The sequence below is a fragment of the Lathyrus oleraceus genome, chromosome 2 (assembly GCF_024323335.1).
Source record: "Lathyrus oleraceus cultivar Zhongwan6 chromosome 2, CAAS_Psat_ZW6_1.0, whole genome shotgun sequence".
Taxonomy (NCBI): Eukaryota; Viridiplantae; Streptophyta; class Magnoliopsida; order Fabales; family Fabaceae; genus Lathyrus; species Lathyrus oleraceus.
This window is the reverse complement of record NC_066580.1, coordinates 487,825,484-487,897,572: the sequence shown is the minus strand read 5'-3', so window position 1 is coordinate 487,897,572 and position 72,089 is coordinate 487,825,484. Positions and strand designations below refer to the sequence as shown.

Genomic DNA, 72,089 nt, shown 5'->3' with positions numbered 1-72,089 from the left:
AGAATACCTGTTACAAATCCATACATCAAAAAGGACCATTCCAATTTCTGAGCACTGAAAGGCCTTGGCTGGGATACTTCTTGGATCCACCATAGCAAAATCCAAAACCCTAAAAGGTGGGTATAAAGGGAGGCGCGTCCACTGTTCACAGGGAGGTTAAAAAAAAAGACAACAAAATCAGCCGAAAAACCCTAGGAGTCATTGGAGAGGCAGAGAAAAGACTTGGAAACGAAAAGGAGAGGCGGCCAAACGAAGAACCCTAATCAGAAAAAATTGGAGAAGGAATTAGCGGCGAATAAACCTAACAATCCTTCGACGACAAGAGGGCGAAAGTGGCAAAACCCTAACAGAATCAAAGAAAGAGAAGAGGGAGATAACCTAAACCTTGTGCTTTTATCTGAGAAGACGCGAAAGTCTCATTGGGACGCCGCCGGAGAATCAAAGCGTGTTGGAGTTAAGAGGATACATCACCGTCGATCTCTTCGTGAAGAGGTAAGCATAAGTTTGGTTCTGGTTTGGTTTTTGCTTCTCATTTTTTAGATATGCACTTCATCATCGTCCTCTTTCCATGTTTATGTTTGGTTTTTGTTTGGTTTTATGTTTGGATAGTCCGATCCCCTTTGAAAATAGTTAAATGATATTAATGTCCTTTTAATTTACTTTTAAAACAATTAAAAAAAACCTGTTTGCTAGGAATTGATGTATGTGCCCATAAGCAGCTTTTGGCCTTTCATTTAGGTGGCTTTTCATTAAAAGTGGTATCCAAGAGTTAATGGTTGTCATTTCCTATGTTATTGCCCGACAGCCTTGCGGCTAGGGCTTGTCTCTTTGGCTCCCTTGGCAGTTCTATTGGGGCCAATAAACAATGGAGCGGGTCCTCTCCGACCCAAACCCGGACGGCCCAAGTTGTCCTTTTTGGACTTTTTTTTTTTTTTTTATCAAGCAGCCCATACTTGTTTTCTTTAGTTGTTTTCGTTAAATGATTTTCAATTTTCATTATATCCTCTTGTTTGTCTTAGCTTGACAGTGGGTAGCTCATGGCCTAGTGGGAAGGATTGGTTTTCATGTTTTTTAGGGGAGTGGGTTCAATACCCATGTATAGCATTTTTATTTCTTTTAATATTTTCTTTTATATTTATGCTTTATTATTTCATATTTCTTTTTTTACTTATTGTTTAATAATGTGATTTGTTATTTTTTCTTTTAATTGCATCATGCATTCGAAACCGTTTGCTAACTTATAAAAATCATACTTTTCTCGATTTAGTATCGAGCCCCTTTTTCACACCCTTGTAAGCCGATTGCTTTTTAAGCATCGCCATCAACCTCACATAGCTTACTCTTGGGCTTTCTTACAATGAGCCGGTTTCTTTGCACTTACACTCATACATTGTTTAATGCTTTATTATTCCATTCTTTGATTATTTGATTCGATTATATATTTGTTTATACCTTACTTGTTTGATCAACTGTGGCCTACTTGTATGATGTATGAGGCATATATTTATATTGTTTTGATTGCCATGACAACCCCCATTCATAACAAATGTATCCCTCTCCCATGAATGTATAATATTTATTTCTTTCATTCTTTATTCATCTGTTAATACAAGAATTAAAATGAACATCCGATAACCATTTCAAAACAAGATCAAAACCTCGATCCAACGTCGAGTAATCATTTTTCAAAACCTAACAGAACCAGCACGTATTCATCCACCCTTTTGTAAGTCGATTGCTTTATGCATCGCCATCAACCTTGTAAGTCGATTGCTTCATGCATCGCCATCTACCCTTATCCCTAACACTTCTCCTTGCTCCATTCGTCGATTCTTGTTCCGATTAGGTAGCACCCATTAGGTAGAACCCTTTGTATGATAACATAGGTAGGATTCCCATATCCTTTTGCATGCTAACATTAGGTAGATATCCCCATTTGTAAATCCTAAACACTTAAGTACACATTGCATGACAACTCTAGGGCAGAGCTTCCCCATTTCTTCTAGACCTTTCCAAGCGTCTCCGATCTCGTGGCATGTAGTCCGTCCTATTGCAAAGAGGTAACTGCCTAAGACTCGATTCAGCGAGCTGCGACACCTACTGCTAGGACGTGAACACATCGCCCACTCTCCTTTGACACAACTGGTGTCCCCCTTTGTAAGTCCATGTTCAGATGGCAACCCCTATGTAGGGGAACTACATCGCCCTGATCCTTGTTCCAGACGAGGTATGTAGGCAGGAGATCGCGCGAGATCTCTCCGGGCGCCCCTTTTTCTTTTTCAACTTTTTGTGTCTCAACCCCCCTTGTGTGTGCTCGGAAGCTGATGTAAGTCCATCGAGTGGCATTCGGGTTCCAGTGTGAGTTTTGTTGGGTTCGGATGCTGATGTAAGTCCAGTGATTGGCAGTCGGGCTCCACGTTTGCCCCTTTGTGTTTGTTGGGTTCGGATGCTGATGTAAGTCCAGTGATTGGCAGTCGGGCTCCACGTTTGCCCCTTTGTGTGTGTTTGGTTCGGATGCTGATGTAAGTCCAGTGATTGGCAATCGGGCTCCATGTTTGCCACCTTTTTGTGTGTAGGTGCCATGTCCAGATGGCAATCCCTATGTAGCCGAACTACGGCAACTCTGATTCTCATGTTCAGATGAGATACGTAGGCACAAGATGCGATGTCTTGCCGAGTTTGACTAACGACTAACAACTAATCCTTGTTTCCTTTCGCCCTCGTTGCGATCCTTTCTCTCGCCCTCGTTGCGATCGAGACCTTCCCTTTCTCTTGCCCTAGTTGCAATCGAGACCCTTATTCTCGTAGTTAGTTGAACTACGTTTTGCTCTGATTCTCATTCCCGATGAGATACGTAGGCATAAGACGCGATGTCTTAGCGAGCACACTTATCCTTCACCCATAGGTACCCGAGCTACGAAGACTCTGATTCTCATTCCAGATGAGATACGTATGCAGTGGATGCGACATTCGTGCGAGTCATTTTCTTTGACCCTCTCTTTTAGTAAATAGTACATTAGATAAACCTACACCCTTTAGACAAGAAACAACAAGAGTGGATCCCGTAGAGTACTACGGATGCGTAGGGGTGCTAATACCTTCCCTTCGCATAATCGACTCCCGAACCCAAGATTTGGTTGCGAGACCTTGTCTTTTCCTTTCCTTTCACCAGGTTTACTTCGAGCGTTTCCTTTCCCTCCTTTGGGATAAATAACGCACGGTGGCGACTCTTCTGTCTTTTTCTTTCTCGCCGGTTGTTTCTTCGCATACCGTATTTTTCGGGTTGCGACATCGGTCACCTATTATATACCTCGGTATCCCTGGTGTTCCTTCCTTTCTACTCCCTATTATGACCTTGGTCCCTTGTGGAGTCAGATTTTCCTGAGTATTATACCCTTCGTTGGTCTTTCTCAGATGTTGGTTGATTGATATCTCTCACCCTTATACCGGTCTTAGATATTCATTCTTCCTGAGTTTGTTACCCTTATACCGGTAACACCTCATTCCTGTTGCTTTTCCCAGGAGAGTCTCTTTGTTAGACATTCCCCTGTGGAGTTTCCTTTGGTGATTTTTACCCTTTGCTATATGGGTGTTTATTCCCCAATATATGCATTTCCCGGCAGGGAGGTTCTATGTGAATCTTTTCCTGGTCCGAGTCCGGATTTTTATCCGAAGTATCCTTGATGGATAATTGAGTCAGCTTATGTCTTTCCAATGGATTTATTTTTCTTTGGAATTCCTTATTCCCCGGTGTGAGTCCTTTGCTTCCCCAGCAAGTTCTCCATTCTGATGTCTGTTATCCCCACTCCAGTCGTGTCTAGTTCACGCTGTGTCAGTTTTGTCATTACCCTAATCGAAGTCGTGTCCTGCTCACGCATTCTTTCCCTTATTATCCCCTAATAGAGTCCCAATAAGAGTCTTGTTAGAGTCTCTGTTCCTGGTGAGTGTATTACTCCGATGGATCGTCTTTTCTTCTGTGTGAACCATGTATTCCCCACAGAATTTGCTTTTGCATGCATACATCTGCATCATGAGGTCTCTTAGGGACCAAAATTTGTCTCATTACTAGTATTTAAGCCCATTCTACCGCGTCGAGATGAAGATTTCTAAACTTCACTTCTCCGGACAGAATGACCTTAAATAGGGGCATCTGTAAGACCCCAATTTTGGCCCTAAGATCCCTCATGGCCCATATCATATCATATCATGACCTCAAGGATCATTGCATACCCTAGCTACCCTCCTAGTGGGTGGGATACCTTGTGAGTGTGTTTCTTGATCACCAAGCATGTATTGCATTTGTATATCATTGCCTTTCATATGTGTACTAACCAAAAGTACAAAAATATTGTCATTTAACCTTGTTACTTGCAGATGAAGCAATCATCAGTCAAGCAGTCAAATCAGGCCTTGAACAATAGAGGGTGGCCATTCCTGAAGAATTTGGACACCATGATCATTCATAAAGAGTTCATATAACTTGTGATATCATTTGGAATCAAGATCTCATGTGAAAGAGGCTTGAAATTCATCAGAACTTGGCCCAGTCAACCAAAAGTCAACAAAAGTCAACTGTGGTCAACTGTGCATTTAATCAGTGATTTGATGATTGGAAATGGTTGAAAATATCTCATTCATGTCTATATAAACTTCATTTGGCATTTCAAAGACCAAGGTTGAAGGAATTGAGCTCAGATAGAAAGTTTCCCAAAATGGCAAATGAACCTGTATTTTCAGCTGCCCAAAATGGAAAGTTTTTCCCCTCAAGATGATTTCATGATACAAGCTTCAAATCAAAATTTGTCCAACATGAAAATTGAAGAGCTTGTTCTCACAATTCCAAAAAGTCAAAGAACTCAAAAATCCAGTGTGTGGTTTTCAAGATATGATCAGATGAATTTCAAAAAAGACCCGTAATCGGGAGGGCATAACTCCCACATGGTTTATCCAAATTGCAAGTTCTTTATATACACAAACTCCATTTAATGTGTACTTCAAAGTTGCATAATTGGATTTTTTGGAAAAGGCTCAATGCAAAATGCCATTTTTTGAAGTGAATCAATTTAAGGAGAGGGGCAAAATGGTCCATTTTTGGAAATATTGAGAAATTGGAAAAAAGGCCAATGCAACTAGCTTCCAATGGGGATTTACAGCTTGTTTCAAGTGTTAATTTTCTGCTGAACCTGCTTCTAAGCATTGAAGAGCTTAACTCCAAATTGACACACAAAACCAATTTTGGACTAATCTCATTTTTCTTGCTTAATACAATTATAGTTTAGATTAAGCATGGGATATATATTTAATTACTAAAAAAAAAATGGGGGGAGCTAACAACAACTAATCACACTTTCAGCAATTTTTTCACAATTCTCACAACTCTCCCAATCACAATTCTCACAACCATTTTTTCTGCAAATCACAATTCTGAGAATCACATTTTCTTCTCACCATCGTTTTCACCATAACAGAAAACTGAACAATTCTCTCGTCTCTCATTTTTGCCGCAAGCTTCACAAAACTTCTTCTCAAAAATTCCATCAAGAATCCACTGTCTCTGTGCGAATTTGTTGTTGATTCTTAATTTGCAGGTGGAAGAGAGTTTCTGTTGATCGAAATTGGAGCAAGATCGCGACCGATTCCAACTGTTGCGAAGCCGTGAACATCCATAACAGTTGACGATTCTCGACAATCCGAATACCTTCGAGCTGCAAGAATCACTTCACGAATCTCCTGAATCAACATCTTGCATCTGTTTCGCGATTTGAAGAGCGAGCGCACGGTTCCGCCGGTACTGCACTCAAGAAGGTTGGGAATCGAATCTTGTAGTTGTTTAAATTGAGTTAGGGATTTTGTAGAACGCTTATTGTAGATTACATATCAAGTTGTAGATTGAATTTTCATTGCGATTCGCGTGAGTAATCCGCGTTTGAAGTTTTGAAGCAATTCCTTTCATTCGTTCGATTTGTAATGTATATGAATCTATTGTTGAAATCGAGTGTGGATTCATGCTCCTGAGACGAAACCGCTCCGATCGGTGTGTCGTTCATGCATTTCCGTTGCCGTTTGCTCGAAACCGCTATCGCCGTTGAAGAACACACCGGCTGCGCATGCGAAGAAGACGATGAACATGGCCTTGCACTTCCGTGTCTTCCTTGCCAGATCGCATCCTAGCCGTCCGTTCCATCTAACCAAAACGGCGGCGTTTTTGGCTTTGGCTTTATTATCTCAATTATGCCACTGGCACCAATATTAATTAATAAATCCTAATTTAATTCTAAATAATTACTAAATAAATATTGAAAACCTTAGAAAAATCATATAATCCACAACTTTAATCCAAAAAATTCAAGGATTTTTTTGTTGATCATCATTTTTTCTCTATTATTTTATAAAAATCAAAAAGGAAATAGTGCTTAGTAGAAAATTCAATTGGACCTAGAGATGTTACTAATGTGTACATATTTCCATACACATTACCATTTTAATTATAGAAACCACATGCTATATCCAAATTAATTGAAAATTGAGATATTGATTCTTGACATCATTCTGGATTTTTTGACATAGGTTTGGTAATTTTTAGGCCTATGGTTGGTTATATATGAATTATTGAAGTTGGATATGTATATATGTGACATAGTTTGATAGGCTGAATTCATCAAATTGTTTACCATGCTTCCCATTGGCCAATGGCCCTAAATTTTTGCATGAAGCTTATTTGACATGTTTACTACCACTGTTAATTTTTGTGGATTTTTGCAACCCATTTTCGATTTGATTCATATTTTTTCTTGCTGCCTAGCATGTTAGAGTTCCATAGGTATAACCTTTAGCATTTATGTTGCCATATCCTCATAATTAATCCAATGGACATGAAAATTGATAGCATAGTTCCTGACACATTAATGTAGCTTTTAGCTTTGGTCCTACTAATTTATCATGTACCATTGCTGTTTACCATTAGATGGAAGTTGGTGCATAATTGTAGGCTTCATTTGATGTAGTTTTTGCATGCCTTGTCATGTTTAATTAATTCCTATTGATCTACTAGTCCAAATGACTTGAAAATTAACATGTGGCTTGCTGAATGCCTTCTGGTTAGGATAGAATTTTTGTGGATTTTTTGGATCCATTTTGACATGTGGTTGGATATGATCTTGCTGGTTGTTTGTATGAGACTCAACATTGCTTCATTTGCCTTCTAGGTTGCATAATTTAAAATAGGAGCATAGTTTGAATATGGGACCAATTGGGATCCCTTTGTATTTGATATAACTTGAATTTGATCATGAATTGGCTGTTGTTTTAGGATTTTTCCATCTTTTTGACCCTAGGCTAGTCCTAGTGGTCATGTTACTTACATTTGAAGTGAATTGTGCCTTTTCAGGTTAAGGAGTTAATGATTAAGGAATTTGCTCCACATTATGGATTGTGTTACTTGACACATATGACTAATGTATTTGTTTTATAGGATGTTTGGTTCATGTGAGCCTTGTGCTATGCACATCATTATTTGTACAATTGAACATTGTTAATCGATTCTTATGTTGTTATCTGTTTATGAATGGGATGCTGATTTTATTGGATTGTTTCCAGGTACCCTTTAGTCGCTCAGTTCTCTTAAGAACTTGCTTTGCTTTGCTTAAATAGCAACTTGCATTGAGGTATAAAACCTTCTTCTTCATGTAGTCTGGAGACCCGGTCCGTTATTTGACCGGGCAAATTGTCTGAAGTCCTCCTTAAGAGGCATTGATTGTGTATGTTTATATTTGTCCCAAGCAGGAAAAGTCCTCATTCGAGGCAATTGGTGGAAGGTAGAGATAAGTAGCCTATCTCCCACTATTCAGTGAGTCTTCTCATTGCTCCCATTACATGGTTGTAGCATCGAGATCCCAACCCAAGATCTATCGAGTCTATATATTGGGGAAAGAGTTCCATCTTTCTGAACTCCCCCACATTCTTATATTTACATGCTCTCTCGGACATGAGATAGAAGCAATGAGGTACACCCCTCATACCCTTTCATCTGCTTCACCTGAGCCCCTCAATGGCCAGGTTAAGAGCGACACTTACCTATTACAGTGGACTTTCATAGTCAAACCCTTTTGCTTGAGCCTCATGTGTGGTTATAGCGTGTGCTACTTGAATTTATGTGATTTATTACTCATTTATACATGATTACTTGATTGCCATTGTGCATTTACTATCATTGACTGCCATTGTGCATTTTTCATCTTTGTTTGCCATTAGTGCATGATCACTTCTTTTGTCCTTGTGACATTGATGTTTTCCCATTGAGGAACCAGTTATAAGTCCCTGTGAGTTGGCATCTGTTCCCATGACATGGAAGAGATAGAGTGTAAGACCTCATTGGTCACTTATATCTTCTTTGCTCTTTGATTGAACATTGTTCTTGTGTATGTGAGGATTCATTGTAAGTCCCTGTGATGTGGCATTTGTATTCCTAGGATCATACTGTGGAGGTTAACATAAGTCCAGATAGATTGGCAGTTGACTTCCCTGTTTTGTTTTTTTGTTTTATTCTGATGGAGATTAGTGTAAGTCCATAGAGTGGCTTCTGATATCCTTACTTGTTTTAGGAGACAGGTATAAGACCATTGAGTGGCCTCCAGTATCCGCTTTTATTTACTTTCATCTGTTACCATGTTCAGATTATTGCTCATTTGTAGCCTATTCCTAAGGACCCACTTGAATCATTTCCCATATGATTTCAAGAGGCGGACCCTTCTAAGAAGTTTTACATACCCATCCTTCCATTCATCTCATTGTGTCCTACCTTTTCACACATGTTTTAAAAAGCTTGAAATAAGTGTTGTGCAAACATTCTCACCTTCTTTCCAAATTAGAAACTTGGACCTTAAGTCCATGATTTTTCCAAACTTCATTTTTGTAAATACTTCATTTTGAATTGACTTTAATCATACTTTGACTTTTTGTAAATAAACCAAATAACTTCACCCATTCAAATGATTTTGTGGCTTTGTCCATGTTTGTTAAGATTTCATACATTAGCTATAGGTTTGATTTACCCTAGTTGGTTGATATTAATCTCACCTATTTGTCCTTAGTAGATGAATTGTAAGTCTTCCTTGCCTATTATAGGGTTAACCCCTCTCTGGCAAGTGGAAGCTTTTCTCACATGGTGGACTAGTTGTTATACAAGGTTGAGTTTTCTCCCGTGGGTAACGTAAGACCTTTAAGCTTGTGTTTTAAAATTGAATCAACTCACTTTTGGAAGTTTTTAGCCGAACTACGAGGTTTTGATCCTGTAAAGGTACGTAGGCAATGGTTATCCATCCAAACACAAAAATAATTAATTTGTACATTCTTTCCTCATCATCCCAATCGTGTTTGCACATTACTTATATCATGACAAACAATAATTTTCAAATAACAAAGTGTGAAAAGGGCTCCCTAGGAGTACCTAGGACGCATTGGGTGCCTAACACCTTCCCTTTGCGTAATTTACCCCTTACCCCGATCTCTGATCTTTTCATTAGTTTTCTACGTGTAAAACTTCTTAGGTTTTTGTTCGCTTTTTAACCAGTCCTTAGGATAAATAAAAGTGCGGTGGCGACTCTATATTCATTGTATACTTTGCTTATGATTTAATTGATAGATCATATAGTAACGAATACACCGCTACAGTAATAAACCACATATGTCTTACATGAAGATTTAGGGTTGCGAAGTTTATGTGAAACGATAAATTTCAACTAAGCTTGAGCCCAAATCTGATAAATGCTTATTTGTGGGGTATCCTAAAGAAATAAGAGGGTATTACTTCTACAGTCTTTCTGAGGGAAAAGTGTTTGTCGCTCGAACTAGAGTTTTCCTATAAAAGGATTTTATTTCCAAAGGAATCAGTTGGAGGAAAGTAGAGCTTGAAGAAATTCAAGAATCACAAAGCATACACCTATGGAGGAATTAGAATAGGAAACACAAGTAGTTGTGGAAGAGCAACCTGCTCAAGTAGAACAAGACCAACGTAGGTCAAGCAGGATACGTCACCTACCTGAGAGATATGGATATCTCATAACTGATTAAGGTGATGTATTACTAATAGATCAAGATGAGTCTGTGACCTACCAAGAGGCCATAACTGGTCCCGAGTTTGAGAAGTGGCTAGAAGCCATGAAATCTGAAATGGATTCCATGTACACAAACCAAGTTTGGACCTTAGAGCCTCCTGTAGGAGTTAACCCTATAAGATGCAAGTGGGTCTTCAAAAAGAAGACTAACATGGATGGTAAGATACATACCTATAAGGCAAGACTGGTTGCAAAAGGATATAAACAAGTTCATGGGGTTGACTATGATGAAACCTTTTCACCAGTTTCAATGCTTAAATCTGTTCGGATTTTACTTGCTATCGCTGCATATCATGATTATGAAATATGGAAGATGGATGTCAAAATTGCTTTCCTTAATAGGAATATTCTTGAGGATGTGTACATGACACGTCCTGAAGGACTTTGTAACACCTCAAAATTTGCCCTCCTCTTCTTGGGACTAGTTGACACATTACATTTCATATTTTAGGGCATTTGGCATTTGCATTTTGCATATCATATGAAAACAAAAAGGTCATCCTCCAAAGTCTTTTCAGAGATGAAGAGGTTGCATGGTTCAAGCCTGAGGGTTTCCATGAATTGGTGATCAACCATCTGAGGATTTGTGCTTCAATTAGGGTTTCCTGACCCTTCAAAGGTCTTGAGTATTATCTTGTGTGAAAGGATATGTCACCATCATCATGGTTATGTCATCATACAGGGTTTCATTGTTCATGCTCAAGTTCCTTGGGATTAGGGTTTTGACCTCTGGTCAACCCTAATCAATGCATTCTTCCACCAGGGTTTTTCATGGAGAAGAGGTATTCTATTGATATGGAGATCACACGATCATTATATTTAGCTTATTTGAGCTAGGGTTTCATTTTTGAGCATTTTCCCCAAGTGGTAGAGGTTCAAGCTGATCAGGGCATGTCAAGGTCATATAAGGACCATAAAAGTCAACTGTGCAAGAGCTGAGGGCTTTGAGATGGGGAAATGAGTTTCAACATCTCAATCATGTTCAAAAGAGGTTAATTTGTCATTTCAAACATCTATCTTGAAGATTTTGAAGTCAAATCAAAAGTTTCCCAAAATGGAAAGTGACCTGTAATTGAAAGTTTCCAAAAATGGCAAGTTTTTGGTCCACATTCAACTTGACTTTGCAACATCAAAGAAGCTTCAAATAGATTTTTGGTGAACATGAAAGTTGAAAATATTTCTCTCCTATTTTCAAAAAGTCTTAAATCATGATCATCTGATGATTGGTTGAGGAGTTATGGCCAAATGATCACAAAGTGTACATGGAATTTCAAAATGCCATAACTTTTGATCCAAAACTCCAAATTGGTCCACTCTTTTTGCAAAATGCTTGTCTTGACCAATGCTTTCCAAATCCACCATTGCTTTGCATGGAAAAAGCTCATGTGATAACTTGTCCATACAAGTGAATTTTGGAGGGAAATTCAAGAATTTGAATTTGGTGAATCATATGTGCAAAATACCACTTCCATTGTGTGTATTAGATGATTTTGAGTGAGAATTGACCTTGCATGGCACTGTTCACGTGCTCATTTACCATGCATACTCACACTTGCCAAATTTGCATTACACCTCATATCTCTCTAATTTTCAATTAGCAAAAGCTTAAACTTGATTTCAGCATGATTAATACACCATATATAAGCCTAATCCTAACTGCATTTGCCATAACAACACATTCTAGATCTGAAATTCAAGATTCCCTCCAAAAATGCTCTCACTTCAAACTTGAAATTTCTTCACATAACTCATGAATTTTCTTGCATAATCTGGTTCATTGAGCATTATTGAGTAGGAATCAAGCATTGGATTGGAGAATTTGGTCCAGATTCGTGCACATCAAGATCATGAACATGAACATGGAAGCTTCAAATTAAGCAAGATCCAAGCCTTTTCAAGTGTTAATTTGTGCATCAAACTTCATAACAAGGTTGAGGAAGGAGATCTGGAGCTGGAGGAACCTTGAATACACGAAATCAACACACTGCTCTTCAAATAGGTTGGAATTCGAATCTCATTATTTGCTATTTTCTTGCCATGATCTTGTAGAGCTTGATTTGCTGGTGATGCTGATATAAGTAGATCTTGATTTGGTTGAGAAACAAGCATGTTATGTTGATTTGAATTTTTGTTGTTCAATATGTTTCTGTTCGATCTGCTCAATCCATGGAGAATTAGGACTTATAATTAGGATATTCGTGTTCTACATAACAAGACGGTTCGATCCATATATAACACGTTAAATTCTGGAAAAATTATTCATGTTGCTCCGCCAGTCCAATCGAGGAAGACGGTGGAAACCGCCGCGCTCCACCGTCTGTGAATAGTGTTAGGGTTTCTGTGTGGAACGCTGCATTTTGCTTTGTGCGCGCCTTGGACCTTCGTGACACCAGTTCGAACCTTCGCTTCTGCGTTTTAATTCCATTTCCTTTTCCATATTGAAACGCGGCGTTTTGCTTTTGATGCGCCTTGGACCTTAAGCACCTTTGTTCGAACGTGGCTTGTGCTTGCTTTCTGAATTTTAATTGCAATGCTCATTGACCATAAGCGCACAGGTTCGATACCTAGTGCATGTATTTTTCTTATTTGTCAATTTAATTTTGAGCGCTTATTTGATCCTTGCTTCCTATGTTCGATTCCTGGCATTGTTGCTTTTGTGAATTTTATTTTGAAGCGCATTTTACCTTAGGCGCATGAGTTCAATTCCTAGCCATGGCAATTTCGAATTTATTTTCATGAGCGCTCCATTTACTTTGCTATCCTGTGTTCAAGTCCTGCTGAGTGCACATTGTGATTTCATTTTTTGAATTATCATTTTCCCTCTCATTTTCCATGTTATTCCATTTTATTTCATGCAACTTCTAAAAATCATAAAAAATGGAAAACATGTCCAAATTAATTCAAACTTTTTTCCACATGCTTGTGTTGATGTCTATTGTTTTTTGATGCTTATTTCATGATTTTTGTGCTTCTAGACTTTTAATTGGAAATTGTTGTTTGAACATGATGCCAAATTGACATGTTGTGCTATATGCTTTGTAAAATGCTCATGATTTGTCCAATTGACTTGAAATTTGACATGCCTAATCCTGACATGTGATGTGATCTTTTGGATTTTGTTTGGCATTTTTATCATGTACCATCACTGTTTTGGACACATGAATATGTTGTGTGACAATTTGTGTCACAATATTTGATGTTGCATTTGTACATTTTCATTCATATGCCATTTGATCTCTTCTGGACTTGATTTTCGGTATGATGTTTGTTCTTAACATGGGGAGCCTGTATGAAAATTTTCATGATCATTGAATTCATTTCTATTTTAATGTGGATTTTCTATGTTTGATGTCCAATTTGGATCACGTTGCTTGCCTTTGCCTTATCTTGTTCATATGATGGCTTTGCCTTTTGAATTGGCTTTGGTCCTTTTTAGGACATGTTCTTGTTTGATTGAGTGTGCTTCATGTGAAATATTGACCTTTGTTTTGGTCATTTGACTTGCCTTTGACCCTAGTCTTTGTACTAGTGGTTTGTACTCACCAATTGTGTTTGTGTTTCAGGTATCTAGCACTAATGGTTGGTTTGCTCATTATTTGAGATGCAAGTTGCTTTGTTTACTAACTATTATTGTGTTGTAGGTCCATTAATGTGATGAACTCACTTGAGTGCTTGCATTTGAGACTTGCATTGTGTATAATTGTTGGATGATTCCACTGTTGTCTATTTGGTTTTCTGAATACAATATTAACTGTTTGGCTTTTTACACAGGTACATTTGTCGCTTCTAGCTTGCTTTGCTTTGCTTTGGAGTGTGGTTGGTACACCACTGAGGTAGTTTAGCCTTCTCACTCCATGTAGTCTGGAAGCCCTGACGCTTTTTTGGCAGGCGTTTGGCTGAAGTCCTCCTTAAGAGGCAATGTTTGTGTTTGTTTATATTTGTGCCTAAGACCTCCTTGTCGAGGCATGTTACTTGTTAAGTCCTCCTAAGTGAAGAGGCAATTGACAGATAGAAGGGATTAGCAATCAATCCCCTGTTAATCAGTTGAGTCGTTCATTATGCTCGCACTACGTGCTGACGCTCTTGAACCTAACCCAAGATCCCTGTATAGAGTCAGTCAAGTGGAATAAGGTCCCTCATTCTGGACCCCCACGCTTTCTTTGATTTGAGCTTACCCAGACCAGGGTTAAGAGCATGAGGTCTAATCCTCATTACCTTTCATCTGCTCACCCTGACGGTCAATGTCAGTGGTTAAGAGCTTCAGCATACCTCTATAGTTTTGGCTTGTTTGTCGAGGTTGATATGACCCCTTGACTAAAGCCCAACCATTTGTCTGAGCCTCTTGTTTGTATATAGAGTGTGATGCTTGATCATTTGTGATTGGTGTTTATTTGCTGTTTGAACTGACTTGCTTCCTGTGTGAGTTAGATGCATGATTAGAGACCTCAACTTAGGGATATCTTTTGCATGACAACTATTAGGCTCGAGTCAGTCTCCCTTTTAGTCTGTTGTTTCCCTTGTCTCTGGTTAGGAGAGAATTCCTCCCCTGTTAAGGGGAACTACGTCGCCCTGATTCTCATACCAGATGAGATACGTAGGCAGGAGATCGTGCGAGATCTCTCCGGGCAACCTTTTGTTTTTGTTGAGTGTGTTCACCCTTTTTTATTTTTCAATCTTTTTCTTTTTGTGTGTGTTTTGCTTGATGACTATTAGGCTCGAGTTCCAGACTCCCTATTAGCTTGTTGATCTGATACCCTTTTGCTTTGGTGTTCGCTGGTTAGCGATTATTTGTGTGTTTGGAGTCGGATGTAAGCCCATCTATTGGCATTCTGTTTCCTGGTTTGCTTGTGTTTGGAGTCGGAAGTAAGTCAATCTATTGGCATTCCGTTTCCTTGTTTGTGTTTGCTTTGAGGAGTTAGATATAAGTCCAGCTATTGGCAGTCTGTTTCCTGTTGGGTTTCTTTTGACGTCTCAGCGTCTCTGTTTTGTGTTTTGTTTCGGCGTGCGTTAGCCGAACTACGAGTGTTCTGATTCTTACTCTGGATAGAGAAGATACGTAGGCATATGATGCAATATCCTAGCGAGCATGTTTCCCATTTCCCCGAACTACGTCGACTCTGATGTTTGTTTTTGACAAACTACGTAGGCCCAGGATGTGACATCCTGCCGAGTCCCCTTCCTCCATCTTCTTTCACCTGTTTTATTATTCCAGTGTGTGCATTCTTTAAGCAGTTTATCAGCAACCTTTTCCTATTCTTTTGAGCGTGGATCCCGTCGAGTACGGCTGACGTGAGGGGTGATAATACCTTCCCCTTGCGTAATTGACTCCCGTACCTTGCAATATCTGGTCGTAAGACCGTTCCTTTCCCATTTCTTAGGTTAGTCCAGCGCTCCCTTTCCATCATAGGATGAATAGCGTCGGTGGCGACTCTGTGTTTTTTTCGCCGGTTATTTTTTGCGTTGCGACAGATTTGACATACCAGAAGAAGCCCAAAAGATATGTAAGTTACAAAGATCAATCTATGGATTGAAGCAAGCTTCCAGAAGCTGGAATATTCGTTTTGATGAAACAGTAAAACAATATGGATTCATCAAGAACGAAGATGAGCCTTGTGTCTATAAGAAGGTTAGTGTGAGCATGATCATTTTCCTGGTATTATATGTAGATGACATATTACTCATTGGAAACGATGTCCCTACCCTACAACAAGTAAAGTATTGGTTGGGGAAATGCTTTTCTATGAAGGACCTGGGTGAAGCAACCTATATATTAGGAATCAGGATCTATAGAGATAGATCACAAAAACTATTTGGCCTAAGTCAAAATACATACATAGACAAAGTGCTGAGACGATTTAATATGCATGATTCCAAGACAGGATTCATACCTATGCAACATGGCTTGTGTCTATCAAAAACACAATCCCCTTCAACTAAGGAAGAAAGAGATCACATGAATAAGATTCCATATGCATCTGCAATATGATCTATCATGTATGCCATGTTATGTACTCGACCAAATGTCTCGTATGCTTTAAGTGCAATGAGTAGGTACCAATATGATCCTGGTGATGCTCATTGGGTAGCTGTCAATAATATCCTTAAGTATTTGAGAAGGACTAAGGACTCATTCTCGATATATGGAGGTCAAGAAGAGCTTGCTATAATTGGATACACCGATGCTCGCTTCTAGACAGATAAGGATGAGTTTAGATCGCAATCTGGTTATGTGTTTTGCTTAAACGGTGGTGATGTGAGTTGGAAAAGTTCAAAGCAAGACACAGTTGTTGATTCTACAACCGAGGCCGAGTATATTGTTGCCTCAAGTGCAGCAAAGGAAGTTGTTTGGATCAAAAAGTTCATTAGTGAACTTGACATAGTTTCTAGCATTATGGATCCCATTGATATCTATTGTGATAACAATGGTGCTATCGCACAAGCCAAGGAGCCTAGATCTCACCAATGATCCAAACACATACTTATGCGTTATCACCTCATTCGAGAGATAATAGATAAAGGAGATGTGAAAATATACATAGTACATACACTTGACAATATTGTTGACCCACTGACAAAGCCTCTTGCACAGCAGAAGCATGACGACCATACTAGATCTATGGGCATTAGGGGTATACCTGATTGACTCTAGTGCTAGTGGGAGATTGTTGGTGTAAGCCCTATAGGCCAATACTTTTGGTACTTATATCGAATTATTTATTAATAATAAAAGGCTTTTTCTTTATTATGTTTGTTTAATAAAGTCCCTATAATAGCTAGTCCGTTTAATGTATCAAGTGTGACTTAATCATGAGATCCCATTAAACATAAAGACACTATTCTTAAAGTATCCGTAGTCGAGATTTATTGTGAAATGGGATAACATTAAAGCATTAAGACTATTATGTATATAGACTGATGATTACATCTCGTGGATCATGGATAAGGAGTTATTAAGTCTTAAACATAGGTATGAATATTAAGAGTAATATTTATACTGGATTGACCCGATATGAGAATACTATATAGAATGTTATGCAAAGTGTCATAAGTTATTCTCATGGTTATAGTGGTGTATACCACCCTTCGACCTGAAACCACTATGAACCCTAGATGTAGAGTCGAGTGCCTTATTGCTGATCAAACATCGTCCGTAACTGGATGACCATACAGACAGTTGATGGATACTCCATGAAGCATGCTGAGGGACATGAGTGAGCTAGATGGAATTTTCCCATCCTGCATAACAGGATAAATGTCTACAGGCCCAATATTTAACTGGATAAGGATGACACAATTTATGCCTTGTGTTTAATATAGACATAGGGGCAGAAGGGTAATTGTACACATAAGTATTATCATAACAGGATTTGTCAGATCACATGACATTTTCGTGTCTTGGGTAGCAGTGATGTGTTGCTAGATACTTCTCACTGTTTATTATGTTAAATACGTGATTTAATATAACTGCCAATGCCGCGAAAACCTACAGGGTCACACATAAAAGAACAGATTGATGAGAGATGGAGTTACTAAGGAACACCGTAAGGTACGATGCACTTAAATGAATTGTAGAACATCGTAAGGTATGGTGTACTTAAGTAGAATATGAAATATGGTAAGGTACCACGCGCTTAAGTGATTTTGTCATATTATAAGATATGAGCCACATACACTTAAGTGTGCTTTTTAGCTTGCAGCCCACACAAGTGGTTCTATAAATAGAACCTTTGTGCAGAAGCATTTGTGCAGTTGTAATTTTGTTTCTCTCTCTCTCGCTCGCTCGCTCAAAGCCTTCATTCGTAGCAGATATCACTAAGATTGAAGGAATCTGTTCGTGTGGACTGAGTAGAGGCGTTGTCACCATTCAACGTTCGTGATCGCTCCGTAGATCTGCATCAATGGTTTCAATCGCCACAAGAGGTAACGATTCTATCACTGATCATGCTCATTCGTAAGGATCACTAAAGGAGATTTTTTTTAGATTCCGCTATGTTTTGGACCGCTCTTCTCCTTCAGGCGGGTGGACTGGAGTAGCTTTGAGTTTCAAGCGAACCAAAATAAAAATACTTGTGTTTTTATCTCTTTGTTATTAACATTTAAGTGGTTTTCTTGAGTTGGCAAAAAGCTTTTGTTTTGTAAAACCCAATTCAAACCCCTCTTTCTCGTGTTTTTCACACCTTCAAACAATATCTAAACCTACCTTTGACTCCCTACTCATATTGGCCAGTCTAAACACCTTAGCTTTAACTTCCTTATGGATAGAGTTAGAAAAAAGTTAAAAGGTTGGAAAATACTACCATGTTATATGGTAGGAGAGCTACTCTGATTAAGGCAACAACTTAAGTCATTTCTACTTATGTTATGAGCTCCTTTTTTTTACATAAAACATTGTTACACAAATGGGAAACTTAATCTCTAAAATTTGGTGGGGAGATAACAATATAAAGAATAAAATACATTGGAAAAATGGAAGGATCTTTGTAAATTCAAGCAGTTGGGTGGTTTAGGATTCAGATCCGTTAAGGATTTTAATATGACTATGCTAGCTAACCACGTTTGGAGAATTCACACAAAACCTAATTCTCTTGTGGCCAAAACTCTTAACGCCAAATATTATCCTAAATCTTACATCCTCAAAGACAAATTAGGGACTGGACCTAACTACCTTTTGAGAAGTATACATCATAATTGTTGGATTATTAAACAAGGAACTTGTTGGAATATTGGGAATGGAAATAAGATTAATATTTGAGAAGATGATTGGATTCCTACCTAGTGTTAGTTTAAACTTCTAACACAAAAGCCCTTGGAAACAAGGACAATTGGAGTTAGGAACCTCATGGATGAGGAAAATAGTTGTTGGAACCAAATAAACATGAACAATATCCTCCTCCTTATTGATTGATATGCTATTAACAAGACCTCCTTCATAGCCTCAAGGATGAAGATTTCCTAAGTAGGATGGCTAATAACAATGGTAATTATAATGTGAAAGTTTGGCTACCATTGTATATTGGATTGGAAAAGAAATAAAGACATTGAGATGTTTGACAAAAATAAAAATAAGAATATATGGAATAAGGTTTGGAATAGTATGGTGACTCTTAGACAATAAATCCTTTTATGGAGTCTCCTTAATAACATTCTTTAAGTAAAAGAAAATATAAACAAGAGAGGCATACACTGTGACCCTTTGTGCCCTAGGTGTAACTCAAAAGTCGAGTCCATTGATCATTGTTTTCAAAACTGTAAATGGGCTAACATTGTATGGTTTAGATCTAATCAAAATACAAATTTTCAAAACCATAAAACCCAATCATTTACATAATGGGTCAGAGAAAGTATTAATATGATGGGTAATAAAAGCCTTTCCTTAATCATTAACATTATTAATGAGATATGGAAGGCAAGAAATGTTGTTATTTTTGAAGGACAACTCATATCTGCTTCATATGTCATAACTAGAGCAAGACAAAATCACATGAACTTCTAACATAGTATTACTCCTAACAACAAAAAAGAGAGGAAAGTCCCATAAATTATGAACAACCTTGAAAATAGCAAAGAGGATGAGCATGACCAAAACCAAAATAATGTCCATAATTTTACCATAGATAATCTCAGAGCTCAAAACAATGACAATGATTGACGTACTATAAAGAAGTATCAGGAGAGTCCTATCAACACGAACTAGGATAGTGAGAAAAAAAAACTAAAACGGGAGAGAAAATGAACAAACACATTAAAGATACTCACTTGAAAGATAGTAGGATCTCTAAGCTTCGTAACATTATGGATAATAATGATAAAAGAAACAATGTTGAAGACACAAACATAAGGAATGTTAAACAAACCAAGGACAAAATCAGAGATATTCATATGAAGAATAAAAAGGATAATGACGTACCTTTACACAAACAAGAGAATAACAACATTCACTCCAACATCAACGCCATAGATTATACGTATAATAAAGATGATCAGAGCACTCGTTTGTTAAAGTAGTGGGTGCTGAATTCTATGAAGAACACTCAGATAAACAACTTGCAGAAGGATAATAAAAAGAATCAAAATCCTATTTCTAAAATGCATAACAACAATATGATGAAGATTAGGGCGAACGAGGAGAATCACACATACCTCAAGGAGTATGAAGCTACGAATCTCGTTTGCAACCTAGATGATCAAAATTTGCAAAAGATGAATTAGGAAGCTAAGAAGGGAAAATTAACATCCAAACAAATCAATTCCAAATATGAAGCAAACAATATTAAAATTTAGAAAGTTTTGAAGTTGAAGTTAACAAACAACCAAGTCGATTATCACAATGGATCCAACATGCAAGATGTTGAAATGACCTATAACATAGGAAATTTCAATGTTAGAAAATCAAAGAAAATGGAGTAAACATATCAAATGAATTAGGAAGTTCATCAGAGAAAATAGGTGAGAAGAAAGCATAATTATAAGATACCTTCCATATATTGCAAATGGATCCCACCCGACAAGGGATGGATTGAGAGTAACTTAGATGCTAGCTTATCGAAGGAAGATTTTTGGGGTTTGAGGTCCATATTCATAAACGAAGAAGGTGAAACCCTAAACATCATATCTTGCTGTATAATTGGAAAAAAATGATCCTATGGCGACCAAGCAATGACGATGAAGATTGCTATTTATAAAGCAATTGAATAGGGTTTCAAAAAAATTATCTTTAAGACAAACAATAGATAGTTATTTCAGATCTTGAAGAAGAAAGAAGAAAACATGGCCATGAACAATGTTGGTAGGGCATGCAATATGATGAAGATATTGTTCAACAACTTAAGTCAGATTAAACTCTCTCACGCTAAAAGGGAAAACAACATAACAATACATAACCTTGCTAGGTTAGCGATTAATTCAGATATTAGGGTTTGAGTTATTGTTTGTGGTTTCAATATAAACCTATTTAGTTGGAAAAAAAAGAATATTTTTTTTTTAGCATAAATAGTTTTTTAAAAGCTAAGGCATGTTTTTTTTGTTTTGTAATAATTTGGAGGGAAGGTCGTAATTTGGCGTTTTATATTTGCAAAATTTGCGAATCCACAAGCAATCCACTCCAAAACCCAATTACAATCCTTTTTCTTATGACAATATATGTATTTGGCGGGAAAATGTCCTTATGGTCCTTACTCCACCTCACCCCCCCTATAAAGCCCTAACCTCATCTATTCTCAAAACGCAGTGTTTTCTGCTCATAAAATTCCAAACCCTCTCTTTTCTTCCACTGCTCTAGATTCGTCGCTCCATGATTAAGCCATTCCACCATTCTCTCAGGTAACGTGTTTCTCTCTCAATTCTCAAAGATCATTTTCAATTTCACCATTTTCCATCATCTATTTTTTTCCCTTTCATTTTCAATTTCATATTCGTTTTCGTGGAATCTAGGGTTTCTCAATTCACGCGATCTGCGCAAGTTTCTTCGTAGAAGAAACCAGTGCCTTATTCATTTGCATTTCGTTTTTTGTCTTCAGTTCATAAACTGATAAACATCTATCTCCGCGCTGTATTTCAGGAACAGATCGTGAAACTCTGAATTTGAAAAGTAGAAATGGACGATGCTTTTGATGATGAAGGTGGCCCGTCTCTTACAATCAACGAGTACCTTGAGGAAGTTGAGGAACGGGAGCTGGTATGTTGTTTTCTACACTGTTGATGTACTTTTATGTATCTATGATGTGTAAATTCTTGTTTGATTTTCATTTGGATGTTAGATTTGTTGTGGATTTTAGGTTATAGTGATTTGATTTTGACATTGTTATCACATAGTGCAGTATCATTACATGTAGACCTATTTAAACCTATAATATAAACCTGATAGCTTCACTAAACTGGGGTTGTATTGTTTTTTAATTCACCAAGGGGCTTAGTGAGATAGAACATATCTCATTTAAATCTAAACAAAAATAACAAGTTGATGTAGTTGTAGACTGTCTTTATATTTTCTGTGTAGATCCTTGAAACTACGAGTTCTATTTTTTAATCTTAAGAAATCATGGGAAAATCCGTTGTGAAGCTTATATATTTGAGAAAACACAATAACCAGATACGCGTGTCTGTGTTCTGTTGACTGTTGCGCTGCTTGCAAAAATGTAAGTTATGTGCACTTTGAGCAGTTTGTTGATGTTTCTTGCTTGTCATTTTCGTGTCAATAACCTATTAATTTAGAGGAAAACAACACTTAGTGAAAGACTGGTTTTGAAGATAATGACATGTGTGTTTTAAAACTTTATTGTTAATAGCAAACTATAGCACCACTATAGCATAATAGCCTAGTAATGGTAGGGTTTGGCACGAAGCTACTGGTCCTCAAGCTGCTAATTGTGGCCCCAACCCGCAACTGCATCACTTATAGAATTATAGGGATTGCTCCCTCATTTTTTTTTTGAACTGTCAGTCTTTTTTTTATGGGTATAATTTTCAAATCTAACCCTTTGAAGAGTAATGTATGTTCTTGCTCACAAAGAGTGGTTCTGCCCTTCTTTGTACTCTTAGTCCAGTTTTTTTTTCTTTTTCTGGTGCTTTAAGTTTTATTACTCTATACTTTAGGTTTGTTAACTATTAAGTATGACGATCTTTTTAATTTTGTGTATTAGTCTATTTTTGAGTACTTGTTTACTCTGTACACTGGTTTTTAATCTTTGCAATAGTGGCTATTCCGCAATCTGTTATACCACTATAGTATTTAACCATTTTTTATGACTGATATGGACTACAAATGTGGATAAACATGGCATGTGATAACATTGTTGTAAAATGATGGATTGTTTTACTACATATTTTTAATATCTAGAAAGTCATACATTTATAATCATCCACACTGGAAAGTACACTACAATTTCTGCTTGTCTCTAGTTTTGTTAGTTATTTCATTGTTATTAAGTACGAGGGTAAGACAGTGAGTTATGTTTATCAAGTACACTGCAATTGGTGTATGATTCCCATATAAATAGAAATATCACATTTTCATCTGCATTCTGCTGTATTACAAAAGGCTGTATGCCGAAAATTGAGATGCAAGCCTTGTATGAAGCACTTATAATTAGGCATAAGCTGTATTAATTAATTGGTTGTTTTGCTGTTATGCGTGGTTCAATTTTACTCAGAATTTTGTGAGTTGAAAATGTTTACCCTCCAATGATTTCCCTGTTCTGTATTTTATTCAATTTGTAGGAAGCTGATTTGGTTTTAGGGGGGGATGATGGAAAAGAGTGTACCTATAGCAAAGGTTATATGAAAAGGCAGGCAATTTTCTCCTGCATCACCTGCACCCCAGATGGGAATGCTGGAGTTTGCACTGCTTGCTCGTTGTCTTGCCATGATGGTCATCAGGTAGTTCTTTTCTGAAGACTCTAGAATTTTAGATTGAGTTACTAGAGTGTGTCAAATGTTTTGCTTTTTGACTGTCAATGATGGAATAGCTGAAGTTTTAATTTGCCAAAGTACTGTTACATGAATACAAATCCAGTTTGAATTCAATTTCTTATTCAATGTCCATAGTTATAACCTTCTATGTCATTATTGCTATGCTGTGCAGATTGTGGAACTATGGACAAAAAGAAACTTCAGGTGTGATTGTGGGAATTCAAAGTTTGGTGAATTCTACTGCAAGATTTTCCCAAGTAAAGATGTTGAGAATGTTGAGAATTCATACAATCACAACTTTAAAGGTTTGTATTGCACATGTGCCCGTCCTTATCCAGATCCAGATGCTGAAGAACAAATAGAGATGATACAGTGTTGTTTGTGCGAGGATTGGTTTCATGAGGAGCATCTTGGTCTCGAGTCTCTTGATGAGGTATGCAGCTTTAATTTTTTAAGTGTTTAATCTTATTTCAACCATTTTAAATTGTACATAATATTTCAGTCTTAAGTGAGTTTTTTATGCATTGTTAGAAAATTAAAAATGGAGCATTTTTTTAAATGAAGAGATTCCAGTTTGTTTAAACTGTATAGTTCATTTTAACTACAATCCATTTATCTCAAAGTTACTCATGAATGCCTTATTTAAGTTAGCTTCTGCTATTTGAAGAGTTTGTTGTGCTTCTTGTGGATTAATGTCACTAGCGCTTTCTGCATCAGTTACTAAAATAGTGATCTCATTATTGCCTATTCTAGCAAAACCACCCTATGAGGATATAGACTTATAGGATGTATTTTTTTTCCTTCTTAATTTCCAATTCTCATATACTGAATGCACATAGATTGACTACCATTTGGTGCATGCTTCTGTTGTCAGGAACATAATCTTCAGGATACCACTGTCGATGGGAAAATAGAAAGAATACCCAAGCTTAAAAAAATTTCAACTTAACATTTTTCAAAACTAATTATTTTGATGCTATAGATGCAAAATATTTTTTCCATTGATTATGGGTTTGTTTCTCAAACTCTTGTCGTTTCTCCCTTGAAATAGAAATCTCCAAAAAATGACAATGTTTGTTTCCTGATTTTTCTCTTTTCTTTCCCAATCATGTATGTGTAATACAAAGATAATCCCTTCAGAGCTTGATTTTATACTCTATTTGTATTATTTCTGGTATGTTATTCTGAAAGAGTATTATATATGGCAGGTTTTACACATTTATCACTCCTTATTTTTTCTATTGTGATTTTCTATCATTCCTGTTTTACTTCAGATTCCCAGAGATGATGAAGGGGAGCCGCTTTATGAGGATTTCATATGTAAGGGATGCTCTGAAGTATGTTTCTTTCTGAAATTATATCCTGAAGTAATATTGGTGGCTGAGAAGCAGCCAAATGCTACTGTTCAAGCAAGCAAGGACAAAGGTATTTTGGAAGTTGAGCCTTCAACTTGCGGGTCTGAAAAGCCACTGGGTGATACTTCATACAATTCCCCTAAAATGGATGAGGCACAAGCTTCTGTTAATTCTGAATCTGTATCTGATGGGAAGGGTCTACCTCAGGGAGGAAGTTGTAATGGCAATACTGCTTTAAGTAAATGCACAGAAGGCACCAATTTGAATGTTAATTGTCTCCTTGGTGTGAACATCATTGCTACTTCCCCAGTTAAACATGATAAACCAATGTTTCTTTCGAAAAATTGGAGAGATGCTCTATGCAAATGCAACAATTGTTTGGAATATTACCAGCAGAAGCGAATTGCTTTTCTTCTTGACAAAGATGACTCAATTGTGGAGTATGAGAAAATGGCCAAGCAAAAAAGAGAACAAAAGTTGCAGGAACTGGAGGGTGCTGAGTTAAGTTTTTTTAATAAACTTGGGCACGTAGAGAAAGTTGAGATCTTGAAGGGCATTGAAGAGATGAAGGATGGGCTTCGTTCTTTCCTGGTATGTTCTCTGTATTGCATAGATTTCTTGTATTGTATTTCTTCACTAGTTTCTGTCACTGTTAGAATTAAACCAAACTGGCACAGTTATTATAAAAAATGAGATGGATGCATTAATCACGTCCTTATTTAATCACTTTAATTTGTTGTTGTCATGTTTCATGACAGGAATCCGCAGACTCCTCCAAGCCAGTTACTGCTGCTGATGTCCATCAGTTTTTCGACGACATTAAGAATAAGCGCCGCCGTATCGAATGATTTAATGTTGTTTTGGTAGTTTACAGGCGTGTTGGCCCTAATTTGCAGACTGTTGAGTTTATTTGTGTAATTTGATGTTCACAAATGCAATGCCCTACTTGTATGAACTCTTTGACTCTGAATGTGCTTCAGCTTCTATAAAGCCAACTTAATGATTTCTTAATGTTGCATATTCTGAATGCAGTCTTGATTGAAAGTTCTTATTTGGATCAAATTTATAAAACTTCAAGACAATTCAACAAATCAGCTGGCAACATTTTCAAAATATAGATAGATGTTAATCATAGAATTATTTATGCTTATACTTTGTTTGATTTATTTAAAATATAGAGATTGTTTATTTTAAAATTTTGATGAATTTTGCTTTTTTGTTTTTAACGATTTCTTTTAAGTTGGGATTTTTAAAGAGCAGGTGCAGATGCATGTATAGCCAAGATAATGAATATAGTTAACTCAACTAGTTTGAATGTTGCTTAGATACTTAATTTGTTGGTTTATTTTGTATTGCAAATAAGGTGAATTTGAACTAAAAAATGAATTTGGAAGTATTGAATCTGTTCAGATATTGAAATAATTATAATAAAACCTTATCTACCTTATTTTTTGTGAGAATACTTTTATTTATCTTTTAACCAAACACCAAATTATTCATTTTCCGAGAAAATTGGAGAGCAACCGGGTGAATTAGACAAAAAAATGAAGAGAAATGATTCAAAGCTAACTTATTATTTGAACTGATAAGTTGTAGTATTAAAATTGAGTTGATCTTCCACAAATCCTTACGAAGTAAACTTGAACTAAACCCATTATATTCAACTCTCGTTCAGTGTGGAAGTGAAGAAATAAACTAGAGGGTTCCCTATCTCTTATTTTCCTCCTTGAAGTCTCCCAAATGAGGATTATGTGCATCAAAAAGCTCTTGGTAAAAGATCCAGAGAATTGTTTTTTTAGAGATTATTTGAGGTGGGTTAACAAATCTATGTTTTGGAGCTGTCCATTGACTCTATTCTCGGACCGTTCCCGAACCCAACACAAAGGTTAACTATGCCAACGACCATTTTAAGGCAGAGACAACGACAAGAGTAGTAGGTTAGGTGGATTGTATTTGCGTCAGGATTAGATTGTGAGCAGTGAGCATGTGATCAACAGATCATCTAGTCTGCTAAAAATATTAAACTACAAACTAGTCATCTATCACTAATTTCATTCTTTATTCCCAGGCTGACAGGGAGATTAGAGGTTTAAAGACGCTAAACAGATACATTTTTTAATTCTTTAATCTCATGTTTTTTAAAGATTTGATCATGCAGATTTTCTTAACAGATGATACTATGAACAAAAACAAGGAAAGTTAGCTCAATTACAAAATAATATAAGACGCGTCTTTCTCCAATCTGTCACATTATGTTTTAGATTATTCAGCATCCTCTTATGTCATAATGACTTCACTTAGATGCAACCAGCCTATGTGAAGGAGTTTGTTATATTTTGAATGATATTACAAGATAATAAAAGACTCTTATTTCTTGAATCACTTTAATCAGATAATTTCCATAGACTCAACTATTGACAAGTTAGATTACATCTTTCTTTAAAACTGACAAAAACATCCTCAAAATCCGAAATACCAAGCATTCCTTTATTTTAGACCGAATCTTGCTAGATTAATACAACATTACTTGATTTCATGGTTTATGCAATGCATTTTTTCTGGGTTACTCATGTTATTTTTCTTAATTAGATCATCAAATTGAGTTGATAAGATTAAAAATTCCGGTGAATTAAAGAATTGGTAGAATTTGAAGTTGCTCTAAAAAATTGTACTACTAATTTTCCAAATGTAGTGTAAGTTTGTTGGGAGATATTATATAATAATATAACTTAGTTTAAAGAAGTCGACATCATTTATGGTTTATTATAATGAAAGTAAAAGCTGTGTGAAAATGAAATATTTAGGTAGTATAGGCTAGCTACTTCTGTATCCAGAATTTTACATCTTGTTGTACGCGTAATCATACTATTCTTAAGTAAATCTTCAAGCAAATGTATCTCTCTATATATTATATGTTGTGTACTAGTAGCTCTCTAGATTTTTATTTAAAAGAACCTCTTTACTTTTTCAAACCTCAAAGCTTGTAAAAACAGTAAGTTAGTTTATGATTGCTAATTTATATAATCTCAAACTATTTCTTTTTTATTTTAAGGTCGGACTCCAATCTTGAAGTTAATCGAATCAATTTTGATGAATAAAAATATTTTTTTTTAATTGATCACATCTCTTGTTCTTCCCCATTTATTCAGATGAAATTATCTCTCATTCGTTGCAAGATGATTCTACACTACACAAAATTGAAAGAATAAAACAATGTAGATTAAAAGTGAGAGAAAAGAGAAATCACGGAGGAAGAAGATGAATGTAATGTTGTTGTGCAAACTGCACTCTAAGTGTTTGATAATATGTGTTAATCATAATTGTGATTTCAGAAACTACACAATACTTTCTTACACTTGATATAAATGAAATAGAGCTCCTCTCTATTTATAAAAGAGATTACTTGCACTCAAAGTAATCACAAAATAACTAACTCAATGAAAACTAAGCTAAATCAGACTATTTTAACTCTGACGACTCCTTTGAGAATTGCATGCTTCGACAAACTATATTTGAATTTCTGTCAAATACAACAAATACAGGCTCTGTTCGATACAAACTATATTGACACACACTAAAACACCTTTCGACACCTGTCGAATACAAACACATTATTTCGACTTCGACACAAAAAATTACATATTTAACACAACACCTAATTTATTGCGTCTAAACTATCTGCATTCATCATTGTTCTTAATCTCTTGAACAATTCAACATGCACAACCTTCATAAGTATATTTGCAATCTGATTCTTTGATATGCAATGCTCTAGGCTCAACTTTCCATTTTCTACCCGCTCTCTCAAGTAATAGAACCTCATTTCGTCGTGTTTTCTTCTTCTGTGTGCTATCGGATTCTTCGCCAGATTGATAGCTGACATGCTGTCGATCTTCATGGTTAGTGCTCCATGATTCTTCTCTGTAATTTCTTTGACTAGACTCGTCATCCATGTTGCTTGACACGCACATAGAAAAACTACTATGTATACAGTCTCACATGATGATAAGGCTACCACCGATTCCTTTCTTGAACTTCATGCGACTAACGCACCACCTAACATGAACACATACCATGCAGTCGATTTTCTATCTTCATCATCACCAGACCAACTAGAGTTAGTATAACCCACAAGTTTGTATTATTTTCCTTCATCGACTGAAGGAAAAAATACCATAGTCGAGTGTTCCTTTGATATACCTCAATATCCTCTTGTTGGCTGCAAGATGAGACACATTTGTGTTCTGCATGAATCTGCTGACCATGCCTACACAATAAGCTAAACCTGACCTTGTGTGACAGAGGTATCAAAGTGATCAAATGAGTCTTGTGTACTGTATTGAATCAACATCATCTTCATTAGAGTCTTTCGACAGTTGCAATCTGGGCTCAACTGGAGTCAAATTGCAATATTGCATCTCAAATCTCTTGAGTATTTCGCCTGCATATCTTCTTTGGTACATCATTAAGCCTCTATTACTCTTGTATAAATCGATACCCAAGGAAGTATGAGAAGAAGATGAGAAGAATATACACAAGAAGTGTGTGTGTGTGGTGGGATGGGGTGGGGGGTGGGGGGGGGGGTTGAACTGTGTATATTGAAATTTACTTCTTTTTCTTAAACCTGTTCAGAACCTGAGACATCAAGATCATATTTTGATTCAAGTAAGAGTCTAAATTAGATCAGAGTCTGACTTCAGAGTTTGTTACACAATGGAATATAAATGTAGAAGTAAATGAAGAGACACACAATATATCCTGGTTTCTCTCAAACCGAGAATAGTTCAGTCCCCTTGCAACACAAGAGATTTTTACTATAATCAACAGATTATAATTTGCTCAATTAAACTAGAAAGATACTTCTGCTCAAGCCCTCAAGCAAGAGACTTCATTGCATGAAAAACTCGTTCAAGACTTCTGACTCAACCCCACAGAAAAAGACTTATGCTCTGCCCTTAAGCATGAGACTTCAATTCTTAATCTACCCAGAAAATACTTCTTTGCTCAAGCATTCGGCAAGAGACTTCTTTGATAAATCTAACAGAAAAAGACTTACTCTGAGCACAACTGCTAGAGTCTTCAGATTCTATTAACAAAAGAGTATGGTATAAATCTTGTATTTGTGTGCATGTTTCTTAGTTAAGCAGATACACAAAGGTTTTACACTCTTGAGCTGAATATAAGTTGATTACTCCTCAGTGTGGAAGATTGAAGTTTTCGATCTTCTTCTTTTCATGCACATATTTTCTTCTTTGTTGTGCCTTTCTGTTCTGTTGATCTTCTTTATCATTTTCACTATACTCTCACACACTTAACCCTTTTGGTTATATTTTTCATTTTGTGTGTGTTTTCACCTGTGTTTTCTGTGTAACACAATGTTTGTCTCACCATATCCTTATGAAACAACATAATCTTCACCAACAACTCTTCATCTCGAGGTTAAATGAAATCTCATCCAGATTTACAACCGGTCCTTGTAGAGAGACGAATTCACCCAGAACTCATTATGAAGGAATGCATAACAACTTTCTCTCAAGGTGAGGCATTGTTGTCTTCAAGAGGTTGAAGATTACTTGATGAAATTTAACTCTTATGCCTGAGTGAAGGAGAAGTAGAAGATCATTGTCAGAGACTCCCAATTTTTCAAGAAGAAATATCCTTTCATTGATGCTCTTCAGTTGGTTTTTCACGCCAAGGTTTGGGCTAGAGGTCATCTCAGGTTAGGACAAAAGCGAGAGATATGAGTTTTCTGAAAACCAGGGCAAAGTTGAACAATTGTGTCAACCAGGTTTAAGAAATAGGTTGTAAAACCAGAATGAAACACTTAGACCATGGATGGTCAATTTAAATAGGGAATGAAAGGGCAAGATTGAGAAAAATATTTAAGACAACTAGATTTTGAAAAGATTAATCATAGAAAATCTTTTGGAAAACCAACAAGTAAGATAAACAAGTACAAAGAAAAAGTAAGAGATAACAAGAGAGAGAGAGGCCACAAAGAATCCAAGGAGTAAAACATTACTACTCTACAAATTCTGCCTAAATAGCTTCACAACTAGCATAGAAATTTTCAGACACGTGGATTTTTAGAAAACAAATGTCAATAGATTTTTCATTTTAAAAAGTTATAAGTAATCCTTAATCTTTTTTTTGAGTCTCAGAGCCTGATGCCTTTCAGAGGCCACGTGTCATCAAAGACTGTTCAAGACTTTGATGAAGCTACTTCTGATTAACATTATTCTTTGATACTCCATATTCAGAATCAAGTTTTTAAATAACATCATAAACCCTTTCTTAGAGAAGAATTAAGTATTTAAAAGACAAATGATAAGACAAGCAAAAAAACTCATTTAAAGAGTTGACTTGAACAATAACACTTTTCTGATCAAAACTTTTGAGCCCACAATACTTGGTTCTAAATAAATAATAAGAATAAGGATATAAAAAAATATTTTCCACTTGTTCTGAAAATTCTTATGCAGACATATTATCTAAGATAGTTATGCATCAAGGAGATAAATACATAGACTAAAGTAAATAATATCTCATTTATAAAAGCTGTATAGATAAAAAAAAGGAGTTTAGACATACCTTAGTATGGCTTCTGAACAACTTTTGGTTCCAATAATGTTCTTACGAATGAGAATTAGTCTTAAACACTCTTGTTGTTGAACCTGGTCATCGTTCAACACAATCTTGGAGTAGTACTAGTAACCATAGTACTCTTATTCTGCTTAACTATAAACCCTAACTTTCCTTCCTCTTTTAGAGTTAGGATTAGGAATACATGCTTTCCTCTTCTTGTAGGATGTAGTAATCTATTGTCCAAACATTGGGATATATGCACTATCTTTTCCTTTTTGCATATATGCAAACACAACTTCAGATTTTGGTACCCATAGTCTTATGGGTCCTTTTGTGTTTACTCTAGGCCTTTTCTTAATATGTCCCCTTGCCTTAGAGTAATGTCTAGCCTTATTCCAGACTTTCTTTTTATATAAATTCTATCTTTGATAAGCTTTGACATTAGTTTCAGAAGTTTTCATAAGCTTAGATCCAGAAGTCTTAGGTATTGGTTTTCTTTCAACCTTTGACACGAAATCTTAGGTTATGAATTCCTTTGACCTTTTTAACTTTGGATCATAGTGTCTGGTTTCATCAAAACCACTAACTTTGAGATCTCAGGTTCTGACTTCTGCAGAACTTTTGATCTCGAGGTCTCTGGTTATATGTCAATCAACACTTTTGACTTCTCTATTATTGACTCTGATGGGTTCAAAACTTTGATCCCTTTAGCATCAGACACAAATTAGTCATTAAGCCTTTTATCAACATGGGTTGAAGAAGATAGTTCTGAGAGTTTCTTTTATGTCAAGATTTTGCAAACAAAACATTTTTCATGAAAGTCCAAACCATCTCCTTTGCTCTTACTGAATCCATAGATCATGGATGCAAGCTTAGTTCTGTTGAGACCTATTGTCAATAAATCTTGAAGAGCCATAACAACTGCATTTCTTTCCAATGTCTCAACATTTTCTTTAGAAAAATTCAATTCTTCTTTAAAAAAATCAAGCTGTTTCTTAACAGCCTTCATGTACCTTGCCTTATATTGACAATGGCTCATGAAATCATGAATAAGATCAAAACAAGATAGGTTAGCATATACCTCACCCTCCTCTTTAGATTCAGAGCCAGAACCTGATCCGAATTCTGAATTAGAGAGTGTCAGAGCCATCAGTGCAAGGTTGGATTCTCCAGATTCTTTGTCTGAATTCTCTTCATCACCAAGTTCATCCCATGTTGCCATGAAACCTTTCTTAAACTCACTCTTGAAACTTTCCTTCAGAAGTATTCCCTTAAATGATATGTCCTTTTGTAGATTAAGACAATCATTTTAGAAGTGACCAAGCTTGTTGTAGTTGTAGCAGATCTTCTGATCACCTTCTCTGTTTCTAGAGCATAAACCTTTGAAGTTAGAGCTTCTACCAGAGAGTTTCTTGTTTCTCTTGGTCAGCTGTTGAAATATCTTAAAAAGGAAGGCCATTTCCTCATCACCAGAGTCCGTATTAGAATATTCTCCATCATAAGCTTCTTATAGTTTTCTGACTCTTGAGTTTCTGGAAGTTTAATCAGTCTTCCTTTTAACCAGTAGATCAAGATTAAATCTTGATTCTTGCAGCAAGCACATTTCCCTCACACGCCAGTCTTAAGGATTAAAGAATCCTTTCATACTTATAAAACAAATAACTTAAAGCAGAAAAGGTTTCTTGATTTCTTCAACAAGCACACTTGTTCCATGAGTCAATCTTAAACATAACTTTCCCTAACTTTTGCTCTTAGTTTTCAAAGTTTTAGATCCCATATAAGATTACATTTTTGGTTTTGCTCGCCAAAATAACTCGGTTTTTACTCAATCCACATTGTATCATCATAATATGACCACCTTAGTTTGATGCACCCATTGTGTTTTGGAAGATGTGCTATTCACTCGATGTGTTGGATAATCTTAGATTTTATAATGAATATTTTTACATAACTCACGATGAAATAAATTAGCTTAAATTTAGCTTGTGGAATGCCCACTACAATCTTTAGGAATTTTCTGGGTCTAGTGGAAAAGAAATTCTTCTCGCATCACCCATAAAAACATCCCTTATATCACATTTCAGTGTCTGCTCGCATCATGTAAGACTCCTTCCTCCACTGCTTCAACAACTCTTATCAGAAGCACCTTTACGAGAGATTCACCAAATAAAACTCCCTCAACCTTTTATGCACTATCTTAAACAATTATAGAAATTTCCTTGAGAATTTTACTCTAGCAGGTTATGACAGATTCATTTGATATTCCTTCGGTACTTGGTAGAGAGGCTCTTTAGGAAGCATATCAGGCTCATCAAATATCCTTTGATGAAGATTTATGCCATCCATTATGAAAATTTTATTTAAATGATGCGAGTTTCAACGACACAATTTGTTACACAAATTCTTCTCTCCGTATCACTTTTATCTTGACTCTGATTAACAAGTACCACAACTATGTGATTTTTATTCAATATACCAAGAATTTCTTACATAAAAGTGACCAATAACAAGCACTCTCACTCTCTACGAAGGAAAAAAATATATCGAGTTCATGACCAAACTTAACACCTATTCTAATAAAGACCTCTTGATTCACTATTCTCTTTTTTGAGAGAATAGTATCATCCTTAGTATTGATGCTAGATGTGTTAACAATAAAAATATCAAAGTAAGGAAGGAGAAAAAGATTAGAGTTTCAATAATATGAATAGCATAACTTATGTAAATAAGAGTTACAAAGAGAATATATAATAATACATAAATAGACTAAACTACCTATAGTCCAACTATAAGTAAAAGCTCATTACATATTATCTAACATCTCTTCTCAAACTCACAATAAATTAACATGAAGCATTGAGAGTTTTCCAAACAAAAAATTAAAACATATTCAATAATAAATAATATAAATATAAAACTCAAATAGTCCCCATTCAAGTTAAAGTTTGTTAAACTTTAAGCTTATTACAAATTAACCCTAAAAATAACTTGAAATTCAAGTAACAGACTATCGATGTCACACTGGATGTTATGACATCCAATTCTGCGCAGACAGGTAATGTATGCAGAAAGTAAATGTAAAAAGCAGTAAATGACACAGAGAATTGTTTACCCAGTTCGGTGACAAACACACCTACTCTGGGGGCTACCAAGCCAGGGAGGAAATCCACTATAAGAGGTATTAATTCAGAGCTTAAACCACCAGTTTAATCCTATCACTTAAGACCTACCCAATGCAATTTCAATCTAAACTAAGACCTGAGTACCTACTCACTCCCCCTCAATCACAACAGTGATTACAACCATTAAGAATTTTAAAGTCAATGGTGAAGATATACTTCAAACAACTCTTGATTGTGCTTAAAAGCTTTAATCAAGAAACACAACACTCACGCTTAAAAGCTTAGAGTGACACAACAATTACAACTCAATAAACACCCTAGTCCAATGCAATCATCTAGGTGATAATTGCTTGGCTCACAAGTAAAACCTAATTCAGGACACAATGAAAGTACATCAATGATATATAATGATATATTGAATTCTTCACGCTTCAAATCACTGAATTGTTGAAAGTAGGATTGCCATCCTTTTATAATGCAGTACTTGGGCCTTGAACTTGAATTTCATAAAATTAGGGTGAAGCAAGTTAACCTAATTTCCACATATTAGGGTGCTAACAAATATGCTATATGCTAGGTCTCTTAATTTTAGCACAACTGTTAGTTTCCTGAAAATCAGCCTGAGATAAATACTGAAACATAACAAAAAAATTAGCCTATACTTTAGCATCTGTTGTCAGGGATGAATGTCATAACATTCAGTTTGACATCCAGAAAATGCTGTCATGAATGAATGTCATAACATTCAGTTTGACATCCAATAAATCCTGTATTAGCTAATCCTGCAGCATACTCCTTAAGCATGTCATGACATCAGTCAAGACATCTAAGTACAGTAAGTGTTTTAACATAAAATGCAGCCAATCAAAAACATCTACAAACTCCCCCTTTGGCAAATTTTTGGCAAAAACAACTTGGCATCACAACAGAGTTCACAGCAGCAGAAAGCACACATCCAAGCAGAGAATCAAATTAGCTAATACACTTAGCAAACGTAGAAGTTAAACTTCAAACAACAACATCACAAGAGAAGATCAAGTAGAGAGCAAACAACAACATAACCTCTTGTTTAGAGGACCTTCAACTTCAAAGAAATCTGTTGTCCTGGGGTACAAGTGTTACTCCTTTTTTTTTTTGTCAAAAATGTTACCAAAGCAACACTTAATCTTACAGACAAAAAAAAATAAAAATACAAGCAATTATCAGAAACACAAGAAATGTTCTAGTCATCTGACTCAGAGTCAACATCATCATCTGTGCCATCATTAGGACTGGCATCTGCTTCTCCCTCTTCACCTTGTCTTTCAGCTTCTTCTGCAACAGCAGCAGCTTCACCAAATTCTCCACCATCAGCTAGCACATCACCTTCAGTCATCTCCAAAGAGCTAATCAATTTTTCCAAGTTCAGCTTCCTTGCCCCTAATTCCCTGCAGGTTTCTTTGAGCATTGCAATGACAACAGCTTTACCTGGATGATTGCTTACACGTGATGTCTCACCTGATGTCATGACAATGTCAGGGACATGGGTACCTAGGAACAACTTATGATTGAAAGACATAGGGATGTCTCTTTTCTTCACAGAATCATTCTCAGTTAAGATGTTTGGAAACTGACTCAAAACAATACCACAAATGAGAGAAGGAAAGGCTATATGACCCTTCACACTGAAGCTTCCTGCATGCTTCAAAGTTTGATAAAAAATATAGGAGCCATAGTCGAATTTGGCTTTGGTTCCAACAGCATATATAAACTTTCCAAGCATTACAACAACTGTAGATTTATGATTGGTGGGCACCCAGTTAGCAACTCCAATCTTGTGTAGCATTGCATACTTGACACTCAGTTTACTTGCCACCAATTTTCCTTTGAGAGGCCACTTCCTTACCTGATTAGCAGTGATGACATGACAAATTTTATTGTCAGTCACCTCAAGCTCAGGTTGAGCTTCATCAGGCCTTCCCAAATACTTGTTGATCACTGAAGGAGAGAAATTTACACACTTGCCTCTCACATACACTTTCCTAAATTCCTTAGACTTGCCATCAACACATTCTTCAGACAAATTAACAATAAATTCCTTTACCAACATCTCATAGCACTTTGAAAACTGAGTCACATTCTTTATTAAACCAGCCTCTTGAATAAGATCCATAATAGCCTTACAGTCTAGGACATTCTGAGCTAATTCCCTTTCCAAAGCCATCCTCTTCTGATAAACATATTTCCACCTGTTTACACTTGAAGCAAAATGAAAAGATATGTTGTCAATTGGTACCTCAGGGACACTAGCTGCAAGCTTGCTAGTGGTTGGCTTCTTCTTTAACAGAATGTCAGAGACATTACAAGGAACATCTGAGTCAGACTCAACAACAATAAACTTGGTCTTCTTTTTCTTGGGAACCACTTTGCTCCAAGATTTGGTTGGACCATGAACTTTCCTCTTGAGGGAACTCTCGACTGCCACCGTTGTCTTTCAAGAGGTTGGAACATCAATCTTCTTTCTGGGGGACCTTTGAGCCACAATTTTCAGCGCTAGGAGAACAAGGCATGTTCTTGGAAGGAGAAGAGTTGGATTATTGAGACATGATGAGTATCTTAGAGACGAAATGAAAAATTTCTCTGAGAGGATGCTTGCGTGAATGGAAGTTGAAAGAGTGGAAGAAGTAACGCTTGTTGCAAGTGAAATAACTATTATCTGTTGACCAATCAGAGCACACTTTCAATTATTTAATAATTTGAAATATTAAACAGTAAATTCCTAACATCCTTAGTTGCTATAATTCCTCAGAAAGACATATTCCCAACTTGCCCCTTAAATTTTTAAACCGAGTAGCATCCAAAGCCTTTGTAAATATGTCAGTAAGTTGTAGTTCAGTTGCCACATGTTCCAAGGTAATCACTTTGTCTTCTACCAGATCTCTTATGAAGTGATGTCTGATGTCAATATGTTTGGTCCTGCTGTGTTGGATAGGATTCTTTGAAATGTTGATGGCACTGAGATTGTCACAGAACAATTTCATGACATTCTGAGTGACATTGTACTCAGTCAACATCTGTTTCATCCATACCAGTTGGGAACAACTGCTTCCAGCTGCTATGTACTCAGCTTCTGCAGTGGATAATGATACACAGTTCTGTTTCTTGCTGAACCAAGATATGAGATTGTTTCCCAAGAAGAAACATCCTCCTGATGTGCTTTTTCTATCATCAGCACTCCCAGCCCAATCAGCATCACAATACCCAGATAAGATAGGCTCAGAGCCATGAGAGTAGAGCATACCATAATCACAAGTCCCATTAATATACTTGAGAATCCTCTTGACTTGATTTAAGTGACTCACTTTGGGTTCTGCTTGGTATCTAGCACACACACCAACTGCATAGGCAATATCAGGTCTACTAGCAGTTAGATATAGTAGGCTACCTATCACGCTTCTATACAAGCATTGATCAATACTAGAACCTCCTTCATCTTTAGTTAACTTTAAATGAGTAGGTGCAGGAGTTCTTTTGTGACTAGCATTATCCATACCAAACTTCTTAACTATGTTCTTGGCATATTTGCTTTGGGAGAGAAACATAGAATCTTCCATCTGTTTAACTTGCAGTCCAAGAAAATAAGTCAATTCCCCAACCAAACTCATTTCAAATTCAGATTGCATCTGGTTAACAAAATGTTTCACCATTCTATCTGACATTCCACCAAAGATAATATCATCCACATATATTTGGGCAATCATGATTTTTCCATCTTCATCCTTCACAAATAAAGCCTTTTCTATCCCTCCTTTTCTGTAACCATTAGTAGTCAGAAATTCAGTCAGCCTCTTATACCAAGCTCTAGGAGCTTGCTTCAATCCATACAGAGCTTTCCTCAACTTGTACACATGTTTTAGTAGATTAGGATCCCTGAACCCTTTAGGTTGTTCCACATAGACTTCTTAATTCAAGTAGCCATTTAAAAAGGCACTATTCACATCCATTTGGAACAATTTGAACTTCAGAATGCAGGCAATACCTAACAGCAACCTTATTGACTCAAGTCTTGCAACAGGTGCAAAAGTCTCATCAAAATCAACCCCTTCAACTTGAGTATACCCTTGTGCCACTAGTCTTGCTTTATTCCTAGTGATTACTCCTTTCTCATCAGACTTGTTCTTGTAAATCCACTTGGTACCAATGATGTTAGTCCCTTCAGGTCTTGGAACTAACTCCCATACTTCATTCCTTTTAAACTGCTCCAGTTCATCTTGCATAGCATTGATCCAATATTCATCAGTCAGAGCTTCTTTCACATTTTTAGGTTCAACCTTGGATACAAAGCAGGAATTTGAGCTATTCTCCCTTGATTTGGTAATCACACCACTATTGGGATCTCCTATGATAAGATCCTTAGGGTGGTCTTTCTGAATCCTGATAGAAGGCACCTTGTTGGATGCTTCTAACTCAAGTCCAGGAGGAGTATCCTGTACATTTTCTGTTGAAGTCTCAAGGAATGTTCCAACATCCTCTATGGCATTGGATTCTTCATCTTTATCATCAACAATAACATTTATGGATTCCATCAGGACATTAGTTATGGAGTTGAAAACTCTGTATGCTCTGCTGTTTGTAGAGTATCCCAGGAATATACCCTCATCACTTTTGGGGTCCATTTTTCTTCTCTGTTCATGATTTGTAAGAATGTAACATTTGCTTCCAAAGATATGAAAGTACTTCACAGTAGGTTTTCTGCCTTTCCATATTTCATACAGAGTGGAAGAGGTTGCCTTTCTCAAGGTAACTCTGTTGTGAACATAGCAAGCTATATTCATAGCTTCAGCCCAAAAGTGCATAGGAAGCTTCATAGCTCTAGCAGATTCTTGAATAATTCTATTCTTCCTTTCAACTACTCCATTTTGCTGAGGAGTAATAGGTGAGGAAAACTCATGACTTATTCCTTCAGATGAGCAGAAATCATCAAACTTGGAATTTTTAAACTCCTTTCCATGGTCACTTCTTATTCTGATAACACTACTATCCTTTTCTCTTTGGAGTCTTATGCATAGATCTTTGAAGACATCAAATGCATCTGATTTTTCTCTGATGAAGCTTATCCATGTGTATCTGGAATGGCCATCAACAACCACATAAGCATATCTCTTCCCACCAAGACTTTCAACCTGCATAGGTCCCATTAAGTCCATGTGCAAAAGTTCCAGAGTTTTGGATGTTGTAGGATGTCCAAGCTTAGGATGTGACATCTTGGGTTGCTTGCCAACCTGACATTCTCCACAGACTTTTCCTTCATCAATAAGCAACTTTGGGATTCCTCTAACTGCTTCCTTGGATATGATCTTCTTCATTCCTCTTAAATGAAGATGTCCAAGTCTTCTATGCCACAAGTCTTAAGAAGCACATTGAGGAGTCGTTTGAGACTTTAGGTTCCCATAGATAACAATTATCTTTGGATATGGATCCTCTCATAACTTCCTTATTTTCTCCATTTGTCACAACACATTCTTCCTTAGTGAACTGTACATTGAAGCCTTGATCACATAGCTGGCTTATGCTGATGAGATTAGCAGTTAGTCCTTTTACTAACAACACATTATTCAGTTCTGGAACTCCAGGACTGTCCAGCTTACCAACACCTTTGATTTTTCCTTTAGCTCCATCACCAAAGGTCACATAACTGGTAGTATGAGGTTGTATATCTACCAATAAGTTATTCATCCCAGTCATATGTCTTGAGCAACCACTATCAAAATACCAGTCTTCTTTGGTAGATGCCCTTAGAGATGTGTGAGCTATTCTAGCAACCCATAGTTGTTTCTTGATAAGGGCATTATGCTTATGAGCCTTCTGCTTAGGTCTGACTTGAGGGGTCTGGTTAGGATAACCATGCAACCTGTAACAGAAGGGTTTTATGTGACCAAATCTTCCACAGTAGTGGCATCTCCATCTTTGAAATTTCTTCTTTTGATGGTTAATCCTCCTGTTTCCATGATGTTGTGACATTGGTTGTGACTTCTGCTTGATTTTCTGAACTTCAGCCTTTGAGCTTTTGAATTCAGATGAGGATTCCTTAACAAAGCCTAAACCAGACATGGTTCCTGATTTCTACCCCACCTTTAGAATTTCTTCCAAAGTGTCAGTTCCTTTATTCAGCATTCTGATGGATTTTGTCATTTGATCTAGTTTAGAGGTCAGTAAGGTTATCTCACCATTTAGATCATCTATGACTGTCAGATGCTTCTTCTTCTCAGCTTCCAGCTCCTTGATAAGTTTCTTCTGCTTTTCTCCTTGTAGACACACTTCTGCACTTTTGACACATAACTCTTTATATGAAGTAACAAGTTCATCAAATGTAAGTTCATCTCCACTTGAGTCATCATCAGAGGCACATACACTAGTTAGTGCAGTGACATGTTTTGCAGATTCTCCTTTTGATTCACTCTCAGAGTCTCCATCAGACCAGGTGACAGATAGTCCCTTCTTTTGCTTCTTGAGGAAAGTAGGACATTCAGCTCTAATGTGTCCAAAACCTTCACATCCATGACACTGGATTCCCTTGCCTTGGTTGGACTTTTCTTTAGATTTTGATCTTCTACTGATGTCAGATGAAGTGTTCTTGACATTTGGTCTACCTTTTTGATCAGTCTTCTTTATGAACTTGTTGAACTGTCTTCCAAGCATGGCTATAGCTTCTGATATACTTTCATCACCTCCAATATTTCCTTCTTCTGAATCCTCTTCAGTATTTGATACAAAAGCTATGTTTTTTTTCTTTTCAACATTCTCACACAAGCCCATTTCAAAAGTTTGGAGAGAACCAATAAGCTCATCAACCTTCATATTGCAGATATCTTGAGCCTCTTCTATAGCAGTAACCTTCATGACAAATCTCTTGGGCAATGATCTGAGAATCTTTCTTACAAGTTTTTCTTCAGACATTTTCTCTCCTAAGCCTCCAGAAGTGTTGGCAATTTCAAGAATATTCATGTGGAAGTCATGAATAGTCTCATCCTCTTTCATCCTCAGATTTTCAAACTTAGTAGTCAGCATCTGGAGTTTAGACATCCTTACCTTGGAGGTACCTTCATGAGCTGTTTTGAGAGTATCCCAAACTTATTTAGCCAGTACACAGTGATGCACCAAGCTGAAAATGTTCTTACTTATCCCATTGAACAGTGCATTCAAAGCCTTAGAGTTTCCAAGGGCTAATGCCTCTTGCTCTTTGTCCCACTCTTCTTCAGGAATTTGCATAATGATTCCATATTTACCTGTCTTCGTTGGATGTTCCCATCCTTTGTTGATAGCTCTCCAGACCTTGCTATCCAGAGACCTCAAGAAGGCTATCATACGAGGTTTCCAGTCATCATAGTTAGAACCATCCAGCATGGGTGGTCTATTTGAGAATCCTACATCCTTGTCCATGGTACTAGAAAGTAACGTCCCTAGATCTCACCCAGAAACTAACAGGCAGGGTGCCTGCTCTGATACCAATTGAAATTCTAGTAACAGACTATCGATGTCACACTGGATGTTATGACATCCAATTCTGCGCAGACAGGTAATGTATGCAGAAAGTAAATGTAAAAAGCAGTAAATGACACAGAGAATTGTTTACCCAGTTCGGTGACAAACATACCTACTCTGGGGGCTACCAAGTCAGAGAGGAAATCCACTATAAGAGGTATTAATTCAGGACTTAAACCACCAGTTTAATCCTATCACTTAAGACCTACCCAATGCAATTTCAATCTAAACTAAGACCTGAGTACCTACTCACTCCCCCTCAATCACAACAGTGATTACAACCATTAAGAATTTTAAAGTCAGTGGTGAAGATATACTTCAAACAACTCTTGATTGTGCTTAAAAGCTTTAATCAAGAAACACAACACTCACGCTTAAAAGCTTAGAGTGACACAACAATTACAACTCAATAAACACCCTAGTCCAATGCAATCATCTAGGTGATAATTGTTTGGCTCACAAGTAAAACCTAATTCAGGACACAATGAAAGTACAACAATGATATATAATGATATATTGAATTCTTCACGCTTCAAATCACTGAATTGCTGAAAGCAGGATTGCCATCCTTTTATAATGCAGTACTTGGGCCTTGAACTTGAATTTCATAAAATTAGGGTGAAGCAAGTTAACCTAATTTCCACACATTAGGGTGCTAACAAATAGGCTATATGCTAGGTCTCTTAATTTTAGCACAACTATTAGTTTCCTGAAAATCAACCTGAGATAAATACTGAAACATAACAGAAAAATTAGCCTATACTTTAGCATCTACTGTCAGGGATGAATGTCATAACATTCAGTTTGACATCCAGAAAATGCTGTCATGAATGAATCTCATAACATTCAGTTTGACATCCAGTAAATCCTGTATTAGCTAATCCTGCAACATACTACTTAAGCATGTCATAACATCAGTCAAGACATCTAAGTACAGTAAGTGTTTTAACATAAAATGCAGCCAATCAAAAACATCTATATAACTGATAAAACTAAATAAACTAATATCATAACCACCTGAAACAACAACTAATAAGAAGAACCATCATAGAGAGGAGCAACAACTAAAAAGAGAAGAATTCATTGAAGAAGTCGAAGATAGAAACTAATCGAGAGAGGATGAGCATCCAAAGAGGGAACAAATCAAACCAACAAATCAAATTGAACCAAACCAATTTGAATCAAATCAAACTGAACCAAATCAGATCAAACTAAACCAATCCGATCTAATCCAATCTAAATCAAACCGAACATGATCAATCCAAATCAATTCATATGAACCAAATCAATTCATACCAAATCAAATTGAACCAAATCAATTTGAACCTGTCACACTGAAATAAAATAAATTAAATTAGATCAGATTGAATCAATTCAATCCGATACAAATAAAATCAAATAGAATAACCAATAGGAATAGGACTAACCAAATGGAAGAATCATTAAGAGAGCGAAAAAGAAACAACCAAACATAAGAACCACTAAGAAAGGGAAGAATCGCTGGAGAGATTAGAAACCAAATAGAATAACAAATAGGGAGAAAAGTAACCAAATAGAAAAACCAATGAATGTGAGAGAGAGAGAGAGACCATATTCTTTTGTTTTCTTTTTTCAAAACAACTTAGCGACGTATTTTTCACGTTAGAACATCTTTTTTCCAAATTTCAAAATCTCTCCCACATGAAAACTAAATATTTAGTGACGAGAAAATTACACCACAAAAATTGATTTTCATTTTTTTTTTTAAAATTTTAAATATTTAACAACAACATCTTTTTTTAACGACGTGGTTTTCACGTGACAATGTCAAATCGCTGAAGTTAATTTTTTTTAGTAATCCAAGGGAAAAAAACTATTCCTACCAGCATTTATCCTATGTTTTTTTAAAAATAAATATGGTTTATCTGAGTATAAATATAACTTATGCTATGTCTGTTTTATGAGTACCGTACCTTTTTTCTCTTCACTTGATTTTCTCAAGTTAACTCAATTTAACTTAAATAGATAATTAATTAAATTCTAGTGTTCAGATGTTTGTTTGTTAGGATTAATTTGAGTTAAATTGTCTATTTAATTAATTATACTTTTGTTTGGACTATACTAGTACAATTTTTTATTTGTTAAAAAAACTACTAAAATTTAATTTTTCATTCATTATAGTTTGGTAAAATAGATGATTTTTTTTAAAATAACCATCTTTTTGAAATTAAATACGAAAATAACCAAGTTTTCAGAAAATTTTCCAAAATAACCATGTTTGGGAGAGGATGCGCCGGGGGAGTTGGCGCATCCCTTGAAATTTTAGGGCACCTTCATATCCCCCTAAGGGAGGCGCCCATGGGGTTGGCGCCCTAGTGAATCCCCTAAGGGAGGCGCCCATGGAGTTGGCGCCTTAGCCTCCTCCTAAGGGAGGCGCCCCTAGGGTTGGCGCCTTAGCCTCCAACTAAGGGAGGCGCCCTTAGGGTTGGCGCCTGAGTGTGTGTGTTTTTTAGGTGCCACTTCTTGTGGTGCCTATGTGTATTGTCGGATTTATCGCCTCTATAAATACGATCACCTTGCATACAATTATTTTCAGTCAAATTCATCTCCTAGTCTATATTTTCACTCAAATTCATCTCCTAGTCTAGTCCAACCATCAATTTTAATTTTCTTTGTTTTAACAATGTCTACATACATTCAAAAACAAAATGCTGATGTAATATTTTCTGCCGTTGCGGCTCCGATACAGGTTCTACTTTGGAACACAGATACGTTTGAACGTCTTAATCGGACGTTGTATAGTTGGTTAGAGGGAGAAATTGGAGAGGGTGAACGGATTAGAAGAATACAATGGCTTGTGTCCACGTTCAACCAAAACGGAGAAGTGCGTGAATGGGTGGATATTAAGATCGACCAAGACGCTCGTAGGATGATGCAGTACATGTTCAAAATTGTTTTGATGGTTGTAATCGCATAGTTTTTGTATTCTAGTTGTTTTAATTGTTTGTGTTATTTTTTATGAACAACTGTCTTTTCGTCATAGCCGTCTACTATGAAGTAAAATTAATTTTCCATATATTGCAACAGAGGTACTTTAAAATAAATTTAAGTTTCCATATATAGCAACAGAGGTACATTTGAATTTATCTGGTTGTGCTCGTTCTAACACTAGGACAGTTATTATGATTGTGACCTGGTTGACGACATGAACTACATAGTCTAACCATTTTGTTCGTCGTATCCATTTCGGTTCGAATTCGGGTGCTGTTAGGGCGACCCTTTTTCTTCCTTCGCATAACTTCGTTGTGCCAGACGATGTCCCCTTGATATTCTAGCCAATATTCCTCTTTTGCCACTACTGAAAAACTAATTTTATAAACATTTGAAAGGCTGGCGACTTTGTAAAGTTCAGATAGCAAGTAGGATGGATCTCTTCGAACCTTTGAGCACGCCGCTATGACATGGGAGCAGGGGGTACGGAAGGCTTGGAACCTTCCGCAGTCGCACCAACCTCTATCTAATTCAACTCTGTACTCTCCCATTGGCATGCCCTCATTGTGATCCATGGACTCGGCAACACTAAACCAACCTTTTGTTCGGTCAAATACCGTAACCACGTGTGTGTTTGCTTTGGCAGCTTCATGTATGATGAATTTCATTGAAGCATCACTGAACAACTGTCCAGATTGCAACACGGAACTCCATTTTGAGCGTCTGGTTTCAAACAACGCCATAAGCCTGAAATATGTAGCTTGCACCAAAGCGGTTATTGGTAGGTTATGAATTCCTTTGAAGAAAGAGTTCATTGATTCCACAAGATTTGTTGTCATGTGGCCCCAACGTTATCCACCGTCGTATGCCCTAGTCCACTTCTCCAACGGAATACTATCGATCCACCGAACCGCATCTTCGTTCGACAATCTTATTTCCTCGCGGTAGTGTTTGAAAGAAGGTTCTGTCAATGCGTAACCTGCATTGATAACCTTCTTACGCAACGTCTTATCTTTGATTTCTCGCATGAAATTCTGAGCAATATGTCTAATACAAAACACATGCGTCGAATGAGGATTTTGCCAGCCATTGTCAATGTTATTATATGCACTGATGATTGAGGGATGTCTATCAGAGATCAAACACAAGTTAGGTTGAGGTGCTACGTGCAATCAGAGATTTCTTAGGAAAAAACTCCATCCCTCAGTTGTCTTCGCTTCAACTAAGGCAAAGGCGATCGGAAAAATATTGTTGTTCCCATCTTGTGCCACTGCCATCAGTAACGTTCCTTTGTATTTTCCATACAACCATGTACCATCAATTTGTATAATTGGTTTACAGGAAGAAAAACCTGTGATACACGGTTGATACGCCCAAAATAGACGGTGAAATATTCTATTTCCAACAGCACATGTACCATTTGGTGTATATGCGGGCAATGTTTCCATCTTGAAAATTGTACCGGAAGCATAGTGTTTTAGAGCGAACATGTATTTTGGAAGTTGTTTGTAAGATTCCTCCCAATTGCCAAACACTTTTTCAACAACTTTTGTTCTAGCTATCCGTGCCTTCCTATATGATGGTGTGTAGTTGTACTCTGCCCTAATATGCGAGATTATTGTACTCACCTTTAAAGATGGATTATCGGCAATGACAGACAATATTTCATCGCATATTAGTTGGGAGCTTAATTTACGATGATCCTGCATTGGGTTGGTCAGGATGCATGTGTGATCTGGACCCATTGATCCAATCTCCCAAGACTCCTTCCTCTTCCTGTACGAAGCTGACAACTTAAAAAGGCAGTGCTCATTCGGACAATAAACTTTATACCTCAATGCATCAGTTCTGTCAACTCTGAAATCTGCTGATAGTTCCATGTGGAATTTTTTTGATGGCTTTTACACATTCCTCTTTTGTGCGAAATGTGTCTCCTTGTTTCAGAGATCCTTGCATTTGCACGTAAGGATTGTACCATACATCTCCCGAAGGTTCATCCGAACCCAAATTTAACCTTGTCATGTGTTGGGGTGGGCAATATAGACCTGCTGGTATTGGCTCCTCTTCCTCTTCAGCGTTCACCATCGAATCAACGATGATCTCAGGTTCCTCTTCTTCATCGTCTGGAACATTCACCTCAACTTGTTCGTCATCAGTCTCACAAAACACCTGTGACTGATTAATGTACTGGGACTCCTGTTGTTGATGTGGTAATATATACAACTCTATATCATTGTAACCGGATTGTTCGTGACTGCCAAACATATGTTGAACATCATCATCATCTCGTATCTTCTTCTGATAAAATTTTACCTGGTTTTCTGCAAAACAAACTGGATTTTTATAGATGATCTGACCGACATTATTGGACTGCAACTTCTTTTCTGTTCTTTGTTTTAGGTGTGAAAAATTTGATCGCCGATTTATTGTAAAACGAGTCACCTGTGTGTCTCGAAAACAAAAACCGAACAACTGATGATCAAATATTTCACCGTCAACATGTGCACTGATCATATATTGTTGTGTGGAAGACATTGTGTTGAATGGAATTGAAACTGAATGATTTGTAAATCTTGTTCAACCGCACAACATAAGTAGTTAGCCAATGCATTAATAAATTCATAATAGTCTGTACAGACTTGACTATACTTGCACGCAGAGAAAAGAGTGAAAACAGACTTGACTATACTTGCACGCAGAGGGAAGAGTGAAAAGATTACACAAAGGGAAGAGTGAAATGAATACTCAATACACAGGGAATCAAAGAATCTCTGATTTCTCTAATGTGCCCTAAGATTAAACATAAAGTAAACATAGGCGCCCATTCCCTTGGCACCATAAAGTAACATAGGCGCCAAAGGATTGGGCGCCTCTTCACAAAATTGAACATAGGCGCCACTAGGGATGGCGCCCCTTCCTAATGCCTTACACTAAGGCGCCAAGAGGAAGGGCGCCTCTTCCTTGCATGTGAAAAATCACATGTAGGCGCCAAAGGTAATGGCTTCTCTTCCTATTGCATGTGATTTCTTCACATGTGCCTACTAGATTCCTTCCATGCTACTTTTGTCATTCATTTGTCTTTCAATTTTGTCATTCACTTGTTTTTTAACCTCATGTGCCTTTGCATGCAACCAATCATAATTCTTTATGGTTTCTAAACCTACTCACTTATTCTTCTATAAATACTCTCCCATATCAACATTATCAAACCATCTTCATCACACTCTTTCCTTCTACCACATTTCTTTCATCTAACAAACTTAAGCTTTGCAAAATCGAATCATGTCTTTGTTAACTATGGGCGATGAACACAGAGGCACAATCGAGAATATCTCGGCATTTGTATGTTATCTCTCTCTTTTAGTTACTATTTATGGATTACTTGTAATACATATGTTCTTTGTGTTATACCTTTCAAATCTCTTTCTTTTTAGTTTCTATTTCTGGATTACATCTAATACGTATTTCTTGAGAATGTATTTCTTCTTCTAATTGTATTTTCGTTTTTTTGTTATTAGGATCCGAAGCGGTTTAGATGTCGTGTACATGAATATGTACCCCACGATCCTTTAATAGAACCATATATTAGAGGATGTGGATTTGGAAATCTCCTAAACATTGTTTCGTACTCGGTGGACTACAAGTTCATTCTGGCTTTGTTGGAGAGGTGGAGACCCGAGACCCACACATTTCACCTTCCGATTGGTGAGTGTACCGTCACACTTGAGGACGTGTACATGCTGTTGGGTCTTTGTATAGATGGAAAGACAGTGAATGGGAAAGTTAACCAAGACAACAATATATGCAATGAATTACTGGGTGCCCCTTTGTTAGACGACGAAACTGAGGGAGACACATCCAGTCAAGCAAGGGGGCAAGGTATAAATTTAAAATACCTTACACAATATTATACCAGTATAGTACTGTCTGAAGATTCAACCGAGTATGAGAAAATAATAAAAGCTCGGTGTTATATTATGATTTTCTTTGGTAACTTTTTGTTTCCAGAAAGTACAGGTAATTCTGTGAATATAATGTATTTACCTTTATTACGCAACATCAATAAGGTAAACACTTATAGTTGGGGTTCAGCCGTGTTGGCCCATCTATATAGTGCATTGTGTAGAAATGCAAAAAAGAATACCTGTACTTTTTTTTCATGTGCTTATTTGCTTCAAGCTTGGGGGTGGTCTAGGATGCCGTCGCTCGCCCCAGAAAATGAGCGTCCATTCGTGTTCCCCTTTGCAACCAAGTAAGTCTACCACTTTACCATTCACCATTTAGTTAATTATATCTATTATTTAAATTAACAGTAAATAATATTTTTCACTTCTTTTTATTATCTTAGGTGGTCAGTAAGGGGAATGAACTACAATAGGTGTCCGAAACATGCTATTGTAGTCTATCGAAATCTATTGGATCACATTGGACATGATGATGTAATACTCCTACCAAACTATAGTTAATCTTAAAATAGTTCTCAAATTATTTTCCATCTAACGATTTGGTATTTTTTTCCAGTTTGTATGGAGGCCATATCTGGGTCTGGATCATGATGTGAACCATGACGATGCTGCAGTTTGGACAACGAAGACACCAATTATCCGATTCACTACAGTTGAAATGCACCAAAGTGACCGGGTCAAACTGCAGTTCGGAATGCTACAACATATTCCAGAGTCTCCCACGTGTTTGGGGAATTGACATCAAAAAAGGGTCGATGCACAGTGGGATTATTCTGGCTGGAGAGACTTTGCAAAAGACATGTGTCGTCAATGGAGAAATCGATGACAACACATCCTGAACGAACCAGTCATCCAAGGTGTAAGACCGACTCAATAATATATGGCATGGTTTAGGTCTGTAACAACTCAACAATTCGTATCTGAGCCGCGGTATTTGATGGATCCGCGCCAACTTGCTTCGTCATCGTATGTCCCACATCAATTCACCACCCAACACCAATGTGAACCCACCCAAACCCAACAACCAACCACACAACATCAACCGGCCACATACTCAAACCAACCAAACACCCAACATCGCAACCCGTTCATGCCAACCACCCAACAACGAACCATCCAACGTCGCAATCCATTCATACCACCCACCCAAACACAAAACCAAGAACCAAACCCCGCAACCACAACCGTCTATAGCACCGATGATTCATATAGGTAACGTCATCGTAGCCCCCCACCATTTAACACCCAACCACTGTTTAACTATAGTACGCCCCAAGAACCATTGCTTCGTTTTCAAAACGACTCAATGACCCAATTTGGGCAACTATACCATCCCCAATTCACCCAATTCACCCAACCCCAACGCCCTAACTACGATGACATGGGAACCGAACTCCATTACGGAAGCGCCGTTGGCCACAACCTCTCAGGATATTGGGAGCAAATGATGACACATCTGTCGAATACCGCCGGAACCTCTGTCGAACCTTCCAACCAGCCATCGCTCGATCAGGTTAGCACCCAAAGACCACAAACACCTCAAGAAAATCGTGGGAGACCTCGGAGACAACCTAACGCATCGGGATGTGGAACCGGGGGACGTTAAAATCGGGCGGGTCATTAGGGTTTTGATCATTCTAATGTAATCAATTATTATATATTTAATGAAGTCATTTTATTTTTATTTTTATTTATTATGTATTAAATAATAAATATGAAATATTAAAAACAAAAAATATTATAAAAAATTATAATTAAAAAAAAAAAGACACACTCAGGCGCCAACCCTAAGGGCACCTCCATTAGGAGGAGGCTAAGACGCCAACCCCATGGACGCCTCCCCTAGGGGAGTCACTAGGGCGCCAACCCCATGGACGCCTCCCTTAGGGGGATATGCAGGCGCCTATTTCATTGACTCCTCCTTTAGGAGCCCAATACAATTGGCGCCAATACGTCTGGCGCCTGCCCTAAAATTTTAAGGGATGCGCCAACTCCCCCGGCGCATCCTCTCCCAAACATGGTTATTTTGGAAATTTTTCTGAAAACTTGATTTTTTTCGTATTTAATTTCAAAAAGATGATTATTTTAAAAAAAAAATCAAAAAAATCCATTTAAATCAAAAGAACTTATTTTAACCCTTTCTGGACTAGTAGACTAAATTAAACCTAACCTATACTATACTCTGTGATCTGTATAATGTTGAAATTCAAACCTTCCGACAAGTTCATGGATGAGACAAATGATGTGTTATCTGTCTTTATCACCGGCAACTCAATTGCTTGCATCCCCAATTATTTGCACTATATTTATCAAAATTTTCAAACAACACTATGCTTTTAATACTAAAATAAAATGAAACAAGGACAAATGGTACAGTATCAATCATTCATTATTTAATATACAATAAATCAATTTGCGTCATTCATTAAGCAAAAAATAATAATATTTATACAAGTATTTCCATGAACCTATCATTCAGAATCTACTAACCACATGCATTTATAGACTATAGTATTGAACTTTATGAATATAAATAGATACCTCTTCTCTCTCTATTCTTGATTCTTCATTAGGGTTAAGGGTCACATAAACACAGTTATGGGAAATTGCATGGAGACATACACGATGAGGCCAATGGAGATGATCCATCAACAAAAAGAAGAGATGAATGATAATAAAAATGGTGTAAGCATGAAAATTGTGCTAACAAAAGAGGAGCTTAAATGGCTATTATTTCGATTGAATGAGAAAGGAGGGATGAAAGTGGAACAAGTTCTTGAAGAGATAGAGAAAGGTAGACAAAAAGCTGAGGGGTGGAAACCTTCTTTAGAGAGCATTGTGGAAGCTCCTGAAGTTCTTGAGATCAATTGATTTTCACACCCTCTCAATTTTTCTTCTTCTTCTTCTTCATGTTTGAGATATAGAGATCCTTTTTGTAATGACTGATTAGATCTCCCACTTTTGTAAATCTTAATTAGGGTCAAGAAATTGTTTAAATTCGATCGAGGAAATAAACTTGTGTTATTTTCTGCTAGTAATTCTTTTCTCCATAAGCTGGATGGAACATATTATTTTCCAGCATCTAGCTCTTACATTTTATTTTATCCCTAAGCAATTGAATTTATCATCTATGCTTGCTAAGAGTCGTTTAACTTTTTTGAGGCATGTATAGATTAAAGACGTTCAAATGCGACAAAATAAATAAAGTTATATTTTTACTGCAATTTAATTATGACATTTATTTTATAAGATTTTTTTAATTATGATTTAATTGTAATAAATTTTGAATTTTGTCTTATACTCTGAAAAAACAATCATATGCTTACTTAGTCAAGTTAGTGAATACTTCATTAATAATAGACTTTAGTCTCAGAGTTCTTTAATCTAATTTAAAATTTTATATTGGTTTCTTATATGATAAATATCCCACAAAAACATTATATATATATATATATATATATATATATATATATATATATATATATATATATATATATATATATATATATATAATTTTATAATAAGTTTATGCTTATTTTTTTTTTTGCTTTAGTTTTATTGGTAAAAAAATTATTATCATAATCTTCTCTAACTAACTCATTATATTGGGCCTATAAATGTTTGTAGCCCAGCCTGTTATTATTATTATAATAAGAAATAATATATTATTTTTCTTTCTTTTTTTTTATCTTTTTTTCTTTTTTCTTTTTCATCTTTATAAGAGAACATGCTTCGATTGCATATGTGTTAACATGGTATCCGTTAGTGAGATTACTGTGATCATTTTTATCCCTTTCTATCATTTTTCTTATTTGTTATTCAGATTTTCTTCAGAACCGTATCTCCTTCCAAGAATCCTAATCTCAATGCTTACGATTCAACCCAAAAACTCTAATATGAGTGCTCCCAAACTCCTTCTCCATCTCAAAATCACAATCTTCAACAAAAGAAAAATCTCTTTTGTGTCCAAACACTCATTCTCCATCCTAATAATCACCACACTCAACCAAAAAAACCTAGTTTTATGCTCAATATTCATACCTCAACCTTCTACTTCTTCCTAAAAACCATAATCTTCTTCATCAAATATTTTTCTCAATTTTTTTTGTAGTGATTGTTACAATATTCAACCTAAATACCTTTTCGTTGTCTACTTATCATCAATGAGTTTTGATAAAAATTCAACTCCCTCTACACCCATAAATTCACATGCAAAAATTCAACCAACCAAAACCATTTCCCCTTCCACCATCAATGAAAACCATGATTCCTCTGACCAAAATCAAAATTCTATAAATATCACATGCTCAACCCTTTTTTTCATGCACCATAGTGACAACCAAAAACCCTAATCTGAGTGCTCCTAAACTCCCTCTCCATCTCAAAATCACAACCTTCAACAAAAAAAAACATCTCTTTTGTGTCCAAACACTTATTCTCCATCCTAATAATCACCATACTCAACCAAAAAAACCTAGTTTTGTGCTCAATATTCAAACCTCAACCTTCTTCTTCTTCCTAGAAACCATAATCTTCTTCATCAAATATTTCCCCCAATTTTTTCATAGTGACTGTTACAATATTCAACCTAAATACCTTTTCGCTGTCTATTAATCATCAATGAGTTTTGATAAAAATTCAACTCCCTCTACACCCATAAATTTACATGCAAAAATTCAACCAACCAAAACCATTTCCTCTTCCACCATCAATGAAACCATGATTCCTCTGACCAAAATCAAATTCCTATAAATATCACACACTCAATCCTTTTTTCATGCACCATAGTGACAACCCAAACCACATTATTATTTGTCCATTTTTATCTAATACCAACTATCACTCATGGTCCTGATACGTTAAGGTTACTCTTCGCTCCAAAAACAAATTAGGGCACATAGATGCAACCTTAATTTGTCATACTGTTTCTGATCGCACTCAAGTTGCATGGTACCAATGCAATATGTTGTTATATCCTGGCTCCTCAATTCCATAGAACATGATATTTCTGAAAGTTTTCTCTCGATGGATACAACTTTTGAAAATTGGGAAAAACTTTGCAAACGATGTCATCACGAGAATATCTTTCATATTTTTGATCTACAAGAAGAAATTTAATCCCTCATACATGAAGAGAGCACTATAACATAATATTTTGCTATCCTCAAGAAGCTTTGGCAAAAGTAAGATGACTTTAGACCTCTTCCACATTGTACTTGACACATAACTTGTAGCTGTCATCTGATTCCTACAATCAAAGCTTACAGAGAGAGTGACTATGTCATCTCATTTTTCAAGGGATCGAATGAGAAATACACTCCTATCAAGTCCTAGGTTATGCTCATTCAACCTCTCCCCTCAACCAATAAAGTTTTTTCATTACTTATTCAACAAGAACGATAACAACACAACAATCTTGATGACACCAAAATTGTTGCCCATTTCAATAAACCCCAGTACCAATAAAATTTATATTTGTTTGGTTTCTATTTGGTCTTAGCATTGTTTATGTGAAGTGAAATTTGTTCATTTGAAGACAAAATCTTTGCCCACTTCTTACTTTTGAGCACTATTGCAATTGCTTTATCAAATTGTTCAAGGTAAGTATTACTTATTGTTTCTGAATAGAACATAATGAAACAATATATTATTTATTGCTGGTTCACGATCCTTCGCGAAAAACTTATATTAGAATTAAGAGCATGGGAACTGTATTTACTAGAAGGTTTGAAGCAAATCGAGTTATTTGGAGGGGTTGTACGAGTTATTTTATATGAGTTTGTGAGTTCATGTCTCTAGTTGCTTAATTTAATCTTCATGTTATACTTTCAAAATCGATAAAAATTTCCTTATATATGAATATGAGTATAAAGTTTAGATATATAGATTAAAATGTATGAATAGTATTGTGTAGAAAATTTATATTTTAAAAATACAAGGGATTTCACATCGGTTATGTACACAATTAATGTGAAAAATGGTCCCATAACTCCTATTCCCTTTGTTAACAGTCCCAAACGAGGGAAAAAGTGATGGATTTCACCTCGATTCAAAGTCTACCAGATGTGGAAAGTGAGGGATTCCCCTCGATTAATCTTCCAACCGAGAAGAAAAGTGGCGCATTTTCCAGTTTTTTCCCTCAACCATTGGCTCGAGATGAAAATTGGCGCAGTATCCATAACATTGTTTCTACCTCGCCCACAAACCCGAGGTAAATGCCATTTTTCAATGAGGTAAAATTCATTTTTCATAGTAGTGTTGGGATAAAATACTTCAAATGTAATGCCATTTACCCTTTCTCTCATTTATTTTGTTATGAATTATTGTAACATGAATAACAAGTTTCATTATGTTAGATCCTTTTAGATGAATTTGATCTAAACTTTTTTTTATCAATGTAATTTTCAGAGCAATGTTCTATATAATTGTGAAAATTTTCATCATTCAATAAAGATTATGTTTATTGCAATTATTCATTGACAAATGAGTAGATTGATTCCAAATTGTGCATGAGTATTAACCATATCTTGCCCTAATTTATTATCCGATCTCTAATATTAGTGAAAATGAGAAAAACACAAGAAAGAGGGGGAGTGAATTATGTTGCCTTTAAAAAACTTTTTCGATATTCTCAAGCCCAAAGTAGCAATGTTGCGGAAAATAAAGAAAATAGGGAAAATAACCACACACAAAATTTATACTAGTTCACGTCGTTAACTTGAGGATAATTTAGTCCTCTCAAACATGGTGATCTTATACTATAATCACACCTGATTATAGACAACCTAGTCTTAAATCTCATTGCCTCACACTAAAGGACTTCTTTTCCTTACAACATGTAGGGACTTCCTTGTTTCATACTAGAGGAATCCCTTGCCTTCAGCAAGTTATCCTTGTTGATGATTTGGTCATTGGGAATATAGCTGTTGGAATTATACTATTTGTACAGATCCTTATCAATTCATTCATTATACTTATCCTTATACTTTTATTCTTTGTACTGATACAATGATCATGGTGTGACTGTTGAGAACATTATTTGTCGTGATATAGCTAATAAGGACTTTGTAATTTGAGCACATGTGATCAATTCATCATCTAGGAAAATATAGTCACTTGTGTTGAGTATAAATGATCATTCCCGTCTAGGTACAAATGATCTTTTTTGATTGGGGTATAAATGGTTACGTTATCCTTGGTTTAGATGGTCAACCTTGTTGAGTTTAGTACATATGATCATTCCCTTTATCTAGGGAAAATGGTCATTTTCTCTAACTGGGTGCAATTGATAATTCGGTAAAACCTGTTGACTTTGGTGTATATGATCATTCCCATTATCTGGGTGTAAATGATTATTTAGACTTGATATCAAGGGGATCAATCTGTTTGACTATAGTACAAATTATAATTTCTTCTCTCGATGTCCATACTTAAATTTCTAGCAGATGATTGCATATTGTTCTATACATGGAAACAAATAAATCAGAGTATCAACTATTTTTGATTATATTGTTATCATCAAAACACTACAAATATAGGTTATCATTCTTTAAACTATATTTGGTTCAACAATCTCCTCTTTTTGATAATGATATATAATTTTATGAACAATTTACCAATAAATAACTTAGAGAGCGAGGTTTGTAAGTTCCTTTCGAATCAAATCCAAGTTAAAATAAAACAAACGAATTAATTAGTAGTGTATGTCAAGCTCTAATTACTTAGGTTCAAACATTAGACAACCTAGTTTTAAAATATTTATTCAAAATTTAAGCATTTTTAAAATTAGTTGATGGTTAAGATCTATCACAAATAGACACACATTCTTTTAGCTCATTATTTATCTCTTTGTGTGTATTTTGTGACATTATACTTTACCCTCATTTTGTCTTCAACAAAAAGCTTTACAGAGAAAAAAGATGAAAACATGCAATTTATCAGAAACAAAAAATTAAAACTTTAACTTAGAAATGAAAAAGTAAGAACACAGAGATAAAACATAAAAAGAAACATTTCCATTGATTTTGCATTGTTACAAACAAAACTTCCCAAATACGAAAAAACATAAACTTGATAAAATAAAACATAATACACATACACCACAATAAGTTTGAATCTTTAAGGAAATGATGTTGCCAAATGTTGAGATGATACTCAAAATTTGCATCATTTAGCTCAAAGAGGTAAAAACTTATATTCTTTTTGTCACTGCCATTGGCCGAGGTGTTTTCATCAAAAAAGAAAGATCCTCAATTGGTGGAATTGGAGTCCATACTAGATGGCGAAGATGAAGAGATTTCAATATATTTAATAGGTGATTGAAGGAAAATCAAATCATATTACCATTCTAAGGGTGTGTTTGGTTTATATTGTGTGTTATGGTTGTGTGTTAGTGGTGGTGGTGGTAGCAACAACAGGGAAACAAGGGTTGCTATTTCGAGAATCTATTAGTTGGGGGAAGTGTGTGTTGAGTAAGAAGGTGAAGAGTTTAGTGTGTGTTTGAAAATCCAGAGAATGAAAGATTTTAAGAATTGGGATGTAAATCTTGGTGTGTATATATATATATATATATATATATATATATATATATATATATATATATATATATATATATATATATATATATATATATATATATATATATAATATATATATATATAGAGAGAGAGAGAGAGAGAGAGAGAGAGAGAGAGAGAGAGAGAGAGAGAGAGAGAGAGAGAGAGAGAGAGAGAGAGAGAGAGAGAGAGAGAGAGAGAGAGAGAGAGAGAGAGAGAGAGAGAGAGAGAGAGAGAGAGAGAGAGAGAGAGAGAGAGAGAGAGAGAGAGAGAGAGAGAGAGAGAGAGAGAGAGAGTTGTGGTACTGTAGTAATACATCTTTATAGTGGAAATGAAAATAAATGACATAAAAGAAAAGGAAATGAAAACAAATGACATAAAAGAAAATTATAATTATGAAAAAATATCTTGGAAAATATTTTAGAAAACAAGGTGTAAAAGATTTTGAAAGAGCATGTTAAAATAAATAATGATATTTTTAAAAATGTTTTTGAATACAATAAATCATTTTTGAAAAATAAAAAAATAAATGTAAGTGAGGGCACAATGATGCAAAAGATGTAATGTGTTACAAGAGAGAGAAATTTGAGACAAATGTCATTGATTCTCATTTACTTCTCATTAGATGATTTTGCATGTGTAAGTTCAAAGGATTGTGTGGTCTAAGTGTTTTGACAAAAATATCCCTTAAGGGCCAGTTTACTCTGAAGGATCAATGATCTGAAGGATTGTCTTATTTTATATGATCAAGAGGTGAATGGACCCAGATAAGACAATATAAATGGTGCAAACCCCAATTTAATGGGATAATCAAATTTGATCACAATAAAGTTAGAAATCAAAATCCTATTCGAAGATAAGAGGCTAAACCAAGAATGATCCAATTAATATAGTAGGGAGAACCTGAATAATAGTAAATAAGTTACGACAAGTTTAAAGAAAACATAAGACAAAGAAAGATACATAAATATATATTGTTATTAGATAAGCCAATGATTTTTTTTCGTGTTTCATAATACTACTAACCAACATGTTAACTATTCAATTACGATAAATTGGATAGGATTTTACTATTTTTTCTGCAGTACCTTGTTGTGATATGAGCGTAATAATCCATATTTTTATAACTTATATGGGCTAAAATAATTTATTTTGACTTTTTGGATCCATATTTTGAATGCCTTTGTTGTCGATCCTTTACTACGACAACATCTAGGGTTCCTCGAACAATGTGATATCTCACACCAGGTAAATTCTTAACCTTCCCCCTCTTACTAAGACTACATAATGGGACAACATAAGCACACCACCCTATTTACATATAAAATAAACTTAAGCCTCTCCATCTTGAGGCGCAACGCCATCGTCCTCCCCAAGGCTTTATCCCAAACGAATTTATGTGAGTCAAGTTACGAATAAGGAACAAGAATATCTTGATGAAGCGTTTCTAGCTGGTCGATAACTTGGTTGAAGGACCCATATATACACCATTTTAAGGGTTCGATAAAGGGCTTCATCAACTGCCTTCTTCAATCCATCCACCTGTCTCTCATAGTCTTCCCTCTCCTTAACTCAAGACTCTTTCTTTTGTTGAAGAACCTTCACAACCATGTTAGTAAGAGATTTCATCACTGCATCAGTTATGGTGGCCTTATTTGAGTCCTCTTCTCTTCTTATAGAGAATATTCAAGCTTAACAATCCTGACGATAAGAGAGGAAGTGGATCCATGAACTTTCATATCCTCCTGAAGAGATTCCGCCAGACTCGTTTTTTCCTGAAGATCCAACACTTCCTATTAAAGCTTGGATCTATCTTGTTCAACCAAATTACATTTACCCTTTAAAGTATCCCTCTTATTAGAAGAATTATCCATAACTAAAACATCACTCCGACCAATAGCAACCAAGGAAAATAGAGAAGTAGTATGTTAAGTATAAAAAATGCATCTTAGAAGATTCCCATCTTCTTTGCTTCAGGAAGGTTCTGAAGATAGGAAAGATCCTCTTTAGAGATCTCAACGGGTGCCTCCTGACATGCGTGAGGAATCAATAAGGGAAAAATGGTTGGAAACTTGAGCAGAGGGGAAGATAACCCAAACGAAGCACCACCAGGGCCAAATCGAGGAGCTTTCTAACGCAGGGAGATGAACCCTTGATCCAGAATATTATTCTAAGAAGTATGTATCACGACTAAGAGATAAAAATATATTCGGTAGGAGGGATTCCAAGGCCGATAATTGGCCCAGAGTTGGAACACCCTTATAAAAGCCCAGACGCCTAAATGAAGTTACGATGGGGAAACCTTCAAAAACCTCATCACCTCCACTTTAAACTCGAACAAAGGCAACCACAAATTTAACAAAGTAAATAAACATTCATATAAAGGAATAAATAACCCCTCAAAGCTACTACATATCCTTTCACCTAATTCCACGGGGAGAACCGACCAATTGGAGGGACAACTTACTTATATATTAGCTTCCCTCACGTCTGTAGGACTATCCAAAGTAGAAAGGGTTCCCAGTAACTCAAAATCTACCCAGCTATACTTTATTGCATAAATCAGTTCCACGAGGTCGATACTCCTTAGAGGTATCTCATTAGCCTAAAAAATATCCGATGGCCTGAGCCAATCGACTCTAGCATGTTGGATCCCATGCGCAAGATGATCCTTAATCTCGACATCACTTTGATCCTGACCGAATATGGAATGGTAAGTTCTGATGAAAATCTGAGCCTCTCCACTGTTTAAGGCAACGACTTCCGCCTCCGATGAAATCAAAGTAGAGAAAGCAGAATCCCCTATGGTTGCGAAGGAAGCAGACACATAACTGGCTGCACAATCACTTCTAACATATTCATCAGATATGAGGGCATCGAAGGAAGACTCATTAAATAAAGTTTCCCTATCACGAGAACCTCTAGAAAATATCACTAACTCGGAAATATTATATACATTTATAACCCTTGGAGCGGAATGACTAGTGTTTGGAAGACTAAAATCTGAATTAGCAGAAGATTCTCCCCTATGGGAAGACGAAGAACCACCATTCCTATAATCACTAGAGAGGGTTACAAGGTCGTCATTCATACGAGTCATGTCAAAAATTAAAACTAGGGATGAAGAAGTAACCCCATGGTAAGAATGGTACATGAGGAGAAATGGAAGTAGGCGAAAGGAGTGTAGATTAAATGGAGAAAGGAAACTTTCTTCCAAAGAAGGAATGCTGAAGAATTTAGACGAGTAAAAGAAAATGACTCTCACAAAAGGGAAATATGGCTTTCAGAAATGACGAAAAAAATTCTCCCAAAAGGTCAGGAAACCCTTATAAAGAGGAAAGCTAGCTGCAGGCCAGATCAGAAGGACAACATAAAGTTAAGGATAAACAATCAGATTTCACTTTGGAAACACAAGTAGACTCAAGTGCACTTGAGTGTCCTAGAAGAAAGTTCACCATAACCCACGAGCCTAAGGCCACATGCCTGGAAAATCGGCCAAATGTCTCAACGATAGGAATTGTAGTTAATGCGCATGTCTCCCACTAATTTTACGACTATCCTGTGGCTCCCTCACTTCCCTCAACGATGGGTTCCAATGACAAGACATTTACCTCAACTTGGAAATACTTCCCGAGTGATAAAACACTTGAAAAGCCTTAGGGGAAACTGTTATGGACCGACCAAAGGCCCAATACGAGTGAGATCCATATGTTCACCCAAACCATGCAAAACCCAATAAAATTTATCTAACGTATATAATCAGGACACGTGAGATATAAGGTACACTTTTTTTATTTTATCCATAAGCAATTGAATTTATCATCTATGCTTACTAAGAGTCGTTTAACTTTTTTGAGGCATGTATAGATTAAACACATTCAACCGCGACAAAATAAATAAATTATATTTTATTGGGATTTAACTATGACATTTATTTTATGATAATTTTTTTAGTCATGATTTAATTGTAACAAATTTTAAATTTTGTGTGATAACCCGTCTTATACGCTCTAAAAAGCTGTTATATTAGTCAAGCTAATGATATATTAATAATAGATTTAATTAGTCTCAATGTCTTTTAATTTAATTTAAAATTTTATATTGGTTTCTTCTCCTATAAATATTATTTTTAAGTCACACAAAAACATTTCTTGTACGATATATTATTTTGTAATAAATTTATGTTTATTTTTATTTTAGTGTTAGTTTTATTGTTAAAATTGTTAGAATAATCTTCTTTGACTAACTCATTGTATGAGGCCTATAAATTCTTATAGCCCAACTTGTTATCATAAGATATAATATATTGTTTTTCTTCTTTTGTCTTTTTTCGTTTTTCATCTCTACGAGAGAACATGATTCCATTGCATATGTGTCAATATGGTATCAATAGGTGAGATTAGTCTGGACACTCTTATCTCTTTCTATCATTTTTCTGATTAGTTATCCAGATTTTCTTTAGAACCGTATCTCCTTCCAAGAAACCCTAATCTCAGGGATCACAATTCAACCCAGAAGCCCTAATATGAGTGCTCACAAACTCCTTTTCCATCTCAAAATCACAACCTTCAACCCAAAAAAAAAAACATCTCTTCTGTGTCTAAATACTCATTCTCCATCCTAATGATCACCATACTCAACCAAGAAAACCTAATTTTTATGCTCAATATTTATACATCAACCTTCTTCTTTGTCCTAGAAACCCTAATATCCTTCATCAAATATTTTCTCCAATTTTTTCGTAGTGATTGTTACAATATTCAACCTAAATACCTCTTCTTTGTCTATTAATCATATTCGCCTTCAATGATGAACACTAATGAACCAATTCTTGAACACACCATAGAAGAATCAACTCCCTCTACACCCATAACCCCACATGCAAAAACTCAACCAACCAAAACCATTTCCTCTTACACCATAAATGAAAACCATGATTCCTCTAACCAAAATTAAAATCCTATAAATATGACATGCTCAACCTTTTTTTTTCATGCACCATAGTGACAATCCAAACCACATTATTATTTCTCCATCTTTATCCAATACCAACTATCACTCATGGTCCCGATATGTTAAGGCCACTCTTCGCTCCAAAAACAAATTAAGGAACATAGATGGAACCTGATTTGTCATACTGTTCCTGATCGCACTCAAGTTGCATGGGACCGATGCAATATTATGGTTATGTCTTGGCTCCCCAATTTCATAGAACATGATATTTCTGAAAGTTTTCTCTAGATGGATACAACTTTTGAAATTTGGGAAAAACTTCGCGAATGATGTCATCATGAGAATATCTTTCATATTTTTGACCTACAAGAAAAAATTTAATCCCTCATACATGGAGAGAGCACCATCACATAATATTTTACTACCCTCAAGCAGCTTTGGAAAAAGTACGATAACTTTATACCGCTTCTACATTGTACTTGACACATAACTTGTGGTTATAAACTAATTCCTACAATCAAAGCTTACAGAGAGAGCGACTATGTCATCCAATTTCTCAAGGGATTAAATAAGCAATACACTCCTATCAAGTCCTAGATTATGCTCATTCAACCTCTCCCCTCAATCAGTAAATTTTTTTCATTACTTATTCAACAAGAACGATAACAACACAACAATCTTGATGACACCAAAATTGTTGCCCATTTCAATAAACCCCTGCTCTAATAAAATTTATAATTTTTTGGTTTCTATTTGGTCTTAGCTTTGTTTACCGGAAGTGAAATTTGTTTATTTGAAGACAAAATCTTTGTCCACTTCTTACTTTTGAGCACCGTTGCAATTGCTTTGTCAAATTGTTCAAGGTAACTATTACTTATTGTTTATGAATAGAACATAATGAAACAATATATTATTTATTACTATTTTCTATTATATTTGGATTCGAATTTTGTGGCCATCATTTGTTCTAGTTCACGATCCTTCGTGAAAAACTTAAAGTAGAATTCAGAGCATGGGAATTGTATTTACTAGAAGGTTTGAAGCAAATCGAATTAATAGTTAGTTTCAAATAAAACTTATGCATTTGGAGGGGTTGTACGAGTTATTTGTATATAAGTTTGTGAGTTCATGTTTCTAGTTGCTTGATTTAATCTTCATGTTATACTTTCAAAACCAATACAAATTTCCTTATATATGAATATGAGTATAAAGTTTAGATATGTAGATTAAAATGGATGAATAGTATTGTGTAGAAAATTTATACTTTAAAAATACAAGGGATTTTACACCGGTTATGTACACAACTAATGTGAAAAGTGGCCCTGTAACCCTTATTCCCCTTGTTAACAGTCCCAAACGAGGGAAAAAGTGATGGATTTCACCTCGATTAATAGTCTACCAGATGTGAAAAGTGAGGGATTCCCCTCGATTAATCCTCCAACCGAGAGGAAAAGTGGTGTTTTTTCCAGTTTTTCTCCTCGACCATTGGCCCGAGATGAAAATTGGTGCAGTTTGCATAACACTGTTAGTTGCCTCGCCCATACAACTGAGGTAAATGTCATTTTTTTAACTGATGTAAAATTCATTTTTCATGGTAGTGTTGGAATAAAATACTTCAAATGTAATTTCATTTTCCGTTTCTCTCATCTCTTTTGTTATGAGTTATTGTAACATGAATAACACGTTTCATTAGGTTAGATACTTTTAGATGAATTTGATCTAAACTTTTTTTATCAATGCAATTTTCAGAGTAGTGTGCTATATAACTGTGAAACTTTTTATCATTCAATAAATATCATGTTTAACTTCACTCATCTTGGACTCTATAACTGACTTAGGCGTTGGAGTGTTAATCTTATAGGTTCACCCTACGCCAATGTATAGAAGACCAACACCACTGCATCAAGAGTCCAATATCGTCAATCAACATCAATTCTGGTTATAATACAGAACAAATATATTATATCATGAGCGACTAGGATTGAAGATTGGTAGATTGTTAATAGTTTATTGTGAGGTTTTAATTCTTAAATATTTGATGTTTTTTGTATTAAGTAATATATTTTTTTATTAAATCTAGGTAAATAGTTCATTTTTTTTACATTCATCTTTTCATCTTCTTCATCTTCATTTCATTGAAGAACACAAGAAATTACAACACAAAAAATTGGGCAAAACTGATTATATGTCTATTTAAACAATTTCACTTTCTTCATCTCATTGGTTTTCTTAATTTGAGTAACTTTTCATTGTTTCAATGAAAACAAGATTGAGTAAGAAATGTGAGTAATTTTATTGAATTTAGAATTTAGTTAGCTTCATATATTCTTCAAAGAATTATTTATCTTCACAATTTCTTATTTTCATTTTAATAGTTTAGATCTAGAAAATTTAAAAAAAAATCCTAAACAAATTGAAACAATATAAAAAGATAGTTCCCAAACACTTAAAAGACTTCAACGAATTTAAAAATTATACATTTTATTGTTCCAATATTCATTCCTTCATCATTTTTATTCTGTTTAAAACTCAAATTTCAAAAAGCCATGAACAAAAATGCATATTTGAAAAAATAGTATTTCAATATGGCGTTGGACTTGGTAGGGAGGACTACGATTCAATCACCCGCAACTGCGATCGGGAGGGGGTTGGAACCACTTGATACCAGAACTGACCCCTAGATCAGATTGAACAGTCTAGTGGGCTGGCTACTGGTGGTGAAAACTAAAAAAAAAATCATTCATCTTCATTAATATATTCTTCTTAAAATTCAGATTTAAAAAAATTCAACAAGAAAATAACTCAAATTTAGAATAACTTCAATTAAGAAAATCCTAGATTTCAAATTTCATTTTATCATTTCACTATACTTTCCCTATTAACATGGTTTGTTAGCAAATTTTATTTTTAGGATCTTGATATCATGATTTTCACACTATTCCAATTTCTATTAAAGAATAGTAAAAGTGTATCCGGATCCATGACGCTGATTCTTGTCAGGTTCTTGATCTTGTTTCTCCTCTCTTTCTTCTTCCTTATGTGTATCTTTGATGATGAAGATACTTTTGTGTATTTGTGAAAAAAATGAGAAGGAATGAAAAAATGTTGTTGTTTTTCTAAAGGTCCCTAGTTATAGTCATCTTACTCCAACAATCACATTTCATTCCAAGAGTCATATCCCAACATCCATGAAAAGAGAGAAGAGGGATTCAAATTTTGAATTTCAAAATAAAATCCCATCAACTTAATTATCCATCAACCCAAATAATCGTCACATTAGAGTATCCTTCATTTAAGTCAATCTTTTAATTATATGAGTCATAATTCTTGGATTAATAAATTAATCCAACAGTCTTCCACTTGACTCATGTGGAAACTTGGTGTTTCAATCATATATCACAATTGCGCATCATTCATTAAAATCACCAAGTCATTATCTTTTATGAATTGAAATGATTAGATCATGGCGGTCACAAATTATTCATCAACTTGGTGCCTTCCAGGTATCCCAAATCAATCCAATTCAAATAACTTTAAGAGATACAGTAATGTGTCTTTCATTTCTTTATAAAGACACTATTGTCATCACATATTAATAGTAATATATAATATGAATAACAAAACTCAGCGGAAACATAACCATAATTGAATTCACAAGTGTCATATAATACAAAAATTAAACTATACATGTATATATACCAATTATATTATAATGTTAACAATGACTTTTACATAATGCCCGTCCTTTCTACATAGCCAACAAATGTCTTAGACGGTAAACCTTTAGTTAACAGATCCGCTATCATTAAATTTGTACCAATATGTCCAAATGTCATATTTTATTTCTGAACTTCTTCTTTCACTGATAAGTACTTCAATTTCATGTGTTTAACACCTTTGAAATATTTATCATTCTTAGAGAAGAAGACAACTGCAAAATTATCACAATAAATCCTTAGTGGCCTAGCTATATTGTCGATGATACCAACCCCTAAGATGAAGTTTTGCAACCATAATGATTGAATTGTGGCCTCAAAGCATGCCACAAATTCTGCCTCCATAGTAGAGGTAGCAATGATGGACTGCTTTCCACTCTTCCATGATATTGCTCCTCCATCCAGAAGAAAAACATACCCAAATGTGAATTTTCTTGAGTCCACACATCCTGCAAAGTCTGAATCTGAGTAGCCAAGCACTTCAAGTTGATATATGATCTTCTATAAGTGAGCATATAATCTATTACGAAATATTTTTATTCCTATCACATATGATGCCTCACCCATATCCTTCATTTCAAATTTATTGGAGAGAAACTTATTTACATCATGTAACAAAGCAAAATCATTGACAGCAAGTAAAATATCATCAACATATAACACAAAAATTATGAATTTGCTCCCACTGACCTTCATATAGATACACTGATCTACAGTGTTCTCTACAGAGCTATATGACACAACAGTATTGTTAAATTTAAGATACCATTGTCTGGAAGCTTGCTTTAGTCCATATATTGACTTCTTTAATTTACACACTAAATTTTCTTTTCCCGTAGTAACAAACCCTTCAGGTTGAGTTATACACTTCTTCCTTTAAGTCACCATTTAGAAAAGTAATATTCATATCCATTTGGGGAAGCTCTAAGTCATAATGAGCCACCAAAGCCAAAACAATTCTCAAAGAGTCCTTCTTCGAAGCAGGAGAGAAGGTTTCTTTGTAGTCAACACCATTCTTTTGAGTGAAATGTTTGGCGACAAGTCTAGCTTTATATCTTTCAATATTTCCTTTCGAGTCTCGTTTGGTCTTAAAGACCCATTTACAACCAACCCGTTTTGAACCTTTAGGCAACTCAACTAGATCCCATACATTATTGTCATTCATTGATTTTAACTCTTCCATCATAACATTGATCCAATTTTTAGAATTGTCACTTTTCATGGCTTGTGCGAATGAGACTGAATGCTCATCAATGCTCAAGTCACATTCATGCTCAAGTGAATAATTAACATAATCTTTCAAAATAACATGTCTTGTTTGTCTTTCATACATTTTTACTGTTATTTCTTGTGTTTCTTCACTCACTTGTTCTTGCTCATTTGTGACTTGTACATTGTCAACCAGTTCATCAACTATATGTTCATTTTGTGGATTTTGAATATTAATTTGTTATCTATTTATGTTGTATGAAGGTACCACAACCAAAGGGACAACAATCTGAGAAGACTATATAAGCAAAGAAGATTCTTCACGGGTCTCCATAATATCCATTTTATGTGTTTTCTCACTCCCACTGAACTAATCATTTTCAATAAATCGGGCATTACTAGACTCAATTATTCTCGTACTATGATTAGGACAATAAAATCTACACCCTTTTGATTTTTCAGGATACCTAATGAAATAATCACTAATGGTTCTTGCATCAAGCTTTTTTTCATGTGGATTATACACCCTTACTTCATCTTGGATCCCCAAATATGAAGATGTCTTAAACTAGGTTTCCTTCCTGTCCATAGCTCATAAGGAGTCTTAGGAACTGCCTTGCTAGAAATCCTATTAAGTAAACACACCACGGTCCTTAATGCATAAGTCCACAATGTTAATGATACAATACTATAATTTAACATTGACCTAATCATATTCATGAGAGTACGATTCTGCCTCTCAGTCACACCATTTTGTTGTGGTGTGCCAGACATAGTGTATATTATGCACATATACCTTGACTTTTGAGAAACTTTACAAATGAACATGGATATTGTCATTTCTTATTATATTTTCCATAATATTCACCACATATATCATACTTCACTATCTTTATTTTCCTATCCAATTGTCTTTCCACCTCATCAATGAATACTTTTAACATGTCCATTGATTGAGATTTTTCATGCAATAAATACAAGTAACAGTAACGTGAGAAGTCATCAATAAAAGTGATATAATACTTTTCTCCTCCCCAAGAAGGAATATCGAAGGGACCACAAATATCAGTGTGTATCAATTCAAGGAGTTCACTGCTTCTTGTAGACAAACTCTTAGATATTTGTTTTATTTTTATATACACATCGGTTAATTTAAAATGGTCATATATCAAATAATCATTATCAGAATATCATAATATCGGTAACTTTGCTCTGATACTAACTGTTAGCAAATTTTATTTTTAGGATCTTGATATCATGATTTTCACACTATTCCAATTTCTATGAAAGAACAGTAAAAACGTAATCGGATCCATGACGCTGATTCTTGTCCGATTCTCGATCTTGTTTCCAATTATTCTCTTCTCTCTTCCTTCTTCCCTATGTGTATCTTTGATGATTAAGATACTCTTGTGCATTTGTGAAAAAAATGAGAAGGAATGAAAAAGTGTTGTTGTTTTTCTAAAGGTCCCTATTTATAGTCATCTTACTCCAACAATCACATTTCATTCCAAGAGTCATGTCCCAACATCCATGATTAGAGATAAGAGTGATTCAAATTTTGAGTTTCAAAATAAAATCCCATTAACTTAACTATCAGAGTTTTTTTTTAATATCCAGTTTTTTTTAAAAAAAATCAAAAATAAACATTTTTTCAAAAAAATTACAAAAATGGGCAATTTTTGCCCTAATTTTGTACATGGGCGCCACCCTAGTTGGCGCCTACCCTTAAAGGGTAGGGCAAGTCGCCACTAGGAGTGGCGCCTACACTCTTTTTCCTTTTTTTATTTTTATTTTTTTTTTAATATGTTTTTTTTTTTAATTTTTTTTTTTAATTTATGAATTTAGATTTATTATAAATTATATAAATTTATATTAATACATATATATAAATAAAATTATTTACAAGATTAATATATATATATATATATATATATATATATATATATATATATATATATATATATATTAATTTATATATATATTAATTAAATTTATAAGTAATTAATATTATTTATAAATTTTTGGGAAAGTTAGGGTTAATCATGTTAAGGTTAATTTATCAAGTGCGACACTAATTAGGGTTAAGTAGATTGGTGTACAACCCAAATCTTTTCCTATAAATAAAGTGTTATTTCCTTGCATTTTCTTCACCACTATTTCCTATCACTTTCTCTATCAAGTTGAGTTCATGGCATCCCCAAGACCGTCGTCATGGCAGCGAACATCATCAAGGCGCCCGGATCCTGAACAAGTAATCTTAAAAAGGGATGGGCATGTTATTTTCTCGCCTTTGAAACCCCCAATGGAGATGAAATTTTGGAACATCCGTTCGTTGGACCAACTAAAAAGGTCCTTGATGTCTTGGTTAGAGGGAGATTACCAACCTGGTGAAGTCATCAGAAGGATTCAGAGGCTTAGAACAAGGTTATCATTTGAAACTGGAGAAACGATACGTTGGTGGGTTGAAGTTGAAAGCGACATTGATTGCATCCAAATGATGCATGGATCAGACGACATAGTGTTAACTGTTGTAATTTCTTAGATTTTAATGGTTGTTTGTCATGTTGTTGTTGTATTTGTTATTGTTCTAGTACTTGTTCTTGTTTTAGTACTTGTTTTTGTTCCAGTATTTGTTTTTGTTTTAGTAATTGGTGTTGTAATGTTAGATGTTTGTGTTTGTTGTTCAAGTGTCATCTTCTATTTGGAATAAAAAGTAAACTTTAATGATAAATAGCATTGGTACACAGATTTATGAATATGAAAACTAAGTTGTGGAACTAGATCCACGATATGGACATTTGTTCTTATTATGCCCTAGTTGTCTACATATGCTACACTTCCTCTGCATTTTCTCTGCGACGTCCATTTCAGTTCTAATGCGCCTGCTATTTGGGCGACCACTTTTATTCCGCCGCATTGATTCGTTGTGCCAAACAATTTCCCCGTCATACTCTGGCCAATACGCCTTCAATGCTACCACCGGAAAGGGATTGTCGTATACATTGAGCAATGTTGCAACTTTGTAGATGGGAGACACTAGCGATAATGCATCGAAGTGGCTGTGTGAACACGCTGCAATGACATGGGAACAAGGCATACGATAAGCCTGAAATTGACCACAGTCGCACCAACGGTCTGGTATTAGGACCCTATACTCTTGTCTGGGCAGCCCTTGGTTGTGGTCAATTGTTTCCTTGACACTAAAAGTGTGGCCATGGCGGTCGAATTCCGTAACCCGATGGCTGCTGCCTTTGGCAGATTCCTGCCTCATAAACTTCATGCAGGCATCACTATATACTTGACTCGTCTGCAACACTTCATGCCAGCGCCTGCCTCTTGTTACGAACCATGTATTTTGTCTCCATGTCATTTTGAATCAATGACTTATAAAACTTGACAGAGTTGTTTTCTGAAAAAAAAGGTTGTTGATAAAAAATTTGGGACACGGGTTGTCTTAGTTTGGACTCAATCTTTTTCTTCAGATAAGAGAAGTCAGCTCCTCTATTTAGACAAAAACGAGTGCATTCGGTGTTTCTAAATAGGAAGCCAGACATATCATATTCATAAGTCTCACCATTGACGTGAGCTTTGATTTTGTATTGTGATGAAGATGCCATGTTTTATGAAGGTTTTGTGAAGATATTGTGATGGTTTTGTGAAGATATTGTGAAGGTTTTGTGAAGGTTTTGTGATGATATTGTGAAGGTTTTGTGAAGGTTTTGTGATGATATTGTGAAGGTTTTGTGAAGATTGCTGTGAAGATATTGTGAATACCTTTGTGAAAATGTGTGTGAATATTTATACTGCAAGATTCCGACATATCTTTGCATGCATGTCTTCAACCAAGCCTTCCCCAAGAGCAACGCATGCAAAACTTGGACACGTGTAAAGCATGCAAGAAACCAAGCCTTCCCCAAGAGCAACGCATGCAAAACTTGGACACGTGTAAAGCATGCAAGAATCTTGCAGGCAAGGTGGAGCTGCATGCATGTAATAATTTTGACACGTCTACTGCCTATCCATCAAATGTATTCTCCATATAGTCTGAACTTAGTCTCAGTTTTAGCTTTGCTTGCACCAAAAACTTAAACTTCTTGAACTTCCAATACTGAATATCACACTTCCAATACTAAACTACCTCTTTTTTCCATTATGTGTTTAAACAACCTGATTAATTATTTTAAATAATATTCCCACGCATGCCTGATTATTTTAAACAACCTCTTTTATTCAATCTTATTTAAGCTTAATTATTTATTTTAAACAACCTGATTATTTATTTTAAATAATATTCCCACGCATGCCTTCCACGTGTCACACCTTTGCATCATCAGATTCCACCAAGTCTTCTCCAAGACAAGACAAGTGCAACCTAGTCTGCACCAATGCATGCCAACACTACCACCTAGCCTGCACCTATTCTGCAAGATTCTCACGCATGCCTTCCACTTATCACATTTTTGCATCATCAGATTCCACCAAGTCTTCCCCATGACAAGACAAGTGCAACCTAGTCTGCACCAATGCATGCCAACACTACCACCTAGCCTGCACCTATTCTGCAAGATTCCCACCACCTAGTCTGAACTTAGTCTCAGAGATTCCCACGCATGCCT

The 72,089-nt window shown here is 35.8% G+C and overlaps 2 protein-coding genes across 2 annotated transcripts; one reads left to right on the top strand and one right to left on the bottom strand.

Annotated features, from left to right (window-relative positions):
- The first annotated feature begins 21,248 nt into the window (after window positions 1-21,248).
- LOC127120815 (uncharacterized) lies at window positions 21,249-25,885 on the top strand. Its single transcript, XM_051051376.1, has 6 exons — window positions 21,249-21,431; window positions 21,670-21,786; window positions 23,328-23,486; window positions 23,692-23,952; window positions 24,794-25,465; window positions 25,633-25,885. The coding sequence occupies exons 2-6, from the start codon at window positions 21,706-21,708 to the stop codon at window positions 25,720-25,722; spliced, it is 1,263 nt and encodes a 420-aa protein (XP_050907333.1). The 5' UTR covers window positions 21,249-21,431; window positions 21,670-21,705; the 3' UTR covers window positions 25,723-25,885.
- Window positions 25,886-35,803: 9,918 nt separating this feature from the next.
- On the bottom strand, window positions 35,804-36,784 carry LOC127123902 (uncharacterized). Its single transcript, XM_051054078.1, has one exon. The coding sequence runs from the start codon at window positions 36,782-36,784 to the stop codon at window positions 35,804-35,806; it is 981 nt and encodes a 326-aa protein (XP_050910035.1).
- Between the last annotated feature and the right edge of the window lie 35,305 nt (window positions 36,785-72,089).

Bases quoted from the DNA above. Each gene is read 5' to 3' on its own strand.
- LOC127120815 (XM_051051376.1), top strand. From the start codon at position 21,706: ATGGACGATGCTTTTGATGATGAAGGTGGCCCGTCTCTTACAATCAAC. The intron at 21,787-23,327 runs GTATGTTGTTTT...TTCAATTTGTAG, and splicing joins AAGTTGAGGAACGGGAGCTG to GAAGCTGATTTGGTTTTAGG. The intron at 25,466-25,632 runs GTATGTTCTCTG...GTTTCATGACAG, and splicing joins ATGGGCTTCGTTCTTTCCTG to GAATCCGCAGACTCCTCCAA.
- LOC127123902 (XM_051054078.1), bottom strand. From the start codon at position 36,784: ATGGCTTTGGAAAGGGAATTAGCTCAGAATGTCCTAGACTGTAAGGCT.